General features: G+C 40.4%; 2 protein-coding genes across 2 annotated transcripts; one reads left to right on the plus strand and one right to left on the minus strand.

Annotated features, from left to right (window-relative positions):
* Positions 1 to 27,533: 27,533 nt before the first annotated feature.
* On the plus strand, positions 27,534 to 28,306 carry LOC143271095 (uncharacterized). Its single transcript, XM_076562965.1, has one exon. It carries the CDS (start codon positions 27,534 to 27,536, stop codon positions 28,194 to 28,196), a length of 663 nt encoding a protein of 220 aa, XP_076419080.1. The 3' UTR covers positions 28,197 to 28,306.
* Positions 28,307 to 58,602: 30,296 nt separating this feature from the next.
* Positions 58,603 to 59,426, minus strand: LOC143271096 (uncharacterized). The gene has a single exon (XM_076562966.1). It carries the CDS (start codon positions 59,424 to 59,426, stop codon positions 58,683 to 58,685), a length of 744 nt encoding a protein of 247 aa, XP_076419081.1. The 3' UTR covers positions 58,603 to 58,682.
* Between the last annotated feature and the right edge of the window lie 12,663 nt (positions 59,427 to 72,089).

Consider the following 72,089-nt stretch of genomic DNA (forward strand, 5'->3'; position numbering starts at 1 on the left):
TCCAACCTAAGGAAGTCAGATACATCCATGAAAAAATAGGCAATAGATAACACCAGTGTAGTAAATCCCAAAGAAGAGAAGTACACACTCATACTACCACCAAAAGATAACAGGAACTAACAATCATTGGTCATTAATATCCCTTAATATCAATTCACCTTAAATTAAATTAAATGGACTTAATTCACCCATAAAAAGACATAGGCTGATAGAATGGATATGAAAGCAGGACTTATCTTCTGCTGCATAAAAGAAACACACCTCAATTTCAAATTTAGACACTACCTCAGAATAAAAGGGTGGAAAAAGTCTTTCCAATTAAATGGCCTATTTTTCTTTCATTTTCCTTTATTAAGAAATTTTATACTCACTCCACATGTTATCCAGAGATTCCTCCTCTTCTCTCCTCACACACCCAGCCCTCTTGCCCAAGTCACCTGGCTTCCCTACATCCCCCAAATCGCGGTCTCCTTTGTGGAGTCAGCATAGCCCAGCACACTGAGCCTAGGCAGGTCCAGGCCCTTCCCACAGCACCAGGGCTGTGCAAGGTGTCACACCACAGGACCTGGTTCCAGAAGCCTGCCTATAGACCAGGGACAGATCGTGATCCCCCTGCCTGGGTGCCCCACAGACAGTTTGAGCCAAACAACCATCTTCCATTTCCAATGCCATGGGTGCTCCAAAGACACGAGTCCACAGTTCATGGGCTTCCACAAGTGTGGCCAGTCATCTCTGCACATCCTCCCATCATGATCTCTATGTCCCTCGCCTGCAATTATCTCTCCTCTCTCTCAACAATTGGATTCCCGATGCTCAGCCTGGTGCCTGGATATGGATCTCTGTATCTGCATCCATCATTCACTAGAGAAAGACTCTATGATGACAGCTAGGTTATGCAACCACTCTGGAAATCAGTATGGTGGTTTCTCAGAAAATTGGGAATAAGTCTTCCTAAAGACCCAGATATACCACTCTTGGTCATATATCCAAGAAATGCTCAATCTTACCACAAGAACACATGCTCAACTATGTTCATATCAGCATTATTCGTAAGAGCAAGAACCTAGAAACAACCTAGATGCCCTTCAACTGAAGAATGAATAAAGAAAATATGGCACATATACACAATGTAGTACTACTCAGCAGTAAATAACAATGATATCATGAAATTTGCAGGCAAATGGATAGATCTAGAAAACTTCACCTTGAGTGTGGTAACCCAGACTCAGAAGGAAAATATAGTATGTACTCACTCATAAGTAGATACTAAATGGGAGAGAAGGGATTGCAACCCACAAATCCAGAGAGGCTAGCTAACAGGAAAAGACCCTAGGAGGGACACATCTATGATTCTGTGAAGGAGAAGTGGATGAGATCTACATGAGTGAACTGGATGGTGGGAGGATGCCAGAGGTCAAGATGTGGGGGAAGAGAACATAGGGAAATGGGAGGGTCAGGCTGGAACAGGGAGAGAATGGGAGGGCAGGGGGGAAGATACCATGATAGATGAGGACATCATGGTAATAGGAAGAGGCTGTGTGCTGAGGAGGCTCTGAGGATTCCACAAGGATGACCCCAGTGGCAGGCTGGCAGTGGTCTAGATGGTGCCTGGACTGGTCCATTCTGGTGAATACCCAAACAGTCATCATAGAGCCTTTGTCCAGTGACTGGTGGAGGCAGATGCAGATATCCATGCACAGGCACATGGCTAAGCTCTGGGAATCTAATCAATAAGAGAGGAGGGATTCTACTTGCAGGGGACATTGAGATCATGAGGGGAAGACATGCAGAGATGACTGGACACACTGGGGGAAGCCCAAGAACTGTAGACTGGTGGCTGTGGAGCCCGCATGGGATTGGACTAGGCCCTCTGGATACAGAAGGAAGTTGTTCGGCTCAAACTGTTTGGGGGTTACCCATAAGGGGGGATTGGGAAATGTCCCTGGTGCATGGGCAAGCTTCTGGGAGCCCAGTGTCTGTGGTGTGACTCCTCGCACAGCCTTGATGCAGTGGGGCGGGGCTTGGACCTACCTAGCCTCAGTATGCCAGGCTCTGCTGACTCTGCATGGGAGACCTTGATTTGGGGTTTGTGGGGATATGGGGTGGCTTGTGTGGAAGGGCTGGGGGGTTGGAGGAGGGAGGAGATGAGGTCTGTGGGTGGTATGTAGAGTGAGTAGAATATTTCTTAATAAAGAAAAATTAAAATTGAAAAACATTAATTAATACATAAAATAGAAAATAGAAAAAGAAAAAACTGAATGGCCATTAGCTAAGCAGAGGAGGGATAGGCAGGGCTGGTTGAAAGAAAGAAAACGAGACACCAGGGCCAGCCAGTGCCCAGCCAACAGATACAGAGGAAGCAGGAAAACAGGATGGAAAGTACACAGATGAGATAAATGAGCCTCAGGGTGGCACATAGATTAATAGAAATATGTTAATTTAAGTTGGAAAACAAGCTAGCTTTAAATAGTCCTAAGCTTAGACTGCACATTTATAATTAATAAATAATAAGTCTCTGTGTTATGATTTGGGGCTGGCATTGCAAAAAAGCCTCCTACAGTATATGTTCTGTTCCATCAAAACAGGGCTGGATAGTGTGTAAGATGGTACAGGGAAAACTGGTTCTAGAAGATCTCACTAGGAAAGCCCAGTCCAAGAGGTATATGTCTAGAGCCAGGGCATATGAGGTAGAATGGGGCAGATTGCTTTGCTTCTTGGAGAACTCACCTCAGAATTCCTCCATTGGCTCCTTGAAAGGGAGCAATGGCTGGGAGAAGAGAATTGTGACAGATTTCAAGTTTCATTGTAATGTCGTAGGGAAAGCCAGTGTGTGGTCTCTGCATTCAGAACAAGGCCTGGGGCTGAAGTGGACACAGCGGTAGGTGGTTCTGGGGGCACTTGCCAGGTAAAGTTAGTGCACATACTACTTGAACACAGCTTGATTCCAGAGTGGAGTTTATATGCTGACAGCAGAGCATCTCACCAGGCAAGTCTGCTATGCATGGTGTAGAGTATGGAGGTCAAGGCACCAGATCAGTTCTCAGGGTACTCAGAAGAGAAAGCAAGTGAAGTAACTGAGTCTTAACTGGCCTTCAGAGCAAGCCCAATGTGTATATGCATAGCCCAGGCAGGAAAGGTTCTGTAGAACATCACTATGTAAATCAGTGCAAGTTTGGTGCGTCTACAACTTGGGGGTGTGTTAATAGCATAGACAGGTTTGGTTCCAGGAGTGACCAGGGAATGCTAATGCAGGAGCTCAGTTATGGGTACTAAGCCTCCGAGTGTGCATAAGGCACTGGCATGAAATCTATGAGGAGCACACCAAGCAAAACTGCAATCAGGACATCAGGAGATGCTGTGAAAATGGCACAGGCAGCCTTGATTCTCAGAATCCTTTTCAGGGAAATCCAGTGCAATGACTGTGAGACAGAAGAAGCTTGACTTAGAAGTGTGGTGATATAGAGGCCTTGCAATGTCCTGTGGTGTTTCATCAGACTAGCCAGTACATACAGAGCTAAGAATGTGGGTCCATGATTCCACAGGTTCCAGAGAAACTCACAAAGGTAACCCAAACAGGAGGCAAGTAACCCAAGTCTTTAACTAGGACTAGAATTTGGGGGTAGTTCTTGTGGGTGTGTTTCTGGGGAGCTCAGCAGTCAATACCTGTGTACTTTCTGCACACCCAGAACTAGGTTTGGGAGCATGCAGGTGCTTCTGGCAGACTTGGTTCTGTAACAGGTTGTTTATGCATCTCCCATTGATCTCCACAGCTCACTCTAATAAATCCACCCTGATTTTGATATCAGTGTGCTCTGGAAGCTGCCTTGTAGCAGAAAGTGTAGGTTTTCTTCATTGCTTATTATACTACAGATACATTATGGAGTACAAAGAGATAAGGTTTAAAAGGAAGTCAAAATTTCCTTCTCTTTTTACCATTCATTTACACACTTTGGATATTTTTAGGTATATGCTTACAGTATGGTATGTTCTCAAGATGTGACCATAGTAAGAAATAACATTGTGTAAATTTACATAGCTTTTATCAGTTTGTAAGAAGTTAAGAGTTACCTGGAAAGAAGAAGCATAATTAAGGGATTCTCTCCATCAAAGTGATCAAACTGCCTATAGTCAAGTCTATAGGACATTTTCTTGGTTAGTAATTCTTTGATTAGTATCTTATGTAGGATGTCCTGGCAGAAGGTGAGCAGTAGAAAACTTAGGCCTCTGGTAATGGATGATACAAAAATGCACATTGAGGAAGCTATGGGGGGCAACTCAGTAAGCAGTGTTTTTCCATGGCTCCTGCTTGATTCATTTTCTGTCTGGTTTCTGCCTTGAGTGCCTGCCCTAATCTGTTGAGATGATGCACTATGATGTGGCAATGTGAGCTACATGAAGCAGTTTCTCTCCAACTTGAATTTGGTCATGATGCTTTTATCACAGCAATAGAAACCCTAACTAGTATCATCAAAGTAACAGTTTGAAGTAAAACACAGAAAGATAAAAGGAGGATATTTTTCTATTCAAAACAAAATACCTCATGATTTTATATACATATAATCTGTTATTACTGACAATATATACATTGTGTCTCTATCTAAGATGTTTCTACAAGGTAAGTTGGTCTCAAAGTCTCCAATGAAGACACTTTGCCTAAAGTGAAACTTCTATCCTTCCACCACTCAGGCACTGGAGGGCAAGGAATGGGGGATGAAGGCTTATTTTTTTCTGTTTTTCAAATAACTATCTCTGCTATACCCATTAGGCATTGTAGTTCTTATTTGACGCATGATGTCAAAATGGAAATTACTCTTTTAAAGACTATTCACATACAAAGGGAAATTAAGCACACTGGTCCGTCCTTTATGGTCAAATATAGCTATGAAGTTGTCTTCTTTGCTCATAATCCACCATTCAGCTCTAGTAGCCATGGAAACAAGAATTTTTAAAGTGAGTTAATTCTCTGTCAACTGGCAGTCACTAACATTTGGTCTTACTAGAAGAGAAAAAGAGGCAAGTATTTTACATTCCCAGGTGGTTTTATTAATCACATTCAATTTCACAGGACAAAGAATGCCAGAAAGGGCCATTGACATGTGGGTAAGTGTGTGTAAATGCTGTTGAATGTCGTAAGTGTCTAGAAGCCTCATGTGAGACTGCAGGTAGCCCTGCGGGTTTTAGTTGTGTAGGTCCCTGATGTTGAGTTTATGAATTAACCTCTCTCTGTTGTTTCCTTACTTACAAAATGGGGGAAATGTTTAGATGGGTGTCCTTAGAGAGTCAGATGTATGAATACTCCCGAAGTGTTCAAATGAAGTTCTTCTTAAGCCAAGGACAGGAGTTAATGTTAAGGATTGTGGAATCAAGGGGTTGGAGAGACATTGCTCTGAGCTGAAATATCTGCCTAATAGAATTTCTTTTTCTGAAGGTTTTTCCACTCTTTCTCTGACTGCATATATGGGCATTTACTGTTACTGAGAAGAACGACTGTGATCCTGCCACCTACCAAATGAATCTTCTAATGCATAATACACAAAGGTATAAAATCTTTATGTTATATATGGGATCTTTCAAATATGGTCTTTATGAATCACATGCATCTACTCCACGTGTTTCAAACACCAGAAGAAATGGATACTGCCAAGCTAGATCATTTTTTTTCTGGAATAACAGCAATGTTCATTGTGTATTCAGTACTACTTCAAAGCACACTGTTCTTGTACTCCATTGCATTGGGCCTGCCTTGGAAAGGATGATGATATGGGCAGGGTGTTACCCAAGCCACCATGAATTGTGAACTCATCTTGCTGATGAAACTTCCCTAGTAGAACAGCTAGTGCCTTCACTCAGTCAGGAAACACATTCTACAGAGACTTTAGAACAGGGGGTAGCTGTTTAGAGAAGGTTTCCTGGCAAGGAGTTCCAGTGTGTAGGCCCCTTCAACCTTCTGCATGCGAAGTTGACAGTGATGTTATCCACATGCCTAGTGAGTAAATGACTCAACTCCTTCCTTCATCCTAAGACTGGAATTGAGAAAAGATGCAAAGAAGTTAGTTCAAAGTTACAATACAGAGTGTAAATTGTCTGTGAAAGAAGATATATGCTCACAAAAATATGTCAGGATACTTTTTGTTTCACTGAAATGAAACTAATTGTCTAAAGATGAAATTTCAAGTAAGAGATGTGTTATAATTGGAAATATCCACTTCTATGCATTTATATGATTTTATGTGTTAATTATCCATTTCCCTATTCCTCTGACTCAGTCTCTGGAAAATTTTACATATAGAATTTGGTTTACAGATACTAAAGAAGAATTGAGGATTTTGTGTGTGTTAGATAATCACTTTACCACTAAACTCTATCCCCAGCTATATTACAGATAGATGTTGATGGGTATACGCTTTCTGGTTTCAATAAAATACATATAGCTTTCTTTAGCTATATGTATTTTATACATATATGTGGGAGTTTAACAACAAGCTTGTGCAATTTGTGTCAATTGGACTCTGGGAAGCTTATTACACTCAGGACTTTAACATCTCTGGGTCTATGACCAGGATGTTGGTTCACACCCCTATCAATGAAACCTGGAACAAGTCATCGGAATTTCAGTATTTACAAGTGCTGATAGCATGGGCCATTTTGATGAAAATCCTTGTCCTGATTTTCACTTCAGTGGCCATTAAGATCAGCTGCATGGAAGACCAATTCATTGATATCCAGCTGTTTTGCTACAAGATGTCTGCCATAATTTTGGCTGTGAGCAGCCTTTTCACACTTGTTACTGTGACCTTGAACCACCTAGTAGACATCTATGGGCAAACCACTCTTGACTTTTCACCCGACTTCCCCGTTAAAATGGAGGACATTATAAAGAAACACTGCACAAAGGTGTTCCCAATGGGTGTCCTGACAGCCACGATGTCACTCTTTGGCGTGATTTTGTTTCTCTGTGAGATGATCTCCTTGACAGTACAGAGTCAGGTGAAGGCCCAGTGTGATTCCAACCTGGCTGAGCAAAAGGTCTGAAGTGAGGGCTCTGGCATTTTAACATCTGCCAGGAGAATCCTTGAAGAAATTGCCCTTTGTACACAGTACTGTGTAATCACCAATTCATTCTATATAAAATATCAACTTGATTTCTGGTAGTGTGTCTAAGTTTTATTCCTTCCTTGCTGTCAAACGCATTCCATTCTTTAAATGATTTCACATACTAAACTGCAGGTTGTGATCCCATTCGACAGTGCCAACAAGCAATAGCAAGAAAGAGTACAGTATAAAGGCATGTTTCCTAAGTAAACCTAGTAAATCCCATGAGCAGTACGGTTTGCAATTAAGCAGACACCTCAACACAATAAAAGAAACCACATTCTTGTGTGGAGATACTTAAGTATTCAAATCTCTGAAAGGTAGAACAGGATGTTTTAGCCTTGGCATTGCTGGGAGTGGGAGATGCTCTCTTGGAGAAAGAAGGCAATGCTCTTCACTGAGTATGCTATTGCCATCTGTCTTCTCTCTCTTAGAAGGCAGTACCCATCTCCTATTTCCCCAGTCATGAATAAACGCCACAAATGCCCAGGCATTTCCAGTGTGTTCTGATAGTCCATGTGGTGGGTAGCATAGGAACATTCTAATCTATCAGCCATCCTTTAGGACCCTAAAAAAATCCTGGTTTTCTCCCTGGAACTTTAGTCCCTATTCTTTATCAGGTCAGCTTTCTGTGTGTGTGTTACACTGACTGAATACTTTCCCTGAGTGAATCTAAATCAGTGGTTCTCAAACCTGTGGTTTGTGGCCCCTTTTCGGGGTTGAATGACCCTTTCACAGGGATTGCCTAAGACCATTGCAAAACACTGATATTTACATTATGATTAATAACAATAGAAAATTGCAGTTATAGTAGTCATGAAAATAACTTTATAGCAGGGGGTCACTGCAACATGGGGAAGTGTATTAGAGTGTCACAGCATTAGGAAGTTTGAGAATAACTGACCTAGATCTTCCATCTCCATCACCACCACGCACCATATCACATACCTGATTCATTTCTCTGACAAAGTACATAACATGAGCAAGTAAAGGAAGGAAAGTTGATACTGGCTCTTAATTTGTGGAAATACACATCATCACTGAGAGATCATGGGGGCAAGAGTTCCAAGTTGCTTGCTACATTGCATTGGTAGTTAGGGAGCATGGAGAGTAGTTAGAGTACTGCAGATGCTCACCTAGTTCTCTCCTGGTTAAGCAGCCTGGAACCTCAGTACAAGGAATGATGCTACTCTCTTCAAATGGTTCTTCCCAGCCCAATTATCCTCATCTTAACCACTTTGAGACATTACTATAGGCTTCTGTATTTCTTGATTTTAGATCCTGTTCACTCAACATTCAATATTAATCATTCCCAATCCTCTTCTTGAAAATTTATGGTCCAAATATATCAATTTTTTAGATTTAATTTTATTTTATTTTACAATATTATTTAATTCTACATATCAGCCTCAGATTCCCATGTTCTCCCTTCTCCTGCCCGGCTCCCCTTCCTCCACCGAGGACCAGGATCGACCTGGTAGACTCAGTCCAGGCAGGTCCAGTCTTCTCCTCCCAGGCTGAGCAAAGTATCCCTGCATAAGCCCCAGGTTTCACACAGACAACTCATGCACTGAGCACAGGACCCAACACACTGCCTGGATGCCTCCCAAACAGATCAAGCCAATCAACTGTCTCAACTCTTCAAAGGGCCTGAGCCAGTTGGGAGCCCCTGAGCCATTGGTTCACAATTCATGTTTGAAACAAATAGCCATTCGTTTGGCTATTTGACTCTGTGCTTTATTCAACATTGGTTTCATCAATTCTCTCTCATATCATCCCTCCTCTTTCTTGGCTATTGGAATCCCAGAGCTCCACCCATGGCCGAGCCATGCATCTCTGCATCCAGTTCCCTCAGTCATTGGATGGGGTTTCTAGCACAACAATTAGGGTGTTTGGCCATCCTATCACCAGAGTAGGTCAGTTCGGGCTATCTTCTGACAATTGCCAGCAGTCTATTGTGGGGGCTTCTTTATCGATTTCTGTGGGCCTCTCTAGCACTTTGCTTCTTCCTATTCTCATGTTGTCTTCATTCACCATGGTCTCCTATTCCTTGTTATCCCTCTCTGTTCCTGATCCAGCTGGTATCTCATGCTCCCCCAAGCTCTCTTTCCCTTGACCCTCGCCCTTCATTACCCCCACTCATGTCTGGCTGTTCATGTAGATCTCATCCGTTTCTCTGACACTTGGCTCCCTTCTTTCTGGTCAATACCTGGAAACATCATGTCTTCTCAGCTAGAATTAGCCAGAACTCCATTTGCACACAGTCTGGTGCCATCCAATGTTAATCTCTGAGAAAGGGCAATGGAGGGAAGTTGAAGGAAATTGTTTATTCTATAAAATTAAGCCTGTCTCCTTTAACAAAGGATGCTCATTTCTCATACCAAGCAGGAGATTGGAACTGATAAAATCTGGTAACAGGCAGGAAGCAGTGGCAACAGAAACTGTTCAAGGAACACTTGCTTAGGACCAATCATGAAGGAGAGGGACTCTGGAGGGGGCATTGCCTATGAACATGATTTGACCTCAGCTTCAGAGCAGATTCCCAGCTAGAGTGCACCTCCCATTGCCTTGTGCACTAGTTCACAACCTGTGGTTTGAGATCCCTTTGACAACCCTCTATCTCCAAAAATATTGACAATACAATTCTTTAAAATAACAATATTACAGTGATGAAGTAGCCATAAAAAATGGTTAGGGGTAACTACAACAGGATGAACTCTATTAGAGGGGTACAGCATTAGAAAGGTTGAGAACCACTAGTCTAGAGGATACTGTTTGACAATTTTAATAAAGTTTGTGGGGTTTTGCTTCCCTATGCCCAGAGGCTGAATGGTGGATTATGAGCAAAGAAAACAACTTCATAGCCATATTTGGCCATAAAGGATGGACCATTGTGCTTAACTTCCCTTTGTATGTGAATAGTCTTTAAAAGAGTAATTTCCATTTTGAAATCATGCATCAAATAAGTACTACAATGTCTAATGGGTATAGCAGAGATAGTTATTTGAAAAAAATAAGCCTTCATCCTCCATTCCTTGCCCTCCAGTGTCTGTGTGGTGGAAGAATAGAAGTTTCACTTTAGGCCAAGTGTCTTCTTTGGAGACTTTGAGACCAACTTACCTTGTAGAAACATCTTAGATAGAGACATACAGTATATATTGTCAGTAATAACAGATTATATGTATATAAAATCATGAGTTATTTTGTTTTGAATAGAAAAATATCCTCCTTTTATCTTTCCATGTTTTACTTCAAACTGTTACTTTGATAATTCTAGATACGGTTTCTATTGCTGTGATGACTCTGCATAGGAGACCTTGATTTGGGTGATGTGAGGATTAGAGGTGGCTTGGGAAAGAGGGCTGGGGGTGTGAGGAGGGAGAAGAAGGGGTCTGTGGATAACACGTGGAGTGAGTAGAAAATTTCTTAATAAAGAAAAATGAAAGAAAAAAAGACCATTTAATTGGAAAGACTTTTCCCACCCTTTTATTCTGAGGTAGTGTCTAATTTGAAATTGAGGTGTGTTTCTTGTATGCAGCAGAAAGATGAGTCCTGCTTTCATATCCATTCTGTCAGCCTGTGTCTTTTTATGGGTGAATTAAGTCCATTGATATTAAGGGACATTAATGACCAATGATTGTTAGTTCCTGTTATCTTTTGGTTGTAGTGTGAGTGTGTACTTCTCTTCTTTGGGATTTACTACTGTGGTGTTATCTATTGCCTATTTTTTCATGGATGTATCTGACTTCCTTAGGTTGGAATTTTCCTTCTAGTGCTTTCTGTAGTTCTAGATTTGTAGATAGGTATGGTTTAAATCTGTTTTTGTCTTGGAATGTCTTGTTCACTCTGTCTATGATGATTGAAAGCTTTGTTGGGTATATCAGTCTAGGCTGGCATCCATGGTCTCTTAGTGTCTGCATTACATCTGTCCACATCCTTCTGTCTTTCTAAGTCTTCATTGAGAAACTGGAAGTTATTCTGATGGGTTTGCCTTTATAAGTCACTTGGCTTTTTTCCTTTGCTGCTCTTATTCTTTCTTTATTCTGTAGGTTTAGTTGTTTAATTATGATGTAAATTTTGATATAAAATTTATACTTTAAGAAAAGTTTAAAGAATCAGAATAGAATCAAAGAGTTGCGATTAGTAATAGAATAGTTCCTTAATAAATTTTGCTTTTGTCCTGTACCATAGCAGAAGATGGCTCTTTTATTCTGGCATGATACAGGAAGTTTGCATTTTCCTTTTAACAACACGCTTGAGTTTAAAGAAGGATAGAGCCATTCTCCAACTCCAAAGTCAGCTTTAAATTTTAATTGAACTGGGACTATTAGAAGACCAATAGTGTTAAATCTTTAGAGAAAAGCAGAAACAAACATTTAAGAAGACATAATTTTTTTTTTAGATTATATATACCCATACGCCGTTTCACTCTGTTTCCTGGGATAGATGATTTGTCCCTTTTCTTCAGTTGTCTCATTTGTCTTGTGTTTTTCAGATTCCTTAACCTTCATTCTCCTAAAAGACAAAAACAAAAACCTTTCCCCAAGACTAATTTTGGGTATGTTTCCTTTTGGCATGTTATTATCTGATTAAATGAAAAGGCATGTATTACTGGTACAAGTTAGTTTAAATTGGATGTTCATGCTGGTTGATGAACTATCACCTCCTCTAATTAAGAGGTCTCCCTTGTTCAAATCGAACCTTTATCAATTTTGATGGTACCCACAGCTTATCTTCTCCTGTAGAAACAAAAGCAAAACCTCGTCCCCAATGTAATACATACCCTGGTTTCCATTCTGAGGTCAGCACATCCTTAAAGTATATAGGCTGATTTAATTCTGTAGTTTTTTCTATTATCCAGTGTCTCTCTGCAGCTCTTGTTCCTTTCTCATTGGCATTCAGAAAATTCAAAGTTAGAAAAGCATTATGCAGTCTATTTCTGGGGGTTTTTGTTACCCCTTTCTGTTTATTTAGCATATCCTTTAGAGTTCTGTTTGATCTTTCTATAACTGCTTGACCTGTAGGATTATGTGGTATGCCTGTAATATGCTTTATATTGTAATAAGCAAAAAACTGTTTCATTTTAACAGTGACATATGATGGAGCATTGTCAGTTTTGATTTGTGCAGTTATGGCCCATGATGGCCATAACTTCTAGCAAATGAGTGATTACAGAATCAGGTTTTTCAGAAATCAAAGCAGTTGCCCATTGAAATCCTGAATAAGTATCGATGGTGTGCTGTACATATTTCAATTTTCCAAATTCTGCAAAGTGAAACATGTCCATCTGCTAGATTTCATTTCTCTGAGTACCCTTTGGGTTACATCCTACTGGTAATAGCATTTGATTGTAGAAGGAACAAGTAGGACATTTCTTTACTATTTCTTTGGCTTGTTGCCAGGTTATGGAAAAATCCTTTTTTAAGCCTTTACTATTGACATGATGTTTTTTTATGAAATTCGGAGGCCTCCAGCACATTTCCTATCAATAATTTATCAATCTCATCATTGCCTTGTGCTAGAGGGCCTGGCAGACCAGTATGGGATCGAATGTGAGTTATATATAAAGGATGATTCCTTTTCCTGATTGTATCTTGTAATTGAATAAATAGTGAAGTTAATTCTGAAGCATCAGGGGTAAATTCTGCAGTCTCAATATGTAACACCACTCTTTCAGCATACTGAGAGTCAGTTACTATGTTGAGAGGTTCTGAAAAATCCATTAATACTAACAGAATAGCATACAATTCTGATTTTTGAACTGAATTATACGGACTTTGAACCATTTTACTTAAATTTTCTGATTTGTAACCTGCCTTACCTTCATTGTTGGCATCTGTATAAAATGTACGAACTCCAGATATGGGATTTTGCCATACAATTCGAGGCAAGATCCAATCAGCTCTCTTTATAAGATCAATTCTATTGCTTTTGGGATATTTGCTGTTAATTTCTCCCAAAAAATTACTGCAAGCTCTTTGCCAAGGTTCACTTTCTATCCATAATTTTTCAATGTCCTCCTTAGTTAATGGTATGTCAATTTCTGCTGGGTCTATGCCTGCTAACTGATGAAGTCTCAATTTTCCTCTGTAAATCAAGTCAGAGATTTTTTCCACATAAGTTTTAATTTTTTATTTGGTTTATTTGGTAAAAATATCCATTCCAATATGATATCTTCCCTCTGCATTAATATTCTAGTAGGAGAACGCCTAGAAGGTAAAATAACCAAAATACAATCCAGCTTTGGATCATTACGATCCACGTGTCCTTCATGCACTTTCTTTTCTACCAATGCCAATTCTTTCTCAGCTTCAGGTGATAATTCTCTTGGACTATTTAAGTCCTTGTTACCTTCTAAGGTTTTGAACAAATTAGTCAGTTCATCATTTTTTACCCCAACAATAGTTTGAAGATGAGAAATATCTCCAAATAATCTTTGAAAGTCATTAAGAGTCTGTAGTCTATCTCTCCTAATTTGCACTTTTGGGGGTCTAATTTTTTGTAGCTCTATTTTATATCCTAAATAATTAATAGAATCGCCTCTTTGTATTTTTTCAGGAGCAATTTGTAATCCCCAGCAAGGCAAAATTTTCTTTATTTCTTCAAACATTCTTTCTAAAGTATCTGCATTTGAGTCAGCTAGTAAAATATCATCCATATAATGATAAATTATAGAATTAGGAAATTTTTTACATATCACTTTCCAATGGCTGTTGTACAAAGTATTGGCACAGAGTTGGGCTATTCAACATTCCCTGTGGGAGGACCCTCCATTGAAATCTTTTAACCGGTTGAGAATTATTATAAGTAGGCACTGTGAAAGCAAATCTTTCTCTGTCTTTTTCTTGTAAGGGTATTGAAAAGAAACAGTCTTTTAAATCAATAACTATGAGAGGCCATCCTTTTGGCAATTGAGTAGGCAAAGGCATCCCAGATTGTAGAGAGCCCATTGGCTGAATTACTTTGTTAATTGCTCTAAGGTCTATTACCATTCTCCATTTACCAGATTTCTTTTTAATAACAAATACAGGAGAATTCCAAGGGCTGGTTGATTCTTCAATATGCTGACCATATAACTCTTCTTCTACCAGCTCTTCTAAAGCCTGGAGTTTCTCTGTTGTTAAAGGCCATTGATGGACCCATACAGGCTTGTCTGTTAACCATTTTAAAGGTAGAGCTGTTGGTGTCTTTGGAAGATCATCAGTTATTGTGCCCTGTTCTTGTGTAATATGGATGGCCGGTGACCACTCATTAGAATAATAACTTCTAATATTTCTCTCAGTAACATGTGCTAGTTTATGATTTGTTTCTGAGATTGGAGGGATGTTAATCTGAGTATTCCATTGTTGCAACATGTCTCGACCCCACAGGTTCATAGTTATGTTAGCCACATATGGTTTTAATTTTCCTCTCTGTCTTTCTGGACCTATACATTTGAGCCATCTTGCACTCTGTTTCACCTGAGATATTGTCCCAATTCCTAACAGTTGAACATTTACCTCCTGAAGAGGCCAAGTTGGATGCCAAAATTCTGGTGCAATTATGGAAATGTCCGCACCTGTGTCTACCAGACCAGACAACAAAACACCATTTATTTTTATCGTTAATTTTGGTCTCTGTTCATTAATAAAAGTTTGCCAAAAAATTTTCTTTATGTTTTCTCCTGAATTTTCTATTCTCTCTGTTTCATCATCCTGACCAGCATGATTTATTCCAATAGACATTTGGTTATTTAATCGCTCAGAGCAGGGATTTCCTCTATGGCTGCAGGAAAGGTTTGAACTGGATTTGCAATGGGGGCCTGCACGAGGCCCCTCTGGGAGTTTCCCGAAGACTGAGGCAAAGGATTACCCTTTGTTGATCTACATTCATTGTTCCAGTGTTTTCCCTTACCACACCTTCTGCATACTCCAGAAGGAAGGGGCATTCTGTTGCCATTGTTCCTTGAAGAAACATTGTTTCTAGGAATGACCTGTCTACAGTCCCTTTTCAAATGTCCTTGCTTTCCACATCCAAAACATCTAACACTCCTCAAACCTTTTGAAATTACTTCTCCTACCCACGTATCATCATGCTCATCAGCCTCAACATTAATTGTTTCTCTAATCCAATCTTCCAAAGGTGCAGATCTTGCCCTTAATGGCCTGATTATTCTTTTGCATGCTGCATTCGCATTCTCAAAGGCCAAAGATTCAATTATTGCCTTACTAGCTTCTGAATCCGAGACCATTCTCTTTACTGCTAAAGCCAGTCTTTGTAAAAAATCTGTAAAAGACTCTTTTGGGCCTTGCATCACCTTTGTAAATGACTCAGATTTTTTTCCTGGTTCCTCAACTCTGTCCCATGCATTCAAGGCTGCCGTTCGACATTAAATTAGGGTTTGGACATCATATAAACATTGTGTTTGTACTGAAGCATATTGGCCTTCTCCAATAAGCTGATCCTGGCAAACTTGTATTCCTTTATCCCTCCATTGTCTTTCTATGTTTTTAGCCTCATCCTTAAATCAGGTCAGAAACTGAAGTCTCTGGCTGGGTTCCAGAACTCCTTGAGCAAGGTCCCGCCAGTCCTGTGGTACAATCCTATTATATATTGACCAAGAGTTTAACATTTCTTTACATATGGGGAATGCATGCCATAAGATACTATTGCCTCCTTAAACCTTTTTAAAACCAACATTTCAATTGGAGCACAAATATTTTGTGTAGCCATTTGATCAGGCATCTGCTGTACAGTTACAGGATAAATTAAGAGTGACTGTGTGAAAACAGGCTTTCTTTCTATAACCTTATGATCCAAACTTGAAACAACTTCGCTGTTAATTTCTTCTGTCTGAATTTTTACAGGTTTAACAAGGTTTTCTAAAGCTGTTATCCTGGCACTTAAATTGACTATCTTTTTAAATATTAAAAGGAGGATTAGCATAGTGATAAACTGTATAATTCCACCCATACTAATCTTCTCATATAGTTGTTCCATTGTCAGACTGCCTAAAATTTCGAACAAAACCAAATTTTCTTCCAATGTACACATAAAACCCATTTTTTTAATGTGGAAAAAAATAGTTTCCTTTAAAATATCTGATATGTTGTTACTTACCAAATCTGCGTAGAACAGTAGAAATCCGAGGGGATTTTCAAAACAGCCACCTGTGTCCAAGGTGTAAATCCAGAGAGGGAGAGAGAGAGAGAGAGAGAGAGAGAGAGAGAGAGAGAGAGAGAGAGAGAACGCACAAGAAAGCGTAGCCGGCTAAAGCTTAAATTCAGCCATGTGTTCCTTCTTGTGCCGAGTCAAGGCTCGGGTCTGGCTTCCTTATGCTCCAACCACGTGTGTTGACTTTACAGGCAGGGCCCTGTTCGGCAGGGCAGGTCTGAGTTGTTTGTAGCACCGGCTTTAAGCAAGCAGCTCACAGATAGTCGAGCCTGAGGTCAAGCAGACCTAGACCAAGGCTAGGAAGCCGCCGCTCAGACTAGGAAGCCTCTGCTCGCACTAAGAAGCTGCCGCTCGGACTAAGAAGCTGGCCACTCAGCCTGCCGCCCTTGCAGGAAAGCGGACCTGCCCCTAAGCCAAGAGGTTTTTAATGGATTCTTGTCACTTTGGGCGCCAGATGTAGATGTATCCAACAGTCTTATTAAATAGGAAACACAGAAACAATGTAAAAGAGAAAGCCGAGAGGTCAGAGCTCAGAGCTAAAATCTCACCCTTCCGCCTGCAGTGTCCCAGCTTCCCGAAAGAGAGCTATATCCTGTCTGTTCATCTATTTATAGTATTTTGTTCTGCCTTCTCATTGGCTGTAAACCCAAAGACATGACTGCCTCATCACTGTCTGAATGTACAGCTCCCTAGGTCTTAAAGGCATATGTCTCCAATGTTGGCTGTATCCCTGAACATAAAGAGATCTATGGGATTAAAGACGTGTGCCACCACACCACACTCTTGCTATGGCTCTAATAGCTCTGACCCCCGGGCAACTTTATTTATTAACATACAATCAAAATCACATTTCAGTACAATTAGATTACCACCACAAAACCCATTACATTTAATTCATCCAAATGAGCAGCAGAGTCTCCAACCCTATCTGTCTGGCATAAGAAAAATAAAGACAACAAACTTCAAATGTGCTAGTGCCCCTCTCACAATTTTGTGTTACATAGGATTAGTGAAGGACGTTTAACAGCCAGCAGGCAGGGCTACTGTGGGAAAGCTACCAATTCACCAAGACCCATCAGCAGACCCTGCAATCTAAAACTCTGCCCTCATACCCATCTGCCCAGGATCCTAGACACTTCCTGAGGCATTGAAACCAACCCTCAGCTCTCAGTGGGCTTAGGGAGAGAGCTCTCATGAGTCAGAGAGCTGTCATTGGACCAAGAGTAACCTCAGGAGACAGGGAATCTGCCAGTGCTCATTAGAACAAGAGTGGCTTTCTGAGAAGTAGTATCTGCCACCTCTCATTGGACCAAGATAGGCTTCCTGAAAGACAGAATCTATTGGCTCTGACTGGACCAAGAGCCCTGATAAGACCAAGTATGGAACCAGGAGTCACAGAATCAACTAGCTTGGGTCAACCCAAGAGCAGCTCCCTAAGACACAGAATCTGCCTGTTCCAATTAGACCAAGAGCTAAGGCTAGACCCAGAAGGGCCCCCTGAGAAACAGATACAACAAGCACAGAGGGAACCAACAGCAACTCGCTCAGACACAGGCACCTCTTATACCTATTAGAGGAGGAGAAGGACAGACGTCAAAGCAGAAGTACATAAAAGAATACAAAGAACAATACAGCATCACCAGAACCTAGCCCTCCTCCAACAGCAGGACCTTAATGTCACAATGTATCAGAAGCAGAAGAGAGCAACCTTAAGAATAACATCATGAAGATGATAAAGGCATTTGAAGAAAAAATGTAACTGAAGAAAAGGCATAGAAAAAGTGGAAAAAATCAATAAAAGAATTAAGAAAAAGACAAAAATGGAAGAAATCTATAAAGAATAAGAGGAAAAGACAAATAAAAAATGGAAAAAAGCAATAAATCCCTTTTAATAAACCATGAAGAGCAATGAAACAGGTGAGGGAAACAGTTCAGGACCAGAAAAGGGAAAGAGAAACAACGAAGAAGACACAAACAGAGGGAAAGCTGGAAATAGAAAATCTGAGTAAACAAACAGGAAACACAGATGCAAGCATAACCAACAGAATATAAGAAATGAGAGCGAAGATCTCTGGTGTAAAAGATAGAATAGAGGAAATGGATTAGTCGGTCAAAGAAAATATCAAAGCCAAAAAGACATTACACAAAATGTCCAAGAAATCTGGGATACAATGAAAAGACCAAACCTAAGAATAATGATAGAGGAAGGAGAAGAATACCAACTCAAAGGCACAGAAAATATATTGAACAAGATCACAGAAGAAAACGTTCCCAACTTAAGAAATACATATGAAGATACCAGAAGCCTATAGAATAGCAAACCGAATAGACCCTCCCCCCATAAAAAATGCCCTGGCCACATCATAATGAAACAACTAAACCTACAGAATAAAGAAAGAATAAGAGCAGCAAAGGAAAAAAGCCAAGTGACTTATACAGGGAAACCCATCAGAATAACACCCAGTTTCTCAATGGAGACATTGAAAGCCAGAAGGACCTAGACAGATGTAATGCAGACACTAAGAGACCATGGATACCAGCCTAGACTGATATACCCAGCAAAATTTGCAATCATCATAGACAGAGTGAACAAGACATTCCAAGACAAAACCAGATTTAAACCATACCTATCTACAAATCCAGCCCTACAGAAAGCACTAGAAGGAAAATTCCAACCTATGGAAGTCAGATACATCCATGAAAAAATAGGTAATAGATAACACCAGTGTTGTAAATCCCAAAGAAGAGAAGTACACATTCATACTACCACCAAAAGATAACAGGAACTAACAATCATTGGTCACTAATATCCCTTAATATCAATTCACCTTAAATTAAATTAAATGGACTTAATTCACCTTTAAAAAGACACAGGCTGACAGAATGGATATGAAAGCAGGACTCATCTTTCTGCTGCATATAAGAAACATACTTCAATTTCAAAATTAGACACTACCTCAGAATAAAAGGGTGGGAAAAGTCTTTCCAATTAAATGGTCTTTTTTTTTTTCATTTTTCTTTATTAAGAAATTTTCTACTCACTCCACATGTTATCCACAGATTCCTCCTCTTCTCTCCTCACACACCCAGCCTTCTTGCCCAAGCCACCTGGCTTCCCCACTTCCCCAAAATCGAGGTCCCCTATGCAGAGTCAGCAGAGCCCAGCACACTGAGCCTAGGCACGTCCAGGCTCTTCCCACTGCACCAAGGCTGTGCAAGTTGTCACACCACAGGACCTGGTTCCAGAAGCCTGCCTATAGACTAGGGACAGATCATGATCCCCCTGCCTGGGTGCCCCACAGACAGTTTGAGCCAAACAACCATCTTCCATTTCCAGTGCCATGGGTGCTCCACAGACACCAGTGAACAGTTCATGGGCTTCCACTAGTGTGGCAAGTCATCTCTGCACATCCTCCCATCATAATCTCTATGTCTCTTGCCTGCAATATCGCTCCCCTCTCTCACCAATTGGATTCTCGGGGCTCACCCAGGTGCCTGGATATGGATCTCTGTATCTGCCTCCATCATTCACTAGAGAAAGACGCTATGATGACAGCTAGGTTATGCAACCACGCTGGAAATCAGTATGGTGGTTTCTCAGAAATTTGGGAATAAGTCTTCCTAAAGACCCAGATATACCACTCTTGCTCATATATCCAAGAAATGCTCAATCTTGCCACAAGAACACATGCTCAACTATGTTCATTATCAGCATTATTCGTAATAGCATGGATAGATTTAGAAAACATCACCTTGAGTGAGGTAACCCAGACTCAGAAGGACAAACTTAGTATGTACTCACTCATAAGTAGATACTAAATGAGAGAGAAGGGATTGCAACCCACAAATCCAGAGAGGCTAGCTAACAGGAAAAGACCCTTGGAGGGACACATTGATGATTCTGTGAAGGAGAAGTGAATGAGATCTACATGAGTGAACTCGATGGGGGGGGTGCCAGAGGGCAAGATGTGGGGGAAGAGAACATAGGGAAATGGGAGGGTCAAGCTGGAACAGGGACAGAATGGGAGGGCAGGGAGAAAGATACCATGATAGATTTATACATCATGGGAATAGGAAGAAGCAGGGTGCTGAGGAGGGTCTCAGGATTCGACAAGGATGATCCCTGGCAGGCTGGCCGTGGTCAAGAGGGTACCTGGACTGGTCTATTCTGGTGAATACCCCAACAGTCATTATAGAGTCTTTGTCCAGTGAATGGTGGAGTCAGATGCAGATATCCATGCACAGGCACATGGCTAAGCTCTGGGAATCTAATCGATAAGAGAGAGGAGGGATTCTCCATGCAGGGGACATTGAGATCATGATAGGAAGACATGGAGAGATGATTCGCCACACTGGTGGAAGCCCAAGAACTGTAGACTGGTGGCTGTGGCGTCCCCATGTGACTGGACTAGGCCCTCTGGATACAGAAGGAAGTTGTTCGATTCAAACTGTTTTTGGTTTTACCCATAAGGGCAGATTGGGAAATGTCCCTGGTGCATGGGAAAGCTTCTGGGAGCCAAGTTTCTGTGGTGTGACACCTTGCACAGCCTTGATGCAGTGGGGCGGGGCTTGGAGTTGCCTAGGCTCAGTATGCCAGGCTCTGCTGACTCTGCATGGGAGACCTTGATTTATGGGTTGTGGGGATATGTGGTGTCTTGGGAGGACGGGCTGGGGGGTTGGAGGAGGTAGGAGATGAGATCTGTGGGTGGTATGTAGAGTGAGTAGAATATTTCTTAATAAAGAAAAATGAAAATTGAAAAACTTTAATTAATACATAAAATGTAAAATTGAAAAAGAAAAAACTGAATGGCCAATAGCAGAGTCGGGATAGGCAGGGTTGGTTGAAAGAAAGAAAAAGAGACCAGGGCCAGCCAGTGCCCCGCCAATCAGATACAGAGGAAGCAGGAAAACAGGATGGACAGTACACAGATGAGGTAAATGAGCCTCAGGGTGACACATAGATTAATAGAAATATGTTAATTTAAGTTTGAAAACAAGCTAGCTTGAAATAGTCCTAAGCTAAGACTGCACATTTATAATTAATAAATAATAAGTCTCTGTGTTATGATTTGGGGCTGGCATAGCAAGAAACCTCCTACAGTATATGTTCTGTACACTCAAAACAGGGCTGGATAGTGTGCATGATGGTACAGGGAAAACTGGTTCTAGAAGATCTCACTAGGAAAACCCAGTCCAGGAGGTATATGTATAGAGCCAGGCCATATAAGTTAGAATGGGGCAGATTGCTTTGCTTCTTGGAGAACTCACCTCAGAAATCCTCCACTGGCTCCTTGAAAGGGAGCAATGGCTGGGAGAAGAGAATTGTGACAGATTTCAAGTTTCATTGGAAAGTCTTAGGGAAAGCCAGGGTGTGGTCTCTGCATTCAGAACAAGGCCTAGGGCTGAAGGGGGCACAGCTATAGGTGGTTCTGGGGGCACTTGCCAGGTAAAGTTGGTGCACATACTGCTTGAACACAGCTTGATTCCAGAGTGGAGTTTATATGCTGACAGCAGAGCATCTCACCAGGCAAGTCTGCTATACAAGGTGTAGAGTATGGAGGCCAAGGCACCAGATCAGTTCTCAGGGTACTCAGCAGAGAAAGTAAGTGAAGTAACTGAGTCTTAACTGGCCTTCCGAGCAAGGCCAATGTGTATATGCATAGCCCAGGCAGGAGAGATTCTGTAGAACATCACTATGTAAATTAGTGCAAGTTTGGTGCGTCTACAACTTGGGGGTGTGTTAATAGCATAGACAGGCTTGGCTCCAGGAGTGACCACGGAATGCTAATGCAGGAGCTCAGTTATGGGTACTAAGCCTCTGAGTTTGCATAAGGCACTGGCATGAAACCTATGAGGAGCACACCAGGCAAAACTGCAATCAGGACATCAGGAGATGCTGTGAAAATGGCACAGGCAGCCTTGATTCTCAGAATCCTTTTCAGGGAAATCCAGTTCAATGACTGTGAGACAGAAGAAGCTTGACTTAGAAGTGTGGTGATATAGAGGCCTTGCAAGATCCTGTGGTGTTTCATCAGACAAGCCAGTACATATAGAGCTAAGAATGTGGGTCCATGATTCCACAGGTTCCAGAGAAACTCACAAAGGTAACCCATGCAGGAGACAAGTAACCCAAGTCTTTAACTAGGACTAGAATGAGGGGGTAGTTCTTGTGGGTGTGTTTCTGGGGAGCTCAGCAGTCAATACCTGTGTGCTATCTTCACACACAGAACTAGGTTTGGGAGGATGCAGGTGCTTCTGGCAGACTTGGTTCAGTAACAGGTTGTTTATGCACTTCCCATTGATCTCCACAACTCACTCTTAGAAATCCACACTGATTTTGATATCAGTGTGTTCTGGAAGCTGCCTTGCAGCAGAAAGTATACGTTTTCTTCATTGCTTATTATACCACAGATACATTATGTAGTACAAAGAGGTAAGGTTTAAAATGAAGTAAAAATTTCCTTCTCTTTTTACCATTCATTTACATACTTTGGATATTTTTAGGTATATGCTTACAGTATGGTATGTTCTCAAGATGTGATCATAGTAAGAAATAACATTGTGTAAATTTACATAGCTTTTATCAGTTTGTAAGAACTTAAGAGTTACCTGGAAAGAAAAATCTTAATTAAGGGATTCTCTCCATAAATTGCCTATCGTCAAGTCTATAGTATATTTGCTTGGTTATTATTTTTTTTATTATTATTTATTTTACAATGCTATTCAGTTCCACATAATAGCCACAGATTCCCTTTCTCTCTCCCCGCTGCCCCCTCCCCTTTTCCCCAGCACACCCCCCATTCCCACCTCCTCCAGATCAAGGCCACCCACGAGGACTGGGATCAACCCCACAGACTCGTTCCAGGCAGGTCCAGTCCCCTCCTCCCAGATTGAGCCAAGCATCCCTGCATAAGTCCCAGGTTTCAAACAGCTAACTCATGCAACTAGCCCAGGACCTGGTACCACTGCCTAGATGCCTCCCAAACAAATCAAGTCAATCAATTGTCTCACCTATTCAGAGGGCCTGATCCAGTTGGGGGCCCCTCAGCCTTTGGTTCATAGTTCATGTGTTTCCATTCATTTGGTTATCTGTCCCTGTGCTTTATCCAAACCTGGTTTCAACAATTCTCGCTCATATAAAACCTTCTCTTTCTCACTAATTAGACTCCTAGCTGTGGATGTCTGCATCCAGATTCCTCAGTCCCTGGATGGGTTTTATGGCACAACCATTAGGGTGTTTGGCAATGCCATCACCAGAGTAGGTCCTTCCCGTCTGTCTCTAGACCACTGCCAGCAGTCCTTTGTGGGGGTATCACTGTGGATTTCTGTGGGCCTCTTCAGCTCTTTGCTTCTTCCTTTTCTCATGTGGTCTTCATTTACCATGGTCTCCTATTCCTTGTTCTCCCTCTGTTTTCTTGATCAAGCTAGGATCTCCCGCTCTCTTTCCCTCAAGCCTTGCACTTCATTGCTCCCAATCATGTCCAGGCTGTTCATGTAGATCTTATCCATTTCTCCGTGTCTTTCTTGGGGTCCCATTTTCCAGGTAGCCTCACTGGTGATGTGAGTAGCAGACCAGTCATCCTTGTTCTACATCTGGCATCTTCCTATGATTGAGGCTGTCCACTCTCCCCATACTTTTTCAATATAGTACTTGAAGTTCTAGCCAGAGCAATAAGACAACATAAGGAGATTAAGGGCATACAAATTGGAAAGGAAGAAGTCAAGCTTTCACTATTTGCAGATGACATGATAGTATACTTGAGTGACTCCAAAGATTCCTCTGAAGAACTGGTAAAGCTTACAAACACCTTCAGCAACATAGCAGGATACAAGATCAACTCAAAAAATCTTCAGCAACATAGCAGGATACAAGATCAAGTCAAAAAAATCAGTAGCCCTCCTATATACAATGGACAAAGAAACTGAGAAGGCAATTAGAGATACATCACCCTTTGCAATAGCCACAAATGACATGAAATACCTTGGGCTAACACTAACCAAGCAAGTGAAGGACCTATATGACAAGAACTTTAAGTCCCTGAAAAAAGAAATTGAAGAAGATGTCAGAAAATGGAAAGATCTCCCATGCTCATGGATAGGCAGGGTTAACATAGTAAAAATGGCAATCTTACCAAAAGAAATCTACAGATTCAATGCAATTCCCATCAAAATACCAACACAATTCTTCACAGTCCTGGAAAGGTTAGTAATTTTTAGATTAGTATCTTATGTAGGATGTCCTGGCAGAAGGTCAGCAGTAGAAAACCTGGGCCTCTGGTAATGGATGATATAAAAATGCACATTAAGTAAGCTATGGGTGGGGCAACTCAGTAAGCAGTGTTTTTCCATGTCTCCTGCTTGATTCATATTCTGTCTGGTTTCTGCCTTGAGTGCCTGCCCTAATCTGTTGAGATGATGCAATATGATGTGGCAATGTGAGCTACATGCAGCATTTCATCTCCAACTTGAATTTGGTCATCGTGATTTTACCACAGCAATAGAAACCCTAACTAGTATCATCAAAGTAACAGTTTGAAGTAAAACATAGAAAGATAAAAGGAGGATAATTTTCTATTCAAAACAAAGTACCACATGAATTTACATACATATAAACTGTTATTACTGACAATATATACTTTGTGTCTCTATCTAAGATGTTTCTACAAGGTAAGGTGGTCTCAAAGTCTCCAATGAAGACACTTGGCCTAAAGTGAAACTTCTATCCTTCCACCACACAGACACTGGAGGGCAAGGAATGGGGGATGAAGGCTTACTTTTTTTCTTTTTTTCAAATAACTATCTCTGTTATGCCCATTAGGCATTGTAGTACTTATTTGATGCATGATTTCAAAATGGAAATTACTCTTTCAAAGACTATTCACATACAAAGGGAAATTAAGTACACTGGTCCGTCCTTTATGGCCAAATATGGCTATGAAGCTGTGTTCTTTGCTCATAATCCACCATTCAGCTCTAGTAGCCATGGAAACAAGAATTTTTAAAGTGAGTTAATTCTCTGTCAACTGGCAGTCACTATCATTTAGTCTTTTTTTTTTTTTTTTTTTTTTTTTTTTTTTTTTTTGGTTTTTTCGAGACAGGGTTTCTCTGTGTAGCTTTGCGCCTTTCCTGGAGCTCACTTGGTAGCCCAGGCTGGCCTCGAACTCACAGAGATCCGCCTGGCTCTGCCTCCCGAGTGCTGGGATTAAAGGCGTGCGCCACCAATGCCCGGCACTATCATTTAGTCTTACTAGAAGAGAAAAAGAGGCAAGTATTTTACATTCCCAGGTGGTTTGATTAATCACATTCAATTTCACAGGACAAAGCATGCCAGAAAGGGCCATTGACATGTGGGTAAGTGTGTGTAAATGCTGTTCAATATCGTAAGTGTCTAGAAGCCCCATGTGAGACTGCAGGTAGTCATTGAGCTGCCTGGTGGGTTTTAGTTGTGTGGGTCCTTGATGTTGAGTTTATGAATTAACCTCTCTCTGTTGTTTCCTTACTTACAAAATGGGGGAAATGTTTAGATGGCTGTCCTTAGAGAGTCAGATGTATGAATACTCCCGAAGTGTTCAAATGAAGTTCTTCTTAGGCCAAGGACAGGAATGAATGGTAAGGACTGTGGAATCAAGGGGTTGGTGAGACATTGCTCTGAGCTGAAATTCTGCCTAATAGAATTTCTTTTTTTGAAGGTTTTTCCACTCTTTCTCTGACTGCATATATGGGCATTTACTGTTACTGAGAAGAACGACTGTGATCCTGCCACCTTCTAAATGAATCTTCTTATCCATAATACACAAAGGTATAAAATCTTTATGTTATATATGGCATCGTTCAAATATGGTTTTTATGAATCACATGCATCTACTCCATGTGTTTCAAACACCAGAAGAAACAGATACTGCCACGCTAGCTCATTTTTTTTTTCTGGAATCACAGCAATGTTCATTGTGTTTTCAGTACTAATCAAAGCACACCATTCTTGTAGTCCATTGAATCGGGCCTGCCTTGGAAAGGATGATGATGTGGGCAGGGTGTTATCCAAGTCACCATGAATTGTGAACTCACTCATCTTGCTGATGAAATTTCCCTAGTAGAACAGCTACTGCCTTCACTCAGTCAGGAAACACATTCTACAGAGACTTTAGAACAGCGGGTAGCTGTTTAGGGAAGGTTTCCCTGCAAAGAGATCCAGTGTGTAGGCCCCTTCAACCTTCTGCATGCGCAGTTGACAGTGACGTTATCCACCTGCCTATTGAGTAAATGACTCAACTCCTTCCTTCATCCTAAGATTGGAATTGAGAAAAGATGCAAAAAAGTTAGTTCAAAGTAATAATACAGAGTGTAAATTTTCTGTGAAAGAAGATATATGCTTACAAAAATATGTCAGGATTCTTTTTGTTTCACTGAAATGAAGCTAATTATCTATAGATGAAATTTCAAGTAAGAAATGTGTTATAATTGTAAATATCCAATTTATGGATTTATATGATTTTATGTGTTAATTATCCATTTCCCTATTCCTCTGACTCAGTCTCTGGACAATTTAAGAGATAGATTTTTGTTTACAGATACTAAAGCTGAATTAAGGGTTTTGTGTGTATTAGATAATCACTTTACCACTGAGCTCTATGCCCGGCAATATTACAGATAGATGTTGATGTTCATACTCTTTCTGGTTTCAATAAATACATATAGCTTTCTTTAGAGCAGGGTACATTTCTATAAAATTCACAAGATGGAATAGCATTGTACACTATCATTTATGAGGTGTATCATGTACAGATGAATTTGTATATACATATATGTATACACAAATTTATGTCAAGTGCGTAATTATTTTTACATAAATGAGTTTACTATGTGATTTTTTAATCTTTGGTTCTGTCAGTAATGTCTTTAGTTTGTAGTAGTCATGTAATATTATATAGTACTATATTTTAGAAATGACAATTAGTTTGAGCATTCCTCTGCTTTTTCCTCACTTTATGGTACTAAAATATTTAGAAATTGAAAATACAGGTAAAATAAGCATTGAATTACATATGATATTGCAAACTCTCTTCTCATTGTCAGTTCTAAGAATTGAAATTCCTAGTCAACAAATATCATTAACTACTCTGTGAAGAATAATAATCTGTACATAGACCACTGAAACATCTTTATGTGACAACAGGGACAAGGTATGAGAGCTCAGTGCTCTCTAAGCCATGACTCCTTCTGTTTTCCTGCCTTCCCTTTTATTCTCACTGACTCTATTTTTCTTTGATGCCTTCTTCAGATTTGCCAACATGAAGGAGTACATCTTCAAGTTCAGTGGCCTGATTTGTAGTACATCAGCTTTGGTATTTGAAATCATCCTTGCAAACAGCCAATGCTGGCGCCTGTGGGAGTTTAACAACAAGCTTGTGCAATTTGTGTCAATTGGACTCTGGGAAGCTTATTACACTCAGGACTTTAACATCTCTGGGTCTATGACCAGGATGTTGGTTCACACCCCTATCAATGAAACCTGGAACAAGTCATCGGAATTTCAGTATTTACAAGTCCTGATAGCATGGGCCATTTTGATGAAAATCCTAGTCCTGATTTTCACTTCAGTGGCCATTAAGATCAGCTGCATGGAAGACCCATTCATTGATATCCAGCTGTTTTGCTACAAGATGTCTGCCATAATTTTGGCTGTGAGCAGCCTTTTCACACTTGTTACTGTGACCTTGAACCACCTAGTAGACATCTATGGGCAAACCACTCTTGACTTTTCACCCGACTTTCCCGTTAAAATGGAGGACATTATAAAGAAACACTGCACAAAGGTGTTCCCAATGGGTGTCCTGACAGCCACGATGTCACTCTTTGGCGTGATTTTGTTTCTCTGTGAGATGATCTCCTTGACAGTACAGAGTCAGGTGAAGGCCCGGTGTGCTTCCAAACTGGCTGAGCAAAAGGTCTGACCTGAGGGCTCTGGCATTTTAACATCTGCCAGGAGAATCCTTGAAGAAATTGCCCTTTGTACACAGTAGTGTGTAATCACCAATTCATTCTATGTAAAATATCAACTTGATTTCTGGGAGTGTGTCTAAGTTTTATTCCTTCCTTGCTGCCAAACACATTCCATTCTTTAAATGATTTCACATACTAAACTGCAGGTCGTGATCCCATTCCACAGTGCCAACAAGCAATAGCAAGAAAGAGTACAGGATAAAGGCATGTTTCCTAAGTAAACCTAGTGAATCCCATGAGCAATAAGGTTTGCAAGTAAGCAGACACCTCAACACAAAAAAAAGAAACCACATTCTTGTGTGGAGACACTTAAGTATTCAAATCTCTGAAAGGTAGAGCAGGAAGTTTTAGCCTTGGCACTGCTGGGAGTGTGGGATGCTCTCTTGGGGAAAGAAGGCAATGCTGTTCACTGAGTATGCTATTGCCATCTGTCGTCTCTCTCTTAGAAGGCAGTAGCCATCTCCTATTTCCCCAGTCATGAATAAATGCCACAAGTGCCCAGGCATTTCCAGTGTGCTCTGATGGTCCATGTGGTGGGTAGCATAGGACCATTCTAATCTATCAGCCATCATTTAGGACGCTAAAAATATCCTGGTTTTCTTCCTGGGAACATTAGTCCCTATTCTTTATCAGGTCAGCTTTCTGAGTGTGTGTTATATATACTGTGTAAGTACTTTCTCTCAATGGATCTATATCAGTGGTTCTCAACCTGTGGTTTCTGGTCCCTTTTCTGGGTTGAATGACCCTTTCACAGGGATTGCCTAAGACCATTGCAATACACAGATATTTATGTTATGATTAATAACAATAGAAAATTGCAGTTATGTAGTAGTAATGAAAATAACTTTATGGTTGGGGCTGGGGGTCACTGCAACATGGGGAAGTGTATTAGAGTGTCACAGCATTAGGAAGTCTGAGAATAACTGACCTAGATCTTCCATCTCCTTCACCACCACCCACCATATCACATACCTGATTCATTTCTCTGACAAAATACATAACATGAGCAAGTAAAGGAAGGAAAGTTTATACTGGCTCTTAATTTGAGGAAATATACATCATGACTGAGAGATCATGGGGGCAAGAGTCCCAAGTTGCTTGCTACGTTGCATTAGTAGTTAGGGAGCAGGGAGAGTAGTTAGAGCACTGCAGATGCTCACCTAGCTCTCTCCTGGTTATGCAGCCAGGAACCTAAGTCCAAGGAATGAAGCTACTTTATTTCAGATGGTTCTTCCCAGCCCAATTAACCTCATCTTAACCTATTTGAGACACTTCCTTAGGCTTCTGTATTTCTTGATTTTAGATCCTGTATACTCAACTTTCAATATTAACCATTCCAAATCCTGTTCTTGAAAATTTATGGTCCAAATATATCAATTTTTTAAATTTAATTTAATTTAATTTTACAATATTATTTAATTCTACATATCAACCCCGAATCCCATGTTCTCCCTTCTCCTGCCTCGCTCCCCTTCCCCTCAGCTCACCTCCCATTCCCTTCTCCTCCAGGGCAAAGACTCCCCCCGAGGATTGAGATCTACCTGGTAGACTCAGTCCAGGCAGGTCCAGTCCCCTCTTCCCAGGCTGAGCAAAGTATCCCTGCATAAGCCCCAGGTGTCACACAGCCAACTCATGCACCAAGCACAGGACCCAGTCCCACTGCCTTGATGCCTCCCAAACATATCAAGCCAATCAACTGTCTCAACTCTTCAGAGGGCCTGATCCAGTTGGGAGCCCCTGAGCCATTGGTTCATAATTCATGTGTTTCCATTCATTTGGCTATTTGTCCCTGTGCTTTATTCAACCTTGGTTTCAACAATTCTCTCTCATATCATCCCTCCTTTTTCTTGGCAATTGGAATCCCAGAGCTCCACCCATGGCCTAGCCATGGATCTCTGCATCCAGTTCCCTCAGTCATGCTGATATTAACATTGCTGAGCAAATGCCATTGTGGTATGATTGAGCATTCCTTGGGAATATGCCTCAGAGTTGTATAGCTTGATCTTGGGGGAGATCAATTCCCAATTTTCTAAGAAAGTACCATATTGATTTCCAAAGTGGGTGTACAAGTTTGCATTCACACCAGCAGTGGAGGAGAGTTCCCCTAGCTCCACATCCTCTCCAGCATAAGGTATGTTCAGTGTTTTTGATCTTAGCCATTCTGACAGGCATAAGGTGATATCTCAGAGTTGTTTGGATTAGCATTTCCCTGATAATTAGGGATGTTGAGCAATTCTTTAAATGTTTTTCAGCCATCTGAGTTTCCTCTGTTGAGAATTCTCTGTTTAGTTCTATAGCCCATTTTTTAATTGGACTGTTGGGCATTTTGATGTTTAATTTCTTGAGTTCCTTATTTAGTCTGGATATCAGTCCTCTGTCCGATGTGGGGTTGGTGAAGATTTTTTCCCATTCTGTAGGCTGTTGCTTTGCCTTGTTGACCACATCTTTGCTCTACAAAAGCTTCTCAGTTTTAAGAGGTCCCATTGATTGATTGTTTCTCTCAGTCTCTGTTATTAAATTTAGGAAGTGAACTCTGGTGTCAATGCGTTCAAGACTACTTCCTACTTTCTCTTCTAGCAGATTCAGAGTAGCTGGCTTTATGTTGAGGTCTTTGATCCACTTGAACTTAGGTTTTGTGCACGGTGATAGATATGGATCTATTTGCAGCCTTCTACACATTGATATCCAGTTATGCCAGCACTATTTGTTGAAGATGCTTTCTTTTATCCATTGGACACTCTTGGCTTCTTTGTCAAAAATTATATGTTCATAGGTGTGCAGATTAATGCCAGAGTCTTCAGTTCTATTCCATTGGTCCACAGGTTGGTATTTATGCCAGTTCCAAGCTGTTTTTATTACTGTAGCTCTATAGTATAGCTTGAATTCAGGGATCGTGATGCTTCCAGAGGTTGTTTTATTGTACAGGATTCTTTTGGCTCTCCTTGGTTTTTTGTTTTTCCATATGAAGTTGAGTAGTATTCTTTCCAGGTCTGTGAAGAATTGTGTTGGTATTTTGATGTGGATTGCATTGAATCTGTAGATTTCCTATGGTAAAATTGCCCTTTTTACTATATTAGTCCTGCCTATCCATGAGCATGGGAGATCTCTCCATTTTCTGACATCTTCTTAAATTTCTTTTTTCTGCGACTTAATGTTCTTGTCATATAGGACCTTCACTTGCTTGGTTAGTGTTACCCCAAGGTATTTTATAACATTTGTGTCTATTTTAATGGGTGAGGTATCTCTCATTTCCTTCTCAGCTTGTTTGTCAATTGTATATAGGAGGGCTACTGATATTTTTGAGTTGATCTTGTATCCTGCTACATTGCTGAAGGTGTTTATAAGCTGTATCAATTCCTTGGATGAATCTTTGGGGTCACTCATGTATACTATTATGTCATCTGCAAATAGGGAATGCTTGACTTCTTCCTTTCCAACTTGTATCCCCTTAATCTCCTTATATTGTCTTATTGTTCTGGCTAGAACTTCAAATACTATATTGAATAAGTATACGGAGAGCTGACAGCTTTGTTTTTTTCCTGATATTTGTGGAATTGTTTTGAATTTCTCTCCATTTAATTTGATGTTGGCTGTTGGCTTGCTGTAAATTGCCTTTATTATATTTAGTTATGTTCCCTGTATTCCTGATCGCTCCAAGACCTTTATCATGATGGGGTGTTAGATTTTGTCAAAAGTCTTTTCTGCATCTAGTGAGATGATCATGTTTTTTTTGTGTTTGTTTATATGGTGTATTACATTGATGGACTTTTGTATGTTGAACCACCCTTTCATCTTTGGGATGAAGCCAACTTGATCATGTTAGATAATTGTTTTGATGGGTTCTTGGAATCTGTTTGCCAATATCTTATTGCATCAATGTTAATGAGTAATATTGGTCTCTAATTCTCTGTCTTTGTTTTATCTTTGTTTGGTTTAGGAATCAGGGTAATTTTAGACTAATAGAGGAGTTTGGTAATATTCCTTCTGTTTCTATTGTGTGGAGCAATTTAGGGGGTATTGCTTTTAACTCTTCTTTGACGATCTGTCAGAATTCTGCACTGAAAACATCTGGTCCTGGTCTTTTCTTGCTTGGGAAATTTTAATGACTGTTTCTATTTCCTTAAGGGTTATTGGACTATTTAAATATTTCATCTGGTCTTGATTTAACTTAGGTATATAGTACCTAACCAGAAAATTATTCATTTCTTTCAGATTTTCCAGTTTTGTGGAGTAGAGGTTTTTGGAGTATGACTTGATGACTCTCTGGATTTCCTCAATGTCTGTTGTTATGTCCCCCTTTTCATTTCTGATTTTGCTAATTTGGATACACTCTCTCTTTTGGTCAGTTGGATAAAGGCTTGTCTATTTTGTTGATTTTCTCAAAGAACCAACATGTTGTTTCATTAATTTTTTGTATGGTTCTCTTTCTTTCTATTTTATTGATTTCAGCTCTCACTTTGATAATTTCCTGGCGTCTATTCTTCCTGGGAGACTTTGCTTCTTCTTCTTCTAGAGCTTTGAGGTGTGCTGTTAAGTCACTAGTGTGAGATTTCTCCAACTTCTTATGTGGGCATTTAGTACTATGAATTTCCCTCTTTGTACTACTTTCATAGTGTCCCATAAGTTTGGGTAGGTGGTGTCTTCAGTTTCATTGATCTCAAGGAAGTGTGTAATTTCTGTCTTTATTTCTTCCCTAACCCATTGGTGATTCAGTTGAGCATTATTCAGTTTTCTTGAGATTGTAGGTTTTCTGTAGTTTTTGTTGTTGTTGAATTCTAACTTTAAACCATGGTGGTCTGATAGAACACAGGAGGTTATTCCAATTGTTTTGTATCTGTTGAGATTTGCTTTGTGACCAAGTATGTGGTCGATTTTACAGAAGGTCCCATGGGGTGTTGAGAAGAAGGTATATTCTTTTTTGTTAGGATGGAATGTTCTATAGATACTGATTACTCCATTTGAATCATGACATCATTTAAGTCCTTTATTTCTCTGTTAAATTTTGATTTGGGATACCTGTTCAGTGGTGAAAGTGGGGTGTTGAACTTGCCCACTATTAATGTGTGGGGTTTTATATGTCCAACATATCATTTTTATTACATTAATTTGTTTTTGCATGTTTGTGTGCACACGTGTGTGTTTTTGTGTTGTTGTATGGGAACATTTGTTCCATGGCTTGTGGTGATGTCATATGGGACTTGGTAAGCAGTATCTATCTAGCGGTATGTAAATTTCATTAATTCGAGTGCACAAATTATGTATGTGCTGGAAATTAAACCCACACAGGACAGAGAATAGAGTGAATGGTGAAGAATGTAGAGTTACATCTATAGATATGTGACAAGGAATTTTAAACTGGAAGCCAATGGGATTGAAATTAACAGAGATATGAGTGTTCCTGACAGAAAGTATCTATTATAAACTCAATACACCCAGACTCAACTGAGAACAGAAGCAAGATCAGATGTCACGTACTGTTTTGATTATGAGCAATATGTGCCAGATGACATAATATAGAATCATAAAATGAAAAGATTTCTAAACATGAATATGAGAATATTTAGGCTAGGATAAGTGAGGTGGGTCATTTATGATAAATATAGGTGGCATCATTCCATGATCAGTGGACTGAGTCTGCATAAAAAAGAAGACATCTAGAAGATCAGAAACATTCATAGCTCTCTGCTCCCTGGTGCCCTCACAGAGTGACCAGAAGCCTCATAGTCCCTATACCATACACTCTCTGCTGTTACAGTACCCTCAAACTGTGAGAAAATAATGTTCAAATATCCACTCTTTCCTTTCTTTCATCATGTCAGACATTTGTTACAATGAGACAGGAAAGTAATGTAGAAAAGTGGTCCTTGGAATAGAATTGTTCTAGTTAATGTTATTAACCTAACCATGAACTTATTAAACTTTTGAAATCAGTACTTGTGTAATGTGGAAATATTTGGACCTATGCCTTAGAAATGCACTCAAATGTTCTAAAAAAAAGTGTTTAATTGTCCATTCCATGGGGAATATGCAATTCTAGAAGGATGTGGAGAGGTGGGAGCTGCTCATGAGTATTCAAAGACGATCAGGGACTGTAAGGTGAAAGGGGCCAGTGGTCGTTCATGTTCTATGCTGACACAGAGCTGGCTGCATTTTACCTGTGTCCTGAATGCCTGAATATGGCTGAACTTAAATTTGTAGAATAATTTGTCTTGTGGAGGACATTACAAAGCAGAATCTCCTTCAGGTTGTGGCACAGGAAATGATAAGGACTCTTACATAGGTTTATAATACAAAGAAAATCAACAATTGGAACTAAAACCACAGTCATTTAAAAACAGAGAGCCCTAATTGAAATCTGTTAGAAAAGTCCTTGGCAGCTGTGCTGTGGGATGTTCTGTATTGCAAATGTGTTGCTCTGATTGGTTAGTAAATAAAACACTGATGGCCCAGTAGTCAGGCAGGAGGAGGTATATAGGCAGGACAAGGAGGAGAATAATTCTGGGAAGAGGAATGCTGAGTCAGATACACTGCCAGCTGCCATGATGACAAGCTGCATGTGAAGATGCCAGTAAGCCATGAGCCATGTGGCAAGGGATAGATTTATGAAAATGGATTAATTTAAGCTATAAGAACAGTTAGCAAGAAGCCTCCCATGGCCATAAATTTTGTAAGCAATATAAGTCTCAATGTTTACTTGATTGGGTCTGAGTGGCTGTGGGACTGGCAGGTAACAAAGATTTGTCCTCACTGTGGGCAAGGCAGGAAAACTCTAGCTACACAGCTGGGATTCACCCGCTTGTGGATGTACCTCCCTGTGGTCAGTACATAGAATACTTTCTTTTCCCAAATGGAGGGCATTAGGATACAGTTACAATTAAATCAAAGCAAAACAAATAGCTTATTGTCCTGCATGTGGTATTAATCCAGGAACTCCTGGGCTCCAAAGGACATAGTAACTCCCTGTTCTCTAGATTTGCAATCCATAGCATGCACCTTATATCTCGTAGGCTCAGGTGGCTCTACTGCACATCTGTTTTTATATTTGGTGGTCATACCATGGTAGTGGCATGTCCACTAATTTGAGGTCTCCAATGCAAGTGGGCTGCACTTTTACCAATAGCCTCTCTTGTGCCCTTTTCAGAGACTTTCACGCTGCCAGATTGTGTCTAGATGCAATCTTTTTGTTACCCATTGAATCCTGGTGTTTGTATATCCATTAAGACTGCACATTCAACAAAGGATTCTTATGCTCCTCACAGTCCTAACTCTCTGATGCTATACATGTCCCATTCATGCTTTCAACACCAGTACATTCTAGGAGGATAATATATATTTTTAGGTTTGTTTGTCAGCACAAGGTATAGTATTGCACCCCTCTTGAACATATCACATGAGTGATTATCCTCAGAAAACATTTCCCACGAGATTTTCCTTCAGAGATGCTGATCTCTTTCAATTACAGATGATTACTCCACCCCAGCCAAGTAGAATCAAAATGCTAACTCAAAAATTCATCAAATAGTCCTGTTAGAATCCTTCCTTCCGGGCTAAACTTCAAAGGCCAGGCCTCCATTATCTGTGCTGCTCTTACCATGATAATCTTCCAAGATCCCATAAAACAGCACACTGAACTCTTAGCCTTGAACACCTTTTCAGCATCAAATTCAAAGGTCACCATAGTCTTCCCAAATAGAAACAGTGTGGTCTACCTCAGAAATACAGTGTTCTGGCACCATTTTCTGTCTTTGTTTGGATGTCAATTGCTGTAATAATATAAAACCATAAACAAAAGAAACTTTGAGATTACAGGATTTGTTTGATATTATATGTCTGGATAACAATCTATCACTGTTGGAAATCTGAGCAGGAACTCAATGGCAGAAACCTAGAGGCAGCAGCACAAACAGAAGCCATGGACTAAAGCTACTACTGGATTGTGCCTCATGGCTTGTATATCCTGCTGCATTATACACACCAGGACCACCTGCCAAGGGGTAATATTATTCACAATGATTTGAACACTTCTATATCCATCCTTACTTATGATAATGCCCCACAGTCTTCCTTACAGTTCAGTCTTATCAAGTCACTTGCTCCTTTGTTAGTCTCTCTTTCCTGGGAGCAGCCATACACCCACACATTAAGGTAGTGAAGAATACAGAAAGCATATGTGAACCCTCTAATGGCCTCTTCCTCAAAAGGGGCACAGACTATTTTTATGGGTTTTTTTTTTGGAGGAACAGTAGTCAGGAGCTACCACCAAAGGTGTTTCACGAGACAGACAAAAATTTGTACAAATTGGAAGAAGACAAATTGAGACAGATATTGGCTGACATGGCCATTGACAGGCAGAGTTGAAGATATGATATTTAGAACGGGAATACAAAAGCCACAGGAGAGAGAATAGGAACATCCTAAGGCTCTCTGACAGAACATGACAGTGGAAGACCCTAAGTGCAGCTGAAAGTGAAAGTAAATGACAGATTAATATAGGAGCAAAGAAGCAGTAATCACAGAGGTAAATTACAAAAGCACGGACTTTATAAGAACAGACAAACAGTTGCCATCAAGGGGATGGAACAGCACCCCAGAGGTTGAAGTCTGCCCTAGGGCTCTGGATAAGACTTTTTATAGGCTCTCCTGGCTCTTCCCCTCAGGAAGTCATCTTCTCCATGATTGGTCCTTCCCCAGGAAGGACCAAGAGGCTGTTTTCCCCCTTTGTTATCCACTAGCATTTTCTGAGTGTGAAAGCCTCCTGTAGAAGGGAACAACATCAAGGGCAAGCAACATCCCTTATTAATGGGATCTTTTTCCTTTTGTAACCATCACAAGTTCCCCTGAACCCTCTCATAACATCCCTGTTAGAGATGAAGATTGAGTGTCATTATGGGTGCAATGTTTGTCTCGGTATTTCCTCCTGATAGGAGATGAAGTTTTAAGCATATACCAGAGAAAGGAAGTCCATCCAAGCATAGTTCTTAGTTACAATCCAGAGGGATCCAGTAAAATTCTCTGGTTTCCACAGATCCATGGCTCCAGACAGTCATTTGATGACAGTGCATTATTTGATAGAGGCAACAGTTCTCACCTAGAAATAGTACAAGCATTAGAATAACTATAAGTCCCGTGATTACAAAAAAAAAAAAAAAAAAAAAAAAAAAAAAAAAAAAAACATTTTTATCTTTCTTAGAGGAAAAATAAACAATACAGGCTAGAAAATCCTCCAAAACCCTCTACAGCAGTGGTTCTCAACCTGGTAGTTGGGACCCCCTTGGGGGATGCATATCAGATATTTATGTTATGATTCAGAAAAGTAGAACAATTACAGTTACAATGTAGTAATGGTATAATTTTATGGATGGTGGTCACCAGAATAAGAAGAAGTCCATTAAAGGGTCATAGTGTTAGGAAGGTGAAAATAGGTTTAGATGTTTAGAGCTACTGCACCAAATGTTTCACAGACATCAAAGATGACTTTGAAGATTTCCCTTTGGATTTCATCTGTTGCAAGATATGCATGAGGAAGAGAGCACAGGTTTGATTCAAGAGGTAAAAACCTACTCATCTCCCAAGTCAAGCTGAAATTTTATCCATCCTGTTGTCTGACAGCTATAAATTTCCATCGATGAACATATGCCCACACCATGATTGATGACATGGAGAATTTAAACATTCAAATGCTTTCCTAGAATCAATGTGTATGCTTGAAGGATCAGATTTCCTGCTGCTGCAATTCCATTCCAGTATTTTGTCTACACTAAGATGTTAAATGTAGTTCTTTGCCAAAATGTCTCATCAAGTGTAGTGTTGATCCTATTGTTTGTGTTAGGACAACCAAGATAAAGTGCTATACTTTGAATTCCATGAACAAAAACTGAGGTTGAATTGGCAGCCCCAAAGAAGGGAAGGTGCCTGAATGAGTACATTCGTGAGTCAATGTGAAGAGATTTAAGGCTCCGTTCCCTCTCCAGAGTGAATGGGAGAATTTTATAGTTATGTAAAAGATGTCGGTAGAGGGACTACCAGTTCTCAAAATCTAGGACTCGAGATTCTGAAGAAACCATGACCATAAATAAAGCCTCAGTTGATTGACAGTCTAGGAGAGTGGATGTTAGTACATGCTGAATGTATTCAGAACTCGGGTATATTTTCTCTTCTACCATTCCCTAGTAAGTAACTCAAGACTAACACAGGTAGGCCTTTCACTAAGATTCCTTTTATCCACTCTTGAGATCATCAATCTGTATTCTGCTTTTACATTACACTTTTCCTCTCTGAGACACATAAAGGAGCTGAATGGACAGTTAGACTTGTTGTATTTTTACCGTCATCACTCTTCACAATTAGATTCCTCAGGGGCTCAGTTCTGGTATCTTTTCCCTTTGTTTTACAGTTTGTACAGTGGAAGATGTACATTAGCCTTATTCTTGGTTTTGAATGAGTATGAGCAGCAAAAATAGAGATGTGGCAGATACATAGCAAAACCTCCTTTAATCTATCCTTATAACCTTCTGGAGAAAGTTACAACAAATAATTCTAATTAAAATTAGGCTTCTGTATTTACTGACTGAGAAACTTCTAGGTTGAAGGCCCTCTATGCCTTCTCCACAGATAATCATCCCAGGACCTTTTATTAATGATGATTGATTTTATGTCAGAAGATAAACAAGAGTAGTTTTTATTTGCAATAAGTTATCCCTTAGCTGTCTTTAGGGGTCATAGTGTCTGGGCTCTTACACTGTTTGTATTTCTCCTCTTTCCTTGTCACAGTGTCATGCTATGAACTTTGCAGGACATTTTGAAATAGACATGCTCAGACCTAAAATGGCAATGTCAACTCCCATTTTCAGATCCATCTTCTCTCTGAGATTAATTAGCATCAGACAATTCACTAACATTTCCCATGTACAAAGGCATTTGCTTCTCTATAAATCAGAACTCCAAAATGTATTAGAAACAGGAAACTGGCTGCTGATTATGGTGACATCTAGCTGAGTACAAAGTGCATCTCTTCCTTATGACTTTCCTACCTAGAATTATATACAAGATTTATGTATGACCAGGCATTGATAAAGAAGGCAGACAAGAGGAAGACAATTTTTCCTTCCCTTCTACAATGCTTCAAGGAATGGAACATTTTTACCTCAATAGGTCAAAATCTTATCCATTCAAAGTTCTTAAGTCAATGTGTGCTTGGCATCTGGGGAAATAATCAGAAGAAGAAATCTGGTGTGTCATAGGGAAAGATGCTCAGCCTTTTCACAAGAAAGTCTCATCTCACAGACAAAATCTATGACATCAGGATTTAATTGGCATATCTTATTTAACTCAGAGTGATTCTTAAGGTAGATGGCATACAAGACAACTCTAACATCTTTACTTTTCCTTTTCCGTTTCAGGATGGTATATTATAAGATTTAGGCTCCCTGTACAGAGTCTTTCTTTCATTTATTTGATACATTTCTTTTTGCTGCTATAGATTAAACAGCCATTTAGTAGCTTCTTATCTATATCATGTCTGGAAATACCATGATGGATTAGCCAGCACCAAAGGTCCAGACCAATCATGAGACCTTAAAATTCACCTTTCCTTTGCTGACGATTATGGTTCAGGGAGTTATGAACATTGCTTTGGCTATACTGCCCAATAAAATATGTACAACCACTTTGCCTTTGGCAATTCTGTACTACAGCCTGGTCCCATCTACTCTGGTGACCCAAAACCCATTACATTTAATTCATCCAACTGAGCAGCAGAGTCTCCAACCCTATCTGTCTGGCATAAGAAAAATAAAGACAACAAACTTCAAATGTGCTAGTACCCCTCTCATAATTTTGTGTTACATAGGATTAGTGAAGGGCATTTAACAGCCAGCAGGCAGGGCTCCTGTGGGAAAGCTCCCAATTCACCAAGACCCATCAGCAGACCCTGCAATCTAACACTCTGCCCTCATACCCATCTGCCCAAGTTCCTAGCCACTTTCTGAGGCTTAAAACCAACCCCCAGCTCTCATCGGGCTTAGGGAGAGAGCTCTCATTATTCAAAGAGCTGTCATTGGACCAAGAGTAACCTCAGGAGACAGGGAATCTGCCAGCCCTCATTAGACCAAGAGTGGCTTTCTGAGAAGTTGTATCTGCCACCTCTCATTGGACCAGATAGGCTTCCTGAAACATAGAATCTATTGGCTCTGACTGGACCAAGAGCCCTGATAAGACCAAGAATGTATCGATGAGTCACAGAATCAACTAGCTTGGGTCAAGCCAAGAGCATTTCCCTAAGACACAGAATCTGCCTGTTCCAATTAGACCAAGAGCTAAGGTTAGACTCAAAAGGGCCCCCTGAGAAACAGACGCAATAAGCACAGAGGGGACCAACAGCAACTCCCTCAGACACAGGCACCTCTTATAGATTTTAGAGGAGAAGGACAGTTGTCAAAGCAGAAGTACATAAAACAACACAAAGAACAATACTGCATCACCAGAACCTAGGCCTCCTCCAACAGCAGGACATGACCATCACAATGTACCAGAAGCAGAAGAGAGCAAACTTAAGAATAGCATCATGAAGATGCTAAAGGCATTTCAAGAAAAACAATGATAAATGTAATTGAGGAAAAGACAAACAAAAAAGTGGAAGAAATCAAAAAAGAAATTGAGAAAAGGACAAACAAAAAATTGGAAGAAATCTATAAAGAATAATAGGAAAGACAAATAAAAATTGGAAGAAAGCAATAAATCCCTTTTTAAAAAATCATGAAAAAGCTATTAAACAGGTGAGGGAAACAGTTCAAGACCAGAAAAGGGAAATAGAAACAATGAAAAAGACACAAACAGAGGGAAAGCTGGAAATAGAAAATCTGAGTAAACAAACAGGAAACACAGATGCAAGCATAACCAACAGAATACAAGAGATGGAAGAGAGGATCTCTGGTGTAGAAGATTGAATAGAGAAAATGGATTAGTCATTCAATGAAAATACCAAAGCCAAAAAAAGACATAACACAAAATGTCCAAGAAATGTGGCATACCATGAAAAGACCAAACCTAAGAATAATAAATAAGGATAGAGGAAGGAGAACAATACTAACTCAAAGGCACAGAAAATATATTGAACAAGATCACAGAATAAAACTTTCCCAACTTAAAGAAAGAAATACCTATGAAGATACAAGAAGCCTATATAAGAGCAAACCTGAAGAGACCCCCTCCCCCAAAAAAGTCCCCTGGCCACATAATAATTAAACAACTAAACCTACAGAATAAAGAAAAATACTAAGAGCAGCAAAGGAAAAAGGCCAAGTGACTTATACAGGGAAACCCATCAGAATAACAACCAGTTTCTCAATGGAGATTTTGACAGCTAGAAGGACGTGGACAGATGTAATGCAAACACAAAGAGACCATGGATGCAAGCCTAGACTGATATACCCAACAAAGCTTTCAATCACCATAGACAGAATGAACAAGTCATTCCAAGTCAAAACCCGATTTAAACCATACCTATCTACAAATCTACCCCTACAGAAAGCACCAGAAGGAAAATTCCAACCTAAGGAAGTTCGATACGTCCAAGAAAAACAGGCAATAGATAACACCACATCAATAAACCCCAAAGAAGAGAAGTACACACTCACACTACAACCATAAGATAACAGGAACTAACAATCATTGGTCATTAATGTCCCTTAATATCAATGGACTTAATTCACCCATAAAAAGACAAAGGCTGACAGAATGGATATGAAAGCAGGACTCATCTTTCTGCTGCATACAAGAAACACACCTCAAGGGTGGGAAAAGTCTTTCCAATTAAACGATCTTTTTTTCTTTCATTGTTCTTTATTAAGAATTTTTCTACTCACTCCAGGTGTTATCCACAGACCCCTCCTCCTCCCTCCTCACACCCTCAGCCCTCTTTCCCAAGCCACCTCGCATCCTCACATTCCCCAAATCGAGATCTCCTATGCAGAGTCAACAGAGCCCAGCACACCGAGCCTAGGCAGGTCCAGGACCTTCCCACTGCACCAAGGCTGTCACTCCACAGGACCTGGTTCCAGAAGCCTGCCCATGTACCTGGGACAGATCCTGATCCCTCTGCCTGGGTGCCCCCAAACAGTTTAAGCCAAACAACCATCTTTCATTTTCAAAGGGCCTAGTCCAGTCTCATGGGTGCTCCACAGACACCAGTCCACAATTCATGGGCTTCCACTAGTGTGGCCAGTCATCTCTGCAAATCCTCCCTTCATGATCATGATGCCCCTTCCCTGCAGTATCTCTCCTCTCTCTCAACAATTGGATTCCCGGGGCTCAGCTGGGTGCCTGGATGTGGATCTCTGTATCTGCCTCCATCAGTCACTAGATAAAGTCTCTATGATGACATCTAGGTTATGCAACCACTCTGGAAATCAGTATGGTGGTTTCTCAGAAAATTGGGAATGAGTCTTCCTAAAGACCGAGTTATACCACTCTTGGTCATATATTAAAGAAATGCTCACTGTTACCACAAGAACACATGCTCAACTATGTTCATATCAGCATTATTCGTAATAGCAAGAACCTAGAAACAACCTAGATGCCCTTCAACTGAAGAATCAATAAAGAAAATATGGCACATATACGCAATGGAGTACTACTCAGCAGTAAAAAACAATGATATCATGAAATTTGCAGGCAAAAGGATTGATCTAGAAAACATCATCTTGTGTGAGGTAACCCAGACTCAGAAGGACAAATATAGTGTGTACTCACTCATAAGTGGATACTATATGTGAGTGAAGGGATGTCCAGACTACAACCCACATCTCCAGAGAGGCTAGCTAACAGGAAAAGACCCTAGGAGGGACACATGGATGACCCTGTGAAGGAGAAGAAGATGAGATCTACATGACTGAAATGGATGAGGGGGTGCCAGATGGCAAGTAGTGGATGATGAGAACATAGAGAAATGGGAGGGGAAAGCTGGAACAGGGACAGAGTTGGAGGGTAGGGAAGAAGTTAACATGATAGATGAGGACATCATAGGAATAGTAAGAAGCTGGGTGCTGAGGAGGATCTTAGGATTCGATAAGGATGACCCCACTTGGGAGGCTGGCAGTGGCCTAGAGGGTGCCTGGACTGGTCTATTCTGGTGAATACCCCAACAGTCATCATAGGGCCTTTGTCCAGTGACTGGTGGAGGCAGATGCAGAGAAAAGCAAGAGAAAGCAAGTGAAGTAACTGAGTGTTAACTGGCATTCAGAGCAAGGCCAATGTGTATATGCATAGCCCAGGCAGGAAATGTTCTGTAGAACATCACCATGTAAATCAGTGCAGGTTTGGTGCATCTAGAACTTGGGAGTGTGTTAATAGCATAGACAGGCTTGGCTCCAGGAGTGACCAGGGAATGCTAATGCAGGAGCTCAGTTATGGGTACTAAGCCTCCGAGTTTGCATAATGCACTGGCATGAAACCTATGAGGAGCACACCAGGCAAAACTGCAATCAGGACATCAGGAGATGCTGTGAAAATGGCACAGGCAGCCTTGATTCTCAGAATCCTTTTCAGAGAAATCCAGGTCAATGACTGTGAGACAGAAGAAGCTTGACTTAGAAGTGTAGTGATGTAGAGTCCTTGCAAGATCCTGTGGTGTTTCATCAGACTAGCCAGTACATACAGAGCTAAGAATGTAGGCCCATGATTCCACAGGTTCCAGAGAAACTCACGAAGGTAACCCAAGCAGGAGGCATGTAACCCAAGTCTTTAACTAGGACTAGAATGAGGGGGTAGTTCTTGTGGGTGTGTTTCTGGGGAGCTCAACAGTCAAAACCTGTGTGCTACCTGCACACCCAGAACTAGGTTTCGGAGGATGCAGGTGCTTCTGGCAGGCTTGGTTCTGTGGAACTTATTAGGAAAATCTTCTATAGGAGCTACTTGCTGGATAAGTGAAAATGGATCTAGTGGGCAAATTTCTGGTCATTGGGAAAAACCGATGTACATGTGTGCATCCAGAGTTAACTTCGAACTGTGGAAATGGTGCAGGTATTCTTGGTTCTTGGTGAACTCTCCAGGAAATGAAGCTTCATTAACAGTTTGAATGTGACCTGGACTATGTCTGTGAGTGTGGAGAAGGCTCTGGCCATGTGCTTTTAATTCATGGGGCAAATCTGGCAAGCAATATGAACATCCAGAAATAGGTCTGGGGAATAAAGAAATGGTACAGGCCTAATCAGTTTAGTTGGTATACAACAAAACAGAGAAGTGAGGGAAATCTACAAAAACCACTAGGCTAGGAACTGGGTAGATGGTGCTGATGGGAGAGGTTCTTTGAACCTACCAAGGCAAAGCTGATATGAGTCTGCCCATCTGTAACTAGACCTCTAAACTTGGGAGTGCCAGAGAGAAGCTAGAGGAAAAGGTTCGGGTAGCATCATCAGGCCACACTGCTGTGCAATCTGTGAATCCAGCTCTTGGCCTTGGATGGTAGAGATGGTACCAGTGTTCTTGGTTCTGGGAGTACTCACTTGGGAAAGATGGCTAACATGAATTGCTAAATGGTCTTATGTGGGGCGTTTACCCACCACCCCCACAGCTTCCCAGAGTTTTCTTGAGTGTGAGCAGCAGGAAATATTAGATAGAAGGATTTATAGCAGAGAATCTTGCAGAGATAAACAGATAGAAAATAAAGGATAGCCTCGAGAGGGCCTGGAACCTATTCCAACGGGCCCCGACTGTCTCTGCCCCAGGGTTTTTATAGAGACGCCAAGGGGTGGAGCAAAAGACCTCCTCCCCCAGCACAGCCAAGTGCAGACCATCTCAGACACCTGCACTCAGGCCCGTGGTCCTGATCATCCTCTATTTGGACCTGCTGGGTAAAGCAACGAGGAACCTGAGAACGGGCTCCCACAGGTCCCCCCTTCTTAATATATAAAAAATAACTATTAATGGCTTACAGTAATCTCCATAGCTGTTACACCTCCCAGTATGGGAGTAGAGGATGATATAGATGGCATTTATCTTTTGAATTAGGTTCAAGGTGACTAGAGCAGTCTTAGCTGCCTCAAGCCCTTTCTAAACCAAAAACTCTTAAGGCGACTACAAACTTAAAGAATCCCTTAGCTTCATCATTACCATTAACAGGTTAACAAATATTGCTATACATAGTCATAATTCTCCCAATCTTACAACTCAAAGCAAACTCTTAACAGAACCATTTGAATTAGCATATATGGTGCTATATATAGTTAACAATTTTCTCCGTCTTACAACTTTAACTCAGTCATTTGAATTTTCTTGTTAACAGAACATAGGAAAAACTTCGATGTATTCACATCACACTTAAACATTTCCTCAACTCCACAAAACCAGGGTGCATTAATATCAATAGGTTTCTGCGAACATAATTGAATCTCATAGCTCCTCCTTTTCTTTATAATTTTTAAACAAAAACTCAAACCTAGTTAGAGGAACCCAAACTTATACAATTCCTACAAACCCATATTGAAAACCAATATATTTGATCTAACCATTAACACTTTGAAAACTTAGCAAAACATCCAAAAGCAGTTTCTTAATAAAACTCTTTACACACTTTAAAAGTAGTCTCTTAGTATACCCCATTTGCATTTCTTACTAACAAAACATGACATTAATTCACTCAAACAACAATTTAAATTAAATACACTAAGGAATATTAACTCTCCCTTTTCTTTATAATGTTAAGCAAAATCTCAAGCCCAGTTAGAAAACCCAAACTTTTCTGTTTAAACAGTTCCATTTGTAACACAAAACCAGTTCCATAAATAATTCCATTTTTACATAAATAGTTTCACAAAACAATTCATAAATCACCAGTTAATAAAGCATATATGCATACACAAAATTGCATCTTGATTCTAAGTAGAAATACATTTCTTCATTGAAAGAGTTCCATTTTTAATCCAATTCCACAAAACCATTCCTAGGTCTTTACTATAAGTAAGCCAAAATTGTCCCATTGCAATGAAATCTCTATTGTTCGTTTCATTTAAGTACCAAAATTCAAATGATAAATATTGGTACTAGCCTTCCATATTTGAAGAAATGCATAACCAAAATGTTTTTGTAATTTTATCTCATTTTAAGTTAAAAAAGTTCAAACAAGAAATAAATTCTGGTATCAGGCTTTCTCTTCCAAATACGAAGAGATGTTTTTCAACCAAAACTTTTTGCAGTTAATAATTTTTGTTCAAACAAGTGTCTCTGCAACTTTTGTTCTCACAGACAGACCTTTTTAGTTATAGTAATATTTTAAACTGCGCCTGTTTTTGCTGTTACCTCAGGTTTTTCTGTGCTGCGTTGATATTCCACGCATCTCAGCTGTGGATGCCTTGTGCTGGTTCTGGAGTCTGCCATTCTTAGCTTCTTAGCGGCTTCTGGAGCTTTTGAAACCATTCAGACTGCCTACCTTGCGGTCTACTAGGACACTATCTCCTGTGTCACAGGTGTTTTCATCATATACATTAATAGACACACACTTAACATTTACACTTTTTCACAAACTCACATAACACGTGCTTAAGCATAAACTCACTCAACATAACACATTTTTACAAACTCACATATTAACATCTACTTATTTGTTGGGGACCGACTCCGGACAGCTGTGTCTTGAACCTGTGTTACCTTCCACGATTTATCAAGCCTCGTGTAAATAGGAGGCTCTTAGTCTAACCTAGGAATGTACGAATAAATAAACTTCTTGGAGCCTGTACTAAATCAGCTAGCTGCAGGGGCCTGGGACCAAAGTGACCTCCTGCTGACCCTCCTTAGGAATTTTCTTTGTCCTCTCCTCACTCCTGCTCCCCCTCCCTACCTGAAGCCCTGTTTATAAGCTCTAACACCCAGTCAATAAAGTGAGGCCTTGACGCAACTCAGACTGCTTTGTCTTTCTTCACACGCTTGGTCTCCTTTCCCTCTCGCCCCCCATTGATTCACAGGTGGTCCCTCCTCGAGACCCTCGAATAACCTGGCCTGCTGGACGGGTCAAGTGGCGCCCGAACGTGGGGCTCGAGGCATGGCAGCTCACTATTGGACGGCAAAGAGAAAACGTGGTCTGGCCAGACTCACTAGGGTAGAGGTGCCCCAATAGCATCACTCGTGCGCCATGGGCAACCTTGAGGTAAGTGCCGTTCATCAATCAATGGGTAAAGTACTCTCTAAAGAGGCTCTCTTCATTAAGGAAATGAAGATTTCAGGGAGAGGGGAATAAGAGTCAAAAACAAAGAAAAAAAAAGATTTAATTAAGTTTTTCTGTTTCATGGAAGAAAAATGTCTCAGACTGGTTATTAATGGCCCGGGCATCCACCCTTTGACGTGGAATAAAGTCGGAAAGGATATCAATAACTTGCTTAAGGACGGAGAGAACGTCCCCGATGCATTCTTTAGTTTCTATGGAGTAATCAGAGATGTTTTAAAGGATTCAGAAAAGGATAGTAGGGTGTCACATATTCTGGCACTTGGTGAGGACCTATTAAACGATGTGTCCATCCCAGAAGACGGTAAGAGTGAGGTTGCCACAAATCACATTGAACAAAAGACCAAAAGACCCCACCAGGACACTCAAGGGTCCAGAGGTTTATTGACATCTACCGGTAAGAGCGCTCTCTGTCTTGTCTCGTTAAGTTTTGTGCTGGTCGACTGATTTGTACTTTGCAGGCTCACTGGGACAGACGTGTCTGGACAGTGATCCTGGGAGGGAAAGAGAGACGTCTCATTCCCTGATTTGGGCAAGGGACCCCCTAGTCCTGAGCCATTTGGGGCTACCTCAGAGGTGACCATTTGATTTGAGGAGTCTCCTCCAGGGAGTGCTCAGGAGAGGAGCATCTTTGGGTACCTTTCCCCATGGTGGGAGGAAGTGCCACTTTGTATTTTGTCCCAGGAAATTGTTAGAGACATTTTGTAGGGTTTTTTGTGTGTTTTATTGTGGTCATTGTTACTTTACACTCTGTTTCTCTTCCAAGAAATAAGGCACATGTCTGACTGACAGGGATGTGAAAGCCCCCTAATGTCTGTTTGATGTAGGACAGAGATTCTGGGGTCTGGATTGTTTTTGGTGTGATTGAGCCTGGAAGGTCACTCTCCACAGAGCACATCAGGCTGTCATTGTTCTTGGAGCTTTGTTGGTTGTCTCGTCGGGGCAAAGTTTTTTTGTGTGCCCTTGGTCTTGTGTGTAGTTTGTTAACTATTCTCATTGTTAACTTGACTGTGACGGACGCTATGGGACAGTCCCCTTCTTCTCCACTAGAACTCTGCCTAGCCCACCAGAAGGATGTGCAAGCCACAATCGAGGGGCTTGCTAGCTGTGAGTGAGGCCATCATCATCTCAGTGCTGATGTGCCGGTACTTGGATTGTCTGTGTAAATGTCATCTGTTTCTGCTACTCACCTCCCTTATTTTCCGGGGAGAAGGAGAGAGAGGCACAGCGAGGGCCACCTCCCTCCCTCCCTAGCTCTCTTGCTATCAGGACTGCAGGCAGCTGGCTGCTCTCACGAGGGTGGGGGTGCATGCTCTAGGTACAGGCGGGCTAAGATTCTCATGTCCCGCTCTGGACAGGGCAATGGCTGCCTGCAACTGACAAAACTGTGTGAACACTGAACAGAGAATCTGACTTTAGTCAGAGGAGTTAACAAAAACTTTTTTTCAGGAACACTGGCAGCCAAGGACATACTTTATGACCACTGCTCCCCCTCCCTTCCTTTACTGTAATAACTTCAAGGTCTCTTCTGCCAGCCAGGAATTTCTCTTGTTAACCCTTCTCTGTCCTGATTGTGAAACCTCAGTAACACCCCCCCCAACTTCATCCCCTACAGACAAAGAGAAGCTAAAACCAGGATTCTTAAATGTAGATAAGAACTTAGACGCCTTTTTCCAGGTGGCTTTGTCAACTACAGAAACTTAAGAAAACACAGAGTTAGGATATATGACCATCTGACAGAGACTAAGTGGTCATAAAACATCCCAAACTCCCCAAACTCCCCAAACCCGGGAGACAGCTCATAAAACTCCTAAATATGGTTGCTGAACAAATGAGAAATAAAGATAACATGAAAAACTATTGATATGAACCTAAAGAGGGACGCGGGCGGTGGGAGATGAATTAGGTGGTCTGTATTAGCCTCACAAAGAAAGGCCTGTGCTCCTTCCAACCTCGCTGCTGTGTGTGAGAGGTTTGGAACGAGCGCCCCTGCCGAGGCTTGTAAACTTCATTTGTATAAACCTTGCTTTTGCATTCTGTACCTGAGGTCTCTGATGGCTTCTTTGGGGATGAGACCTGGGCATAACACTGATATTGCTTAAAAAAAATGTTAAATTACCAGTTCAAGATACTGGGGAAATTATGCTTTTGTTTCCACAGGAAAAATAAAAATTTACATGAGTTTTGGTCATTTGAGTTCAATGTGTTACAAATACTTGCCATCATTTAAAAAAATTGGTTTCAAATTATTGTTGGTTAAGATAAAAGTTTAGATAAATGATTTTTGATATGAGGAAACAGTTTAAGATGTAAAAATTTAAAGGCTTAAACATGTCATGAGGGTTTGAAAAAAATATATATTATGAAACTTTAAGGTCTAACTTTAAAGTTTAAGTAAACATGTTTCAGATTTCTTTCTCTTGCTATTCTGCTGTTACATGGAGACTCCAAAGGGTCATAGTCTTAAAAATGTCTGTCTATTCTGCAGGTATGAATGAAAATGTGGCCACATGTATGTTTGGTTTTGAATGTCTGAGTTTGCATGCATGTCCTTCTGTGTCAAGGAATACAAGTTAATACTAGTCATCTGGCTATCCAGATACTAGTTTAAAGCATAAATGGTTCTATTTAAATAAAAACAAACTGAGAGTTATATTTGACTAATATATCTATAAGAGAACAAATTAGCCTGGTCATTATTACCAAACTTAGAGATATTTTCAAGATTAGGCCTAGATTTGTTTGGCTCAGATACATTTAATAGATAATGGTCCTCAAACCTGTCAATGATCTGATGAATATGACATTTAAATTATTTGATTAAAAACTTACTATCGGAAACAGAGACTCCTAGCTCCCCAGCTCCTAGCAATGACTCCCAAGGTCTCCAAAGATGATATGGAATGACAAGAAGATGCCACCTGAATTGTGAACAACACTGACCACAGGGCAAGATGCCCCAATGCAATACCTGCCTCCAGGACCCAGCCCAGACTGTGGACAAGTAGTAGGACACTATCAGTCTTCCGTGTCCCTATTCCACAGAAAAGGTACTCTGCCTTATGGGCTTGATGGTGGTAGAAGATTGATGTTGTTCTGACTGGTACCTCCAATGCTATAGAGACCTGGGTAGGGATTGATCACTGTATTTTATAGGATTGGAAGCTACTTGGTCTGCACTCAGATATAGTTTATCCTTCTCAGATTTCTGATAGTACTGATGGCTAGGCTAGCTCTAACTTTGTCAGCATGGCAGCATCAACCAGATCCTTCTGCAAGGCCATAGCTAGCCTGTTAGCTCACTTTAAAAGAAAATGTTCTAAGATGTAAAAATTTAAATAAATCATAAAGGTTCAGATATGAGTCTAAAATAAGATATGTTTCAGATTACTCTCCTGTTCTATGGTTCAGAGCTTAACATTTAGGAGCCCTGATGAGCTGATAGAACAATGACCACTTACTGTTCAGTCTCAAGCTCAACATTTTGGATTTGCTTTAGATGTGATCTAGATATGTCTAAATGTAAACCTAAAAGTGCTTCTCACCAGGCCAAAAATCTCTGTCCAATTTATACCTGGCTTTCTGGACAAAAGTAAAATGCCCAAATCTGTAGTTCTTGTTGGGACTCAAAGGTATAAGTCTACTTCTGCTGTTTTACAGATACCCGTTATCTGCTTTGTCTACAATATGGATTTCAGTACAGATTGGTAATACTAATGTATCTAAAACTTTTATGTCATTCTGCAAAAAGGCCTCAAAGGATCAAAAGAGTCATAAAAACATAGACAGAGGTCGAAAGGACCTCAGATAAGTATTCCTAAAGATGGTATTTTTCCTCTCTCCTGGTCTTGGGATTAGTGCTTTCCCCATTACTAAGGGTATGGACCTAAGGTTTCAAATAAGTTCATAAATTTTAACCTCTGTTCCTAGTTTAAATCTGTCTCAACAGATTTCTACTTGGCTGGCAGACACCTCCAAGTTTCAGTTCCTGACTTCACTGCTCCAGACGACTGTGGACTCCGGACATGCTAAAGGCTAACGTGGACCAGCCCAGCTAACATGATTCTTCTCTGTCACTATGGTGTCAGGCAGCTACATGCTACTGACAAATGCCCCCTGCCCAGTCTTTGACCAGTTTTTCAGCCTTTTGGGGGAGGGCCCTGATAACGACGCCCCAATGCCAGCTTGAAGCAGTTCCAGAAGAGAATGCATCGTCCCATTTTCCTTGATCAAAAAAGGCTGAAATGCTGGGTCAAAAGAAAACTCCCTGGCATAGAAACAAGTTGGCTAATTATACATAGACTATGCATGGACATTATAGGCCATGAGTTATTAAATGTAATGCCATAATTTTAAGATTAAAATTTGCCAAAAAGAAAATGGGGGAATGAAAGACCCTAGCCCTTCAGGCTTACATCCCCAAGCCTCAGGGAAAGAGAAAACTTCAAGCACCAGGAAATGAGAAACTAAAAATCTAGTTCCAAGAGCAACCTGACTTAGCCATTGTTCAATCTCCCCTGCAACCATATAACAATGTAAAGAGATTTCTGTTAAGAGATGTGCTCAACTGTGACTGGGATAGTTGCAGGTGTTCCAGAAAGGACCACTGTGACCTTTGTGTAAACGCCACTCCCGCCTTGATACCCCCCCCTTTGAGGTTTCAGGAAAAATGTACCTGTTGACACAAATTACCCATCTGTGATCACTCTGTACCCAGACCATGATCTTGTGAAACAAAATTGTATGGGAATTGTAATCTTGTGGGTTTTTCCTTTATTAGGCATTATGGGGCTGCAGTAAGATGCGGCTCTTGCTCTTAGGAGCAGGGTTTGCCCTTCTATATAGAAGCTTTAAAGAATCCCCTTGGCTTTCTACCCTGATCCCCACCCTCCTGGCCCCCTGATTATTTTCCTTCTCCTTCTCATTACCTTTGGTCCCTGGGCCTTTCAGCGGTTGACTCGGTTTATCAAAAATCAGATTGATTTGGCCTTACCACGACACGTCTCGATTCATTATCACAGAGTAGATTCCAAGGAGGCCAGCCAGGAGCCCCATCTAGGACTCAGATTCAGTCCTAAAGCCCTAACGTCCTCACGGTCTTACTAGAGAGTACTCAATGACGGGAATAGTACGGGGCCCACGCAGGAGACAACAGCTTACAGAGGTCGTTGAGACTGGCTCAAAATGGCACTTGCCATGCGTGGGAGTCCCCCTGTATAGCCTAAGACAGAGGCTCTCTCGGACCTCCACAACCCCGATCACATGGACTTGGTCCATTTTTGAGAAAAGAGGGGGAACTGTTGGGGACCGACTCCGGACAGCTGTGTCTTGAACCTGTGTTACCTTCCACGATTTATCAAGCCTCCTGTAAATAGGAGGCTCTTAGTCTAACCTAGGAATGTACGATTAAATAAACTTCTTGGAGCCTGTACTAAATCAGCTAGCTGCAGGGGCCTGGGACCAAAGCGACCTCCTGCTGACCCTCCCCTAGGAATTTTCTTTGTCCTCTCCTCACTCCTCCTGCTCCCCCTCCCTACCTGAAGCCCTGTTTATAAGCTCTAACACCCAGTCAATAAACGAGACCTTGACGCAACTCAGACTGACTTTGTCTTTCTTCACGCGCTTGGTCTCCTTTCCCTCTCACCCCCCATTGATTCACAGGTGGTCCCTCCTCGAGACCCTCGAATAACCTGGCCTGCTGGACGGGTCATTATTTGTGCTTTAAGGAAACTATAGAACTACTTTAGCAAATATATTTCTTATTAATTCTTATATAATTATATTCATTCCATCTTATTTCTTATTTAAACTTACATTTATAACTAGCATCTTACAAGCTTATTTCTACATGTCTTAAGATTACCTTAGATACTTCTTACAAGCTTATATTCTTAAAGGAACTCTATAGATCTATTTTACAAACTTATATAGGCTACCATTAGCATTTATCTAACTTAGCAAACACCTAAAGATTTCTTAACACAGATCTAACAAGACAGAATTTTTACAAACTCACATATCTTATATTCATCTTTCTACTTCTTACTCTTAATTATTATCACCATCTCTATCAGAAAAATTCTCTTAGCTAGACAGGAAGTACGTACATCATTTCTAAAGTTTACAGTTTATAGTTAGCTTTGTTATAAAGCACTGGGATTTAGTGAGTGTTGTCATTATAGAGTTGTGATACTTGTTGCTAGGGGATTGTAACATTCTCAGGACAAAGCCACAAAGTTGCGAGTCGGCCTTTTCGAACCAGCAGAGACGCACTGTCAGCGGTAAATGGTTTTTAACTAGAGGCTGTCCCTTCACCCAAATTCATAATAGCTCCCCTAATAACTTCAATTCAGACAAACGTTTCTATTACAGCAGCACTTTTGGTTTGTTCTACGGAAAAACTTCACTTCACGCTGAGGGAGAAATTACCACATTTAGCTTCGGTAAAGCTCTTTGCCAATACTGCACAGCTATTAGGTGATATATAAAGTATTTTTCTAAAGCAACTAGTAAAGCCCAAAGCGGCAAAGCTCCGAATTCTTATTTCCTCACTGTTTGCATTAACCAGTGACAAAACCTCAGAAACACTAATCGAGCCACTTTCATTCTGGTTCCTTTATAGGAACCTCATTGGAGCTGACCTTCCTTAGTTCCACGCTCCTTACCAAATGCTCCAGTAACCACCGAGCTTCATTCTCCTCTTGCGAAAAAACACAAACATGTCCTCGACCCCATATTAAAACAGGATCGGGACCCTTCCATAATCCCGAGCAGGGATCTTTCCATTTCACTTGAGTTTCAGGATTTAGTATTTTCACTTCATTAGCTTTAACTCCTGATGTTATTAGCATCGGTGATATTTAGCATTGATTTCTTGTAAGGAACTTTCAAGTAAAGCAACTCTTTTATAAGACAGCTAGATTTTAACTTTGTTTCCCATCTATAAAGCAGTCATTTCTTTTTTGAATGCCTGTTTCCTTGTCTCCTTATTAGATTTGCAAAGGAATTACTCATTGTAGGTAGTTTGTTCAAAAGGCAAAAACTTTTTTAACTTCAACATAAGTTTCTTCATATCTAAGACAACGTTCAGTGTATAAACTGTTTTCCCTTGTTTTAAGGATTTTAAAGTGGCTTGTTTGCTCTTAAAGGTAGCTTTTTGTCATCCAACTACAGTAAAAACTTTTCACAGCTATTAGGGTAAATAAGGCATTTTATCAATGGAGCCCCAAACCGCGAAGCGCCTAGTTCCATATCCTTTCAATTTTTTCATTGGAACTGACACTTACACTCTTAGACGATTTTCCTCCTTATTCTTTTAAAAGCTGTATTTTAAATTTAGAGCTGACAAAAGTGTATCAGGGCAATGTTACCATCTTTAGCAGAAAAACTACCTTTCCCAGAATGCGTTTCCCTTATATCAGTCCATAATAATATCAGTCCCATATCAGTCCCTTATATCATTTCCCATATTTCTTATCGGGTTTGAGAGTCAACTGGTTCTCTTTTACCAGACTTGCTTACAAATTCTTGCCCGGGAGGTTTGAACAAAGTTTTTTGCTTTTGCAATGGGAGATTTTAACAAGCATTTTACATTTTCAGCTATGGCACATTGGGAGGTTTCTATTCTCCTCAGCTGGCTTTAACAGGTGTTTCAACTTCATCAGACACTGGCCCCCGAATCAGAACCACATCTGCCTCGTTAGCCGGCATTGCGGCTGGCATTTCTGATAGCAACTTTGCTCGGGGCTTGTGCTTGCCTTAGCCAGTCAGTGAAAAATAAGATAATTTGCAACAGAGCTTTTCCATAGCTCCTTTAGAGATTTTCTCCCACTGATCTTATTCTCATTTTGCTTGTTCCTCGCTCCCCCCCAGGTGCAGAGCTTCAGCTATCTGAGGCTCTGTTCCTCTGCTAGCTGCTTTTTGGAGGTAGGGGCTTTTTCTCTCCTGAATCTGCCGCCTCCAATTCTAGCAGCTTTGTCAGGTCAAGCATTTTCTGAGGAGAATCTGTCCCCTCTGTTTCTTCAGAGTCTTTCTCCCAGACAGTTCCCAGTTTGGTCTCAGTTTATCCCCTCTACCCCAGAAACGGTTTCCGACACTAGAGAGGCAGCTTTCCCTGCTACTGAAGGTAGGGGCTTTTTCTCTGTTTCTGTTTTCGGGGTCTGTGTGGTTTGCGTACAGACTGAAAATCTAACAAGGGAGGTTTTTGCCATCTCTAAACTCCCATTAGGACAGGTGTTTTGCGTCATCAGGCCTTCACCTGGCCCAGTCCCCCAGTGGGTTGTTTGTCTGGGTGCTCAAGGACAGAGCTTATGCCACAGGCAATCACCACACAGGGCTACACTCCCTCATCTCATCAGGAGTCAGTTGAAACAAAGCTTTTCTCAAAGAGGTGCTTTCTCTAACAGAAAAGAGCTTTACTCCTGGATAGTTCTGTTCTGCCCTGGCTGGGCTCTTTCCCCAGTGTTCTGACTCAGCAGCAGCACAACTGCTTCAGACACAGTTCAGCTTTACTGTTTTCCCAGAACGGTCCTTTCTCTGATAGGAAAGCTTTTTCTCAGATTTTCTTTTTGCAGCTGTGGACCTATCAACCCGGGACTTGTAGGAAAGTGGACAACTGTGCCATTCCCACCAGCTTTAGTTTTGTTTGTTCATTAGAAATCTTCCCCTGGGTCCTGCACCTTCCTGCCTCAGCTCTGTGCTCCAGGAAGTTTACAACTGCAGGAACCCTAGAATCCCCGAAATGCACTCCAACTCAGAGATGCTGGCCAGTCGCCTCTAGGTTTTTGGTCAAAAGCGAGGATACAATGCTAAGTTTCAGGGAATCTTTGCATAGGACAATTAGGAGCACCTTTTCATTCTGAAACGCTCACTCAAAACCTTTGCTGCCTCAGCTCGGCTGTAACTGAAAAGCTTGGCTTTTTTACGTTTCTCGGGTAGAGTTTCCTGCCCTTTTGGGCTCTCTGTAGCTCTTCACCCTTACTCTCCCCAAGCGTTTCCCTCAGGGTACTCTGACCCACTGTCTTTTACTAGCTTGAAGAGACAGAGCTTAGAAGGGGTTTTTAGGAACTTGTCCTGGCCTCTTGCATTTAAGGGAGGATTTCTAAAGCTTGAAAGAACTTAGAGAGGTTTTGCTGTCTTAAGTTTGTTGTTTTCCCTTAGAGCTAATCACAGGTGGTCCCCATACTAATATCTTCAGGTGATTCTACTCTCGTCTTTCTGAGAGAGAAGGTTAGAGGCTTTAGTTTCTAAGTTTCTTTTTTCTTTTTTTTTTTTTTTTTTTTTGGTTTTTCGAGACAGGGTTTCTCTGCGTAGCTTTGCGCCTTTCCTGGAGCTCACTTGGTAGCCCAGGCTGGCCTCGAACTCACAGAGATCCGCCTGGCTCTGCCTCCCAAGTGCTGGGATTAAAGGCGTGCGCCACCACCGCCCGGCATAGTTTCTAAGTTTCTTAAGAGAGAAAGATTAAGGGTTTTTAGAGAGATTTTCCCCCCAAATTTTCCAAGAAATGCTTTATAGTTTAAGAGAAAGATTTTTTCCCCCAGGAGAAATAGTATCTTGATTCACAGTTTCAGAACCCCTAAGGTCATGTAATGTACATCATGGCTGGAGACCCATGAAGGCCATCCAGTAATACTAGAAGACCCCTTCATGAAACTGAATATTAACTTGATGCTTCAGTGGAGACAGTAGAATGTTGGAAGACAGGCCCTTGATGTGCTTGGCCTAGAAAGCTACATGTATATATTGTAGAGAGCTCAAGAAAGAGGCTTCAAGCAGGGCAATGGTGGCACACACCTTTAATCCTCGCTCTCAGGAGGCACAGGCAGGTGGATCTCTATATGTTTGAGGCAAGCCAGTTCTACAGGGTAAGTTCAAGCACACCCATGACTCTGTTTCACAGAGAAACCCTGTCTCAAAAATCCAAGAAATGAGAGAGAGAGAGAGAAAGACAGATAGAGACAGAGAGATAGAGAGAGACAGAGAGAAAGGAAGGAAGGAAGAAAGAAAGAAAGAAAGAAAGAAAGAAAGAAAGAAAGAAAGAAAGAAAGAAAGAAAAAAGAAAGAAAGAAAGAATGAAAGAGAGAAAGAAGTAAAGGTTACAGTGCTACAGCCAGTAAAACTGGAAGGCCAGGGTTCCTTCAGCCCCTTGACTCCAAAATGATACATACCATCATGTTATGACAGGTATAATATCGAGCTTTGGGATTTAGATTTTTCCCTCTTGGGTTTAGGTCCTCATTCAAGACACTCTTCCCTTACCGTGTCCCCACTCCTCCCTTTTATAATGGTAATGTTTACTCTGTACCATTTTATGTTAGAAGTCTGGGAGTCGATTTATGATTGTCCAGGGTCTCATTGTTGAAAACATGCCATGTCCCAAAAAGGACACTGGACTCCCAAAGAAACATGGGACTGTTTTAAAGATGGAATAAATGTATTTTGCATAATGAAATGAACTTCAACTTATAGCAACAAGGGGGAGAATATTGTATCTTAAAAGCAATAAACTTGAGGTGGGTGAGATTGCTCACTGTGTAAGAGTGTGTGCCATCAAGCCTTATAATGTGAGATTGAACACAGTGGTGGAGATGATAAAACAAGAAAACCAAATCTGACAAGTTTTCCTGTCTTCTGCACACCACATGGCCCACCAGAGCACATTGGAGATGCCTGGCCTTTTGTGATCTTCACAACCAGGAAATTAGGAAATGGCTACTGCTTTCTAGTAGAGACAGGCTGCAGATGGCAATGGCATCTTCAGTGTGCAGCATTGCCTTCTTACTTCAAGAGAGCATCCCATGCTGTCAGCAGTGCTATGGCTGAGACATCCAACTCTCCCCTCCAGAGATCTGAGTACTTAAGTGTTTCCACACAGGAATGTGGGGTTCTTGTGTATGTGTGTTGAGGTATCAGCTTACTTACAAACCCTCTTTCACCTTGTATATATCATGTTTATTTAAGCAACTTACATTTCACCAGTACTCTTGCCTGCTGCTGCTTGTTGGCAGCATCCAAAGACATGATCATCACCCACAGAGGTTAGAATGAGAAAACAGTTAAAGAAAGGAGTGTATTTGACAGGAAGGGAGGATATACAATTTAGACAAATCTCAGAAACCAAGTTGATATTTTATTTGGAATGAGTTGGTGATTACATAGTACTGTGTGAAAATGGGCAATTTCTTCAAGGATTCTCCTGGTAGATGTTACAAATGCCAAAGCCCTCACTTCAGGCCTTGTGCTCAGCCCGTTTGGAAACACATGGTGCCTTCAATTGACTCTGCATTTTCAAGGAGATCATCTCATAGAGGAACAAAATGAAACCAAAGAGTGACATCGTGGCTGTCAGGACACCCATTGGGAATACATTTGTGCAGTGTTTCTTTATAATATCTTCTTTCTTTACAGGAAAGTCAGGTGGAAAGTCAAGTGTGGTTTGCCCATACATGTCTACCAGGTGGTTCAAGGTCACAGTAACAAGTGTGAAAAGGCTACTCACAGCCAAAAATATGGCAGACATCTTGTAGCAAAACAGCTGTATCTCAATGAATGGGTCTTTCATGCAGCTGATCTTAATGGCCACTGAAGTGAAAATCAGGACTAGGATTTTCATCAAAATGGCCCATGCTATCAGCACTTGTAAATACTGAAATTCTGATGACTTGTTCCAGGTTTCATTGATAGGGGTGTGAACCACCATCCTGGTCATAGACCCAAAGATGTTAAAGTCCTGAGTGTAATAAGCTTCCCAGAGTCCAATTGACACAAATTGCACAAGCTTGTTGTTAAACTCCCACAGGCGCCAGCATTGGCTGTTTGCAAGGATGATTTCAAATACCAAAGCTGATGTACTGCAAATCAGGCCACTGAACTTGAAGATGTACTCCTTCATGTTGGCAAATCTGAAGAAGGCATCAAAGAAGAATAGAGTCAGTGAGAATATAAGGGAAGGCAGAAAAACAGAAGGAGTCATGGCTTAGAGAGCACTGAGCTCTCATACCTTTTCCCTGTTGTCACATGGAGATATTTCAGTGGTTTATGTGCAGATTACTATTCTGAACATTGTAGATAATAGTAAGAGAAGCTTGAAGCTCCATGAGTATAGTGGGAATAGCTACTTTATGATATTTTGGACAACAATTTCATAATATCCATCAAATGCTGATATGTTCATATTTGTTGACCAGGTGTTTCAATGCTTGGAATTGACAGTGAGATGGGGGTTGGCAATATCACACCAAGATCATGTTTATTCACCTGTGTTTGTAATATAGGAATATTATGAATAATGTAAATGAGGGTAATAAACAAAAGAATGCTCAATTAATTATCACTTCTAAAATAATGTGATAAAATTTCTCATGACTATTAAAAAAGGAAGTAACCTACATGGCCTGCTGGGTAGGGGAGGGGGAGGGGGCGCGAGAGTGGGAGAACAGGGGAATCTGCGGCTATTATGTTGAACTAAATGATATTGTAAAATAAATTTACCAAAAAAAAAGAAAGCATGGAAGATATGAATTTTATGTGTAATATATTTTAACAAGTAGATTTACATATGGTAAATTTATTGGAAATGTTAAATAAATAAAATGTTCTTAATTCTCATAATCCTGGCAAAAGAAGATGTTATATAATAAAGGAGGTCGACAATAACAAGTTGTAACATAAAGCCTTAACCAGGTATGAGGTCCTCAGGAACATTCTTTGTATCACAGCAAATTTTTGAAAACCTAGAAATATTATTAAATTTTCCTTATATAAAAAAAATGAAAACTATAATTCACATGGTATATCCAATCATGTAAGAATGCCATTCATACTGCGTACATGTGTATACCAGTATATACACATATGTGTATACATATGCATATATTTATTGACAAATGTATATTAACCCAAAAGACATACACCAAATAAAGAACTCTAGGTAGATCAATGGAATAGTGTACACTGTCCTTCTTATTAGTATTTTCTGAAATGTAATTATTACTAAAAAACCAAGAACCACATATATCTCATAATTAAAGCTAGATGGAGAAAGACTTTCAAGACATGTAGGTATTTGGGATGGGGATATAGCTTAGAGTTATAGTGATCACCTAAGATGAATAAGACTCTGAACTCATTCCTTAGTATAAGAAAACTAAAATCTCTGTGTAAAATATGAGGTTTCATGTATATTTCCATCATTTGCTCTTCACATACTCAAATATCTTCTCTGAACATAAAACTAAGACTCCATGGGTTGCTGGCCAGTAGGGAAAACTCCCCATGGCCAGGCTCCCCTACCCCCCTATCAGACCCTGCAATCTACAAGACCTAAGCCCTACTCCAATACCCATGTGCCTGGGATCCCAGTAACTTCCTGAGACAAGGAATCTTCCTCTCACATTGTACCAAGAGGTGAATGACTCCCCTCCCTCCCAGAGAGTCCTGCCTCTGGGACCCAGGCCCTGGGAATAAAACAGTCCCCAAGAACCCCTAGACAATTCCTCCCCAGTTACTGGCTAGCAGGGAAAATTTCCTTGGGCCAGGCTTCTCTACTAATACCCCCTTCGGTCCCTTTAGTCTACAACCCAAGCACTACCCAATATCCATCTGCCTACAACCCCAGCAACTTGCTGAGACAAGGAATCCACCAGCTCTCATTGGATCAATGGTGGCTTCTTGAGACACAGATTCTGCCAATTCTCACTGAACCAAGAGAGGCTTCCTAAGACACAGATTCCACCAGCTCTGACTATACCAAGAGCCCTGAGAAGACCAAGAGCAACTAGATGAGTCACAGAATCAGCTAGCTTACATTGGGCCAAGTGTACTCCCTGATATTTAGAATCTGCCAGCTCCAATTAGACAAAGAGCTAAGAATGGACACAAAGGGACCCCCTGAGTCACAGACACATAAAGCACAGAGTGAATCAATAGCAGCTTGCTCAGACACAGGCATCTCTTGCACCTATTAGAGGAAGAGATGGGCAGATTTCAATGAAAAAATACATACAACAACATAAAGAACAATATGGCATCAACAGAACCTACCCCTCTTCTAACAGTAAGACCTAACATAGTAATGTAGAACAATCAGAAGAAAATGACCTTAAAAATAGCTTCATGAAGATGATAGAGGCCTTTCAGGAAAAAATGAAAAATTCCCTTAAAGGAATTGAGGAAAAGACAAACAAAAAATTGGAAGAAATCAATAAAGAAATAGAGGAAAAGGCAACTGAAAAATAGGAGGAAATCAATAAATCCCTTAAAGAAAGCCAAGAAAACCATGAAAAAGCAATTAAACATGTTAAGGAAACAGTTCAAAACCTGAAAAGGGAAATAGAAACAATGAAGAAGACACAAACAGAGGGAATGCTGGAAATAGAAAATATGAGTAAACAATCAGGAAACACAGATGCAAGTAACTAGCAGAATACAAGAGATGAAAGAGAGAATGTCTGGTGTAGTGGATACAATAGAGGAAATAAATTAATCAGTCAAAGAAAATACCAGAGGCCCGGTGGTGGCAGTGGCTGGCAGAGACAGACAGGCCCAGCAGGCTGGCAAAGACATACAGACCCGGTGGTGGCCCACAGAGACAGAGAGGCCTGGTTTCGGCCCACAGAGAAAGACAGGCCTGGCGGCGACAACAGGCAAAGACAGGTAGGCCTCGAGGCAGCAGCCGGCAGAGACAGACAGGCCCTGTGGCAGCCCACAGAGGTAGACAGGCACAGCAGTGGTGACAAGCAGAGGCAGGTAGACCTGCAGTGGTGGCCAGCAGAGGTAGACAGGCCTGGCAGAGGCAGGCAGCCCCATCAGAGGCAGAGGACAGCCCAGTGGGGAGGCAGGAGGCACAGCAGGCAGCAGCTGAAACACAGTTCCAATAAAGACCAGAAACTGAGCTATTACCCGCTGAAGAGCTAGTGAAAACAAGCTCTTAATAAAGATCTTGGAACAGGGATGCTTCTAACTCCAACACCCTGGGAAGAAGCTATCTCTGTGGGATGGAACCAGAACGCATCTCAACACTCCATCTGAGGCCAACCCAGGACCCAGCTGCTGATCCTGCGAAACCCAACAACTTGGAGGTGTTGGTGAGACTACCCTGCTCAGCTGAAATCCATCTGGGAGAGGATTCAGATCCCTAAAGTTTGAAGTCTGAAGAAACAAGAACAGCTGAGGAGTTGACGAATGAAAAAAACGTGACCTGGGAACACAGAAGAAGGCACTGCCCAGCCACCAAACCAGATCACCAGAATCATAAGTATATGCTTCACCAACTGAGATCAGCTGCTCCTGAAGAAACAGCCCAATAGCACCAATTTAACCAAGAAATCCTAGTGAACCAAGACTAAAAATTAGAACAAGAGAGGCACTCTCAGACATAGACACCAGCTGTACCAAGCAGAGGAAGAGATGAGTAGACGCCAGTGCAAAAATACAGGCAACAACATAAAATACTATATGGCAACATCAGAACCTAGTGATTCTACACCTGCAAGACCTGAACATACCAAGACAGAAAAAACAGAAGAAATCAATCCTAAAATGACTTTAAGAAGATGATAGAGGCCCTTAAAGAAGAAAAAAATTCCCTTAAAGAGGAAATAAAAAATTCCCTTAAAGAGGAAATGAAAAACTCCATTAAAGAGGAAATAAAACTTCCCTTAAAGAGGAAATGAAAAACTCCATTAAAGAGGAAATAAAAACATCCCTTACAGAGGAAATGAAAAACTCCATTAAAGAGGAAATAAAAACTTCCCTTAAAGAGAAAATGAAAAACTCCATTAAAGAGGAAATGAAAAACTCCCTTAAAGTAATGGAAGAAAAAACAAAGAAAAAATGGGAAGAAGTCAAAGAAAGTCAAGAAAAAGCAATTAAACAGATGAAAGAAACATTCCAAGATCTGAAAAATTAATATGAGACAGTAAAGAAAACACATGCTGAGGGAATGCTGGAAATAGAAAACCTGACTAAATGAACAGGTACTAGGAAACAAGCATAACCAACCGATTGCAAGAGATGGAACAGATAATCTCTGACACTGAAGACACAAAGGAGAAAATAGATTCATAAGTCATAAAAAAAACAATAAAGACAAAAAAGTCATAACACAAAACATCCAAGAAATTTGGGACACCATGAAAAGACCAAACCTAAGAATAATAGGGATAGAAGAAGAGTACCAACTCAAAGGCACAGAAAATATATTCAACAAAATCATAGAAGAAAACTTTCCTAACCTAAAGAAAGAAATACCTATGAAGATACAAGAAGCTTACAGAACACCGAATAGGCTGGATCCAAAAAAAAAGTCCCCTCCCCACATAATAATCAAAACACTAAACACACAGAACAAAGAAAAAATATTAAGAGCCACAAAGGAAAAAGACCAAGTAACATATAAAGGCAAACCCATCAGAATAACACCAGACTTCTCAATAGAGACTATGAAAGCTAGAAGATCATGTGCAAATCTTATGCAGACACTAAGAGACCACAGATGCCAACCCAGACTTTTATACCCATCAAAACTCTCAATCACTATTGGCAGAGTGAACAAAATATTCCAGGATAAAGCCAGATTTAATCAATACCTGTCCACAAACCAGCCCTAGAGAAAGCACTAGAAGGGAAAATCCAACCCAAAGAAGCTAAACACATCCATGAAAAATCAAGCAATAGATAATCCCGCATCAACATACACCAAAGAAAGACAACACAACACAACCACAAAAATAACAGGAATTAACAATCACTGGTCATTAATATCCATCAATATCAATGGTCTCAACTCACCTATAAAAAGACACAGGCTAACAGAATGGATAAGAAAACAGGACCCATCCATCTGCTGCATACAAGAAACACACCTTAACTTCAAAGACAGACACTACCTCCAAGTAAAGGGCTGGGAAAAGGATTTCCAAGCAAATGGACCTAAGAAACAAGCTAGTGTAGCTATCCTAATATCTAATAAAATAGACTTCAAACTAAAATCAGTCAAAAGAGATCAGGATGGACATTGCATATTTATCACAGGAAAAATCCACCAAGAGGAAGTCTCAATTCTAAACATTTATGATCCAAATACAAAAGCACCCACATTCATAAAAGAAACACTACTAAAGTGTAAAACGCACATCAAACCCCACACATTAGTAGTGGGAGATTTTAACACACCACTCTCACCAAAAGACAGATCTACCAGACTGAAACTTAAGAAAGAAATAAAGGACCTAAAAGATGTTATGACTTAAATGGGGTTAATAGATATCTACAAAACATTCCATCCTAACACAAAAGAATATACCTTCTTCTCAGCACCCCATGGAACCTTCTCAAAAACTGACCACATGCTTGGCCACAAAACAAATCTCAACAGATACAAAACAAATGGAATTACCTCCTGTATCTTATCACACCACCATGCCTTAAAGTTAGACCTCAACAACAACAAAAATTATAGAAAACCCACAAACTCATGGAAACTGAATAATGCCCACCTGAAACATCAATGGGTCAAGGAAGAAATAAAGAGAGAAATTAAAGATATCCTAGAATTCAATGAAAATGAAAGTACAACATACCCAAACTTATGGGACACTATGAAAGCAGCGCTAAGAGGAAAATTCATAGCTCTAAATGCACACATAAAGAAGATGGAGCAGTCCCATACCAATGAATTAACAGCACAACTGAAAGCTCAGGAACAAAAAGAAACAAACTCACCCAGGTGAAATAGATGCCAAGAAATAATCAAATTGATGGCTTAATAAAACGAAATAGAAAACAAGAGAACAATACAAAAAAATCAATGAAACAAAGAGTTGGTTCTTTGAAAAAATCAACAAGATAGACAAACCCCTAGCCAAATTAACCAAAAGGCAAAGATAGAGCACACAAATTAACAAAATCAGAAATGAAAAGGGAGACATAACAACAGACAGCAAAGAAGTCTAGAGAATCATCAGATCATACTTCAAAAACCTGTACTCCACATAAATGGAAAACCAGGAAGAAATGGACAATTTTCTGGATAAATAACACATACCAAATTAAATCAAGACCAGATAAACCATTTAAATAGACCAATAACCCCCAAAGAAATAGAAACAGTCATCAAACGTCTCCCAACCAAAAAAAGCCCAGGACCAGATGGTTTCAGTGCAGAATTCTACCAGACTTTCAAAGAAGAACTAATACCAATACTCTTCAAAGTGATCCACACAATAGAAACAGAAGGAACACTACCAAACCCTTTTTATGAGGCTACAATTATCCTGATACCCAAACCACACAAAGATGCAACAAAGAAAAAGAACTACAGACCAATCTCCCTCATGAACATTGAAGCAGAAATAATCAATAAAATATTGGCAAACCAAATCCAAGAATACATCAATACAATTATCCATCACGACCAAGTAGGATTCATCCCAAGGATGCAAGGATGGTTCAACATACAAAAATCTGTCAGTGTAATACACCATATAAACAACCTGAAAGAAAAAAACACATGATCATCTCATTAGATGCTGAAAAAGCCTTTGACAAAATCCAACACCCCTTCATGATAAAGGTCTTAGAAAGATCAGGAATACAAGGAACATTTCTAAACATAATAAAGGCAATTTATAGCAAGCCAACAGCCAACATCAAATTAAATGGAGAGAAACTCAAAGCGATACCACTAAATTCAGGAACAAGACAAGGCTGTCCACACTCCCCATATTTATTCAATACAGTACTAGAAGTTCTAGCTAGAGCAATAAGACAACAAAAGGAGATCAAAGGGATACAAATTGGAAAGGAAGACGTCAAACATTCATTATTTGCAGATGATGTGATAGTATACATAAGTGACCCCCAAAACTCTACCAGGGTACTCCTACAGCTGAAAAACTCCTTCAGTAAAGTGGCAGGATACAAGATCAACTCAAATAAAATCAGTAGCCCTCCTATACACAAATGATAAAAGGGCTGAGAAGAGCAGCTAGATACACAGCCAAGAGACCTATGAAGGCAGACCCACCAGAATAACACCCTACTTCTCAATGGAGACTTTGAAAGCCAGAAGGACCTGGACAGTTGCAATGCAGACACTAAGAGTCCATGGATGCCAGCCTAGACTAACATAACCAACAAAACTTTAAAATAACCATAAACAGATTGAGTAAGACATTCCAAAACAAAACCAGATTTAAACAATACCTATCCACAAATCCAGCCCTACTGGAAGTACTAAAAGGAAAATTCCAACCTAAGGAAATCAGATACACCCATGAAACACAGGAAATAGATAATCCCACAGCAGTAAATCCTAAAGAAGAGAAATACACACACACTACCACCAAAAGATAACAGGAATTAATAATCACTGGTCATTAATATCCCTTAATATCAATGGTCTTAATTCACCTATAAAAGAAACAGGCTAGTAGAATGGATATGAAAGCAGACCCATCTTTCTGCTCCATACAAGAAACACACCTCAATTTCAAAGATAGACATTACCTCAGAGTAAAAGGATGGGAAGTCTTTCCAATCAAATGGACTTAAGTAACAAACTGGTATAGCTATCCTATTATCTCACAAAATAGACTTCAAACTAAAATCAATCAAGTGCGATTGAGAAGGGCATTACATACTCATCACAGGAATCCACCAAGATGAAGTTTCGATTCTGAACATTTATACCACAAATGAAAAAAAATATTAAAGCTTAAATCAAACATCAAACCAAACACATTAATAGTGAGAGACTTCACCACCACACACTCAACACTGGACAGATCTGCAAAATCGAAACTTAACAGAGAAATATGGGGCTTAACTGAAGTTATGACTCAAATAGGCTTAATTGATATCTACAGAAAATTCCACCCTAACACAAAATACCTTCTTCTCAGCACCTGATGGAACCTTCTCTAAAATCAACCACATACTTGGTCACAAAGCAAATCTCAGCAGATACAAAAAAAAATTGGAATAACCTCCTATATTCTATCAGACCACCATGGTTTACAGTTAAATTTCAACAACAAAAATTACAGAAAGCCTACAATCTTATGGAAACTGAATAATGCTCAAACAATTCACCAATGGGTTAAAGAAGAAATAAGAAAGAAATTAAAGACATCCTAGAATTCAATGAAAATGAATGTACTACATACCCAGACTTATGGGACACTATGAAAGCAGTGCTAAAGGGAAAATTCATAGCTCTAAATGCCCACATGAACAAGTTGGAGAAATCTCACATTAGTGACTTAACAGCACACCTGAAAGCTCTAGAACAAGAAAAAGCAAAGTCACACAGGAGGAATAGATGTGAGGTTATTATCAAATTAATAGCTGAAATCAATGAAATAGAAACAAAGAAAACAATATAAAGAATAAATGAAACAAAGAGTTGTTCTTTGAGAAAACCAACAAGATAGACAAGCCCTTATCCAGACTAACCTAAAGGCAGAGAGAGAGCATCCAAATTAATAAAATCAGAAATGAAAAGGGAGATGTAACAACTGACAATGAGGAAATCCGGAGAATCATTAGGTCATACTTCAAAAATGTGTACTCAACCAAATTGGAAAATCTAAATGAAACGGACAATTTTCTGGATAGGTACCACATACAAAAGTTAAATCAAGACCAGATGAACTATTTAAATAGACCAATAACCCCTAAAGAAATACAAACAATCATTAGAAGGCTCCCAACCAAATAAAGCCCAGGACCAGATGGTTTCAATTTAGAATTCTACCATATTGTCAAAGAGGCATTAATACCAATACTCTTCAAATTGTTCCACACAATAGAAACAGAAGGAATGTTACCAAACTCCTTTTATGAGGCTACTGTTCCTCTGATTCGCACACCACAAAAAGATGCAACAAAGAAAGAAAATTACAGACCAATCTCCCTCATGAACATTGAAGCAAAAATAATCAATAAAATATTGGCAAACTGACTCCAACAACACATCAAAAACATTATCTACCATGATCAAGTAGGCTTTATCTCAGAAATGCAAAATAGTTCACGATGGGAAAATCTGTCAATGTAATACACCATATAAACAAACTGAAAGAAAAAAATCTACATGGTCATTTCATGAGATGCTGAAAAGGCCTTTGACAAAATCCAACACTTCTCCATGATAAGGGTCTTGGAGAGATCAGGAATACAGGAAACACACCTAAACATAATAAAGCAATTTACAGCAAGCCAACAGCCAACATCAAAGTAAATGGAGAGAAACTCAAAGCGATTCTTCTAATACCAGGAACAAGAAAAGGCTGTCCATTATCCCCATATTCATTCAATGTAGTACTTGAAGTTCTAGCTATAGCAATAAGACAGCAAAAGGAGATCAAGGGGATACAATTTTGAAAGGAAGAAGTCAAACTTTCACTATTTGCAGATGATATGATAGTATACATAAGTGACCATGAAAATTCAACCAAGGGACTCATAGAGCTGATGAACATCTTCAGTAATGTGGCAGGATACAAGATTAACTCAAAGAAAATCAGTAGCTCTGCTGTATATAATTAATAAATGGGCTGAGACAGAAGTCAGAGAAATATCACCCTTTACAATAGCCACAAATAATATAAAATACCTTGGGGTCACTCTAACTAAACAAGTGAATGACCTGTGTGACAAGAACTTTAAGTCCCCGAAGAAAGAAATTGAAGAAGATATGAGAAAATGGAAAGATCTCCCATGATCATGAATAGGCAGATTAACACAGTACAATTGGCAATCTTACCAAAAGCAATGTACAGATTCAATGCAATCCCAAGGAATTCTCAATCATACCACAACTACACATGCTCAACTATGTTCATAGTAGCTTTATTTCTAATATCCAGAACCTGGAAACAATCTAGGTGCCCTTTAACTGAAGAATGGATAAAGAAAATGTTGTATATATACACAATATAGTACTAGTCAGCAGAGAAAAAATAATGACATCATGAGGTTTGCAGGCAAATGGATGGAACTAGAGAAAAATCTGAGTGAAGTAACCCAGACTCAGAAAGACAACCATGGTATGTATTCCTTCATAAGTGGATACTAGATGTAAAGCAAAGATAACCAGACTGCAACTCACAACTCTATAGAGGCTACCTAGTAAAGAGGACTTTAAGAAAGACACAGGTATTGCCACGTGACAGAAAAATGGATGATATATACTGAGCAAACTGGAGGTGGGGGTGGGGGTAATGGAGGGCAAGGGTCGTGGGAAAGTGCGCTTAGGGGAATGGGAGGTCCTAGCTGGATCAGGAACAGATTGGGAGAACAAGCAAAGAGATACCGTGATAAATGAAGACCCCCATGGGAATAGGAAGCAACAGAGTGCTAGGGAAGTCCCTAGAAATTCACAAATATACCTCCACTATAAACTACTGGCAATAGTAAGGAGAGTTAGATGACCTCCACTTGTAATAGGATGGCTGAATACCCTAACTGTCATGATAGAACTCTCATCCAATGACTGATGGAAGCAGATGCAGAGATCCATGGCCAAACCCCAGGTGGAGCTCCGGGAGATCAACCAGCGAGGAAGAGGAGGGATTATATGAGCAAGAGGTATTGAGACCAGGATTGGAAAAAGCACAGGGACAAATAGACAAACTAACAGAAACACATGAACTGTGAACCAATAGCTGAGGAGCTCCCATGGAACTGGAGCAGGCCCTCTGGATAAGTGAGACAATTGATGAGCTTGAACTGTTTAGGAGGCCCCTAGGCAGTGGAACTGGGACCTGTCCTTGGTGCATGTGTTGGCTGTTTGGAAACTAGGGCCTATTTGAGACACCTTGCTCAGCCTTGGTGCAGGGGACTGGACCTGTCTCAACTGGATCTACCAGGCTGGGCTGAATCCCAATGGGAGACCTTGCCTTTGAGGATGTGGGAATTGGTGGGTGGTTGGGTTGGAATGAAGGGGATTTGGAGGAGGGAGGACAGGTAAGTCCGTGGCTGATATGTAAAATTATGTTAATTATAAAATAAAAATATTTATTTAAAAAGTTCTCAAACAATCACATCACTGCAATAAAAATCCTGTACAATAAAACTACCTCTGGAGGTATCACCATCCCTGACTTCAAGTGCTACTATAGAGCAATAGAGTAATATAGCAAAATTACTATAGAGTAATAAAAAGAGATTGATATTGGCATGAAAACCAATATGTGGACGAATGAAGTTGAACTGAAGACACTGACATTAACCAACACTACTATGAGCACCTGATTTTGGACAAAGAAGCCAAAACTGTACAATGGAAAAAAGGAAAGCATCTTCAACAAATGGTGCTGGCATAACTGGATGTCAACATGAAAATTGCAAATAGATTCATATCTGTCACAATGCCCAAAACTTAAGTCCAAGTGGATCGAAGGCCTCAATATAAAACGAGTTACACTGAACCTGATAGAAGAGAAAGTAGAAAATAATCTTGAATGAATTGTCACAAATATAAATATAAATATAACACCAGCAGCACAGACACTGAGAACAACAATTAATAAGTGGGACTTCCTAAAACTGAGAAGCTTCTGTAAGGCTTAGGATACAGTAAATAAGACAAAACAACAGCCTACAGAATGGGAAAATATTTTCTACAACCCACATCTGACAGAGGGAGGATCTCCAAATTATATCGAGAACTCAAGAAGCTAGACAACAAAATAACAAAAAATCCAATTAAAAATTGTCTAGAGCTAAAGAGTGAATTCTCAAAGGAAGAATTTCAAATGGCCAAAAGACATTTAAGGAATTGCTCAGCATCCTTAATTACCAGGGAGGTGTAAATCAAAACGACTCTGAGATACCATCTTACACCCATCAGAGTGGCTAAGACCAAAAATCCTGAAGACAGGTTATGTTAGAGAGGATGTGGATCAAGGGGGAAACTCCTCCACTGTTGGTGGGAGTGCAAACTGGTACAGCTACTTTGAAAATCAGTATGGTGTTTTCTCAGTAAATTGGGAATCAATCTTCCTCAAGACCCAGCTATACCACTCTTGCACATATACCCAAGGAATACTCAATCATACCACAAAGACACATATTCTACTATGTTCATATCAGCATTATTCGTAATAGCCAGAACCTGGAAACAACCTAGATGCCCCTCAACTTAAGAATGAATTAAGAAAATGTGGTTCATATACACAATGGAATACTAATCAGCATAGAAAAACAATGACATCATTAGGTTTGCAGGCAAATGGATGGAACTAGAAAATATGATTCTGAGTGAGGTAACCCAGAATGACTCATAAAGACAGACATGGTATGTACTCTCTCATAAATGGATACTTGATATAATGCAAAGTGTAATGAGGCAACAACCCACAACTCCACAGAAGCTAACTAAATGGGCAGAATCAAAGAGGGAAGCATGGACTGCCCTGGGAAGGGGAAATAGATGAGATCTTCATCAGTAAACTGGGAATGAAGGGTGGGCCATGGAGGGTAGGGGATAGGGGATGGGATGATTGAACTGGAATAGGGATAGAGGGGAAATGCAATGAAATAAATACAAGAGAGAGAGAGAGAGAGAGAGAGAGAGAGAGAGAGAGAGAGAGAGAGAGAGAGAGAGAGAGAGAGAGAGATCATGGGGATA

This window comes from Peromyscus maniculatus, chromosome X (assembly GCF_049852395.1).
Source record: "Peromyscus maniculatus bairdii isolate BWxNUB_F1_BW_parent chromosome X, HU_Pman_BW_mat_3.1, whole genome shotgun sequence".
NCBI classification, from domain to species: Eukaryota; Metazoa; Chordata; class Mammalia; order Rodentia; family Cricetidae; genus Peromyscus; species Peromyscus maniculatus.

Coding starts and splice junctions, on each gene's coding strand:
- LOC143271095 (XM_076562965.1), top strand. CDS start 27,534: ATGAAGGAGTACATCTTCAAGTTCAGTGGCCTGATTTGTAGTACATCA.
- LOC143271096 (XM_076562966.1), bottom strand. CDS start 59,426: ATGACTCCTTCTGTTTTTCTGCCTTCCCTTATATTCTCACTGACTCTA.